The sequence below is a fragment of the Glycine max genome, chromosome 8 (genome assembly GCF_000004515.6).
Source record: "Glycine max cultivar Williams 82 chromosome 8, Glycine_max_v4.0, whole genome shotgun sequence".
Taxonomy (NCBI): domain Eukaryota; kingdom Viridiplantae; phylum Streptophyta; class Magnoliopsida; order Fabales; family Fabaceae; genus Glycine; species Glycine max.
Genome location: NC_038244.2, coordinates 3,477,636 through 3,549,085, shown reverse-complemented (window position 1 = coordinate 3,549,085; position 71,450 = coordinate 3,477,636). Strand labels below are relative to the sequence as shown.

The 71,450-nt window shown below is 32.0% G+C and overlaps 7 protein-coding genes across 13 annotated transcripts; 6 read left to right on the top strand and 1 right to left on the bottom strand.

Annotated features, from left to right (window-relative positions):
• Positions 1-458: 458 nt before the first annotated feature.
• On the bottom strand, positions 459-12,484 carry LOC100803002 (zinc finger protein BRUTUS). Of its 5 annotated transcripts, XM_014778689.3 has the most exons (15): positions 11,877-12,484; positions 10,689-10,898; positions 7,228-7,422; positions 6,370-6,725; positions 6,006-6,234; positions 4,208-4,376; positions 4,012-4,104; positions 2,872-3,906; positions 2,610-2,781; positions 2,258-2,479; positions 2,042-2,179; positions 1,569-1,803; positions 1,398-1,457; positions 889-960; positions 459-749 (listed from the first exon to the last, which is right to left on the bottom strand). In XM_014778689.3, exons 1-15 carry the CDS (start codon positions 12,156-12,158, stop codon positions 618-620), a joined length of 3,600 nt encoding a protein of 1,199 aa, XP_014634175.1. In that variant the 5' UTR covers positions 12,159-12,484; the 3' UTR covers positions 459-617. The 5 variants fall into 5 exon arrangements, with proteins under 5 accessions (XP_014634175.1, XP_003530831.1, XP_006584874.1 ...); XM_003530783.4 differs by having other exon boundaries at positions 2,872-4,104; XM_006584811.4 differs by having other exon boundaries at positions 2,872-4,104; positions 7,228-7,380.
• A 9,352-nt stretch (positions 12,485-21,836) lies between these two features.
• LOC100783052 (AP-3 complex subunit delta) lies at positions 21,837-27,372 on the top strand. Of its 3 annotated transcripts, none has more exons than XM_006584807.4 (4): positions 21,837-24,751; positions 25,542-25,588; positions 26,789-26,870; positions 26,972-27,372. In XM_006584807.4, the coding sequence occupies exon 1, from the start codon at positions 21,992-21,994 to the stop codon at positions 24,740-24,742; it is 2,751 nt and encodes a 916-aa protein (XP_006584870.1). In that variant the 5' UTR covers positions 21,837-21,991; the 3' UTR covers positions 24,743-24,751; positions 25,542-25,588; positions 26,789-26,870; positions 26,972-27,372. The 3 variants fall into 3 exon arrangements, with proteins under 3 accessions (XP_006584870.1, XP_006584871.1, XP_006584872.1); XM_006584808.4 differs by having other exon boundaries at positions 25,538-25,588; XM_006584809.4 differs by lacking the exon at positions 25,542-25,588.
• A 2,262-nt stretch (positions 27,373-29,634) lies between these two features.
• On the top strand, positions 29,635-33,881 carry LOC100782511 (glycosyltransferase BC10). The gene is made up of 2 exons (XM_003532467.5): positions 29,635-30,182; positions 33,094-33,881. The coding sequence occupies exons 1-2, from the start codon at positions 29,652-29,654 to the stop codon at positions 33,733-33,735; spliced, it is 1,173 nt and encodes a 390-aa protein (XP_003532515.1). The 5' UTR covers positions 29,635-29,651; the 3' UTR covers positions 33,736-33,881.
• Positions 33,882-35,945: 2,064 nt separating this feature from the next.
• Positions 35,946-40,120, top strand: LOC100788183 (protein SAR DEFICIENT 1). The gene is made up of 7 exons (XM_003530758.5): positions 35,946-36,198; positions 36,318-36,393; positions 36,470-37,052; positions 38,330-38,490; positions 39,022-39,216; positions 39,303-39,384; positions 39,516-40,120. Exons 1-7 carry the CDS (start codon positions 36,098-36,100, stop codon positions 39,776-39,778), a joined length of 1,461 nt encoding a protein of 486 aa, XP_003530806.1. The 5' UTR covers positions 35,946-36,097; the 3' UTR covers positions 39,779-40,120.
• A 1,321-nt stretch (positions 40,121-41,441) lies between these two features.
• Positions 41,442-44,065, top strand: LOC100781977 (LEAF RUST 10 DISEASE-RESISTANCE LOCUS RECEPTOR-LIKE PROTEIN KINASE-like 2.1). The gene is made up of 3 exons (XM_006584805.4): positions 41,442-42,243; positions 42,323-42,364; positions 42,754-44,065. Exons 1-3 carry the CDS (start codon positions 41,505-41,507, stop codon positions 43,869-43,871), a joined length of 1,899 nt encoding a protein of 632 aa, XP_006584868.1. The 5' UTR covers positions 41,442-41,504; the 3' UTR covers positions 43,872-44,065.
• A 2,941-nt stretch (positions 44,066-47,006) lies between these two features.
• LOC100781427 (LEAF RUST 10 DISEASE-RESISTANCE LOCUS RECEPTOR-LIKE PROTEIN KINASE-like 2.1) lies at positions 47,007-51,021 on the top strand. Its single transcript, XM_003532465.5, has 3 exons — positions 47,007-47,893; positions 49,421-49,456; positions 49,595-51,021. Exons 1-3 carry the CDS (start codon positions 47,080-47,082, stop codon positions 50,737-50,739), a joined length of 1,995 nt encoding a protein of 664 aa, XP_003532513.1. The 5' UTR covers positions 47,007-47,079; the 3' UTR covers positions 50,740-51,021.
• Positions 51,022-57,785: 6,764 nt separating this feature from the next.
• Positions 57,786-64,540, top strand: LOC100780166 (phosphoglucomutase, cytoplasmic). The gene is made up of 18 exons (XM_003530746.4): positions 57,786-58,091; positions 58,488-58,569; positions 58,798-58,853; positions 59,445-59,558; positions 59,738-59,800; positions 60,564-60,683; positions 60,809-60,909; positions 61,242-61,301; positions 61,402-61,501; positions 61,599-61,756; positions 61,838-61,933; positions 62,348-62,411; positions 62,505-62,586; positions 62,694-62,866; positions 62,950-63,026; positions 63,646-63,778; positions 64,044-64,160; positions 64,242-64,540. Exons 1-18 carry the CDS (start codon positions 58,011-58,013, stop codon positions 64,311-64,313), a joined length of 1,749 nt encoding a protein of 582 aa, XP_003530794.1. The 5' UTR covers positions 57,786-58,010; the 3' UTR covers positions 64,314-64,540.
• Positions 64,541-71,450: the final 6,910 nt, after the last annotated feature.

The window sequence follows — 71,450 nt, the reverse complement described above, 5'->3', positions numbered from 1 at the left end:
AGGGGGTCACATTCATCTGTAAGCGGAAGTGGATTCTTTACTAGAACTATGAATCTGGTTAGGTCACTTTTTGGGATAAAAGTTGGGGAACGTCTTCCTGGCGATTACGTGCGTACCGATAGTAAGGAAAATTGTGAGCCTTTTTTCTGGAATATGATGATGAATAATACCTTGAGACTATTTCCAAGCAAAGTAGGGATGGTAATGAGTATTTTTCTTTTCTTAATATAAACATATACTTTTCTGGGCGGGTTTGATAGGAATTGTTGGCTTTTAACCCATGATCATTTTTTGCATGCGACAGGAAAAAATCATCAACCTGGAATATAAATATGCATCTTCTAAGTGATTATTATTTTCGGAGATAAATTGCTCAGCGTGATCGCAGCGCAGTCAGTGAACTTAAATGAAGTTAACGATCAGAAGAAAGAAACGAATAGGAGCTGCAACAATATACGTTGCATTAATATAATTGCTATTAGACTGATTTGGAGCATCTGTTCAAGTATAAGACGAAACGATAAGGGGGTTCCTTCCTAGTCAAGGCAAAATTTGCATTCTTAATTTGCTATACAAGTATTTACCAACTCTGTCTACCTCCCGACAAAAGAAGCACACTAAGAGCAGCTGGAATTTGACGTCTCACATTTGATAACCCGGGTATTGTAAGAGCCACAAAATCCACATTTGTGGTACAACCAGTGGAAGCGTGAAGTGCCCTTCCGATCACAGTCATGGCAGAGTATGTCCTGCATTGCCATTACAAAACAGGCTTAACAAACATTGATCTTACAAATTCTTTGCTGGTCAACTAAAATGTCAAAATTCTCTCTTTCATAAGGAATGAAGTGAAGAGTCATGTAAGAGATCGACACAAAAAGTACTCACCTGACACCGGTCCTTGTACTCTTCAGGAAGTTCCTCAGCAGCCAATAGGGCATCAAGCATACCAAAGTAAACCTGGGTAGGTACAGAAAAAACTAAGAATAGTATGTCGGGTACCTCTTCAAGCTTTCAATTGATTTGACATGAATAATCTAATTATATCCCTCATCTTTTCAATGAATTTCTTTATCAAAGGGAATGTATTCCTTCTTACACTCTTTAGTTCAAGTTTTATTTTTTCCAAACTAAGCAATATCAAGCTTTACTTTTAACTAAATTATATGAACAAATGCAAACTGTTAACATCTTTTATTTTGCCTCAACTTCTCACTCAAGTACATGTTAGAAAGATAGTAGAGCATTATTAAACTAATGACCCTGTTTGGTTTTCCTTTGCAGATTTTTGTGCATCTATAAATATTTTGTTCTTTTTTTATGGAGAATTATAAAGGTGGAGAATAAAGTCTTAATAGATTGCAAAGTAAGGATTTAATGAAAGAAAATCATCTTACCGCCATATCTCCCAATGACTTGCTGCAGATTGGACATGTGTAGTGACTACACGTGTATGCCTAACATAATATAACAAAATATAAGATTGAATCCACAACCCTTGAGAATAGGTTACCCCTGGTTTGGGTAGGGAATTGAAACCTAAAACCTAAAATAGGTGTGAAATAGACCTGGAAGCAAGCAGAATGCATATAGTGGCCACAAGGTAGAGCTCTGACTGTGGCACTTGAAGTGAACAGGTCATCACAACAAATTGGGCAGTTCATTTCTAAACCTTTCTCCAGGCACTTATGAGATGATGATTTAATCCCCAGGCAACAATTGCACTTCATGCAATGAAAATAATCAATACCAAGCCCTTGTCCAACACGGCATAAATTGCAAAATGGGCAATGATATACATTCCTGAAAATGAATGATGCAAAGTTTGATGGAATAAAAGTAACAAGGAAAAATAAAATTAACTAAAAAGTTGAAAGACTAAATTATAATCAACTAGATATATTTCTTGCTAAAACATTCATATAGACACACTAAATTTTTTTAACTATAGATTGTTTTCAGAAGTATAAATATGTACATCTCAAGAAACAGGTAATAGCAATTTTAACACCAAAAATTTTTCTGAAGAACTAAAAGATACCTTTCATCATCAAAAAATTTGCATATATTGCAATAGTACTTTGCCATTGAAAACCCATTACATGAAGGTGTTATGCATAGGGGCCCTATTGGCTGTATATTCAGGCAGCGCATACACATCATTTCTGATGTTGCTTTTCTGCAATGATCAAGCAGATGATTAGAAGTAAATACTATTATAAAATACAAGACATAAGAAATTCCATGAGAAATTTACCTATCCATAGAGTGATCGCGGACATTGTCATGACAAAATCTGCAAGTAAATAACTTGCCACAACATGCAGCCCGAAGCTTGCAATTTCTCTTATAGTGCTCACACCCAAATACATGTTTCCCTGGGTCCCGAAATGATGGTGAGAGTCCTTCTATTTCTACACTGTTAGATGATCCTTCAGATAAAGCTTTAGGTGATTTCTGCTGGGCAGCTATCCATCGACTAGTACAAGACAAAAATAACTAATCAAGAATTGGAACTTGATGACAATAGACTAAAGTGCTATCTAACAAATATACAGCAAATTTTGTCCCTATTAAATAACACCAAAAGTATGATCACTGGAACCAACCTTGTCATTAGATTCTGCACAAGATATGCTTTTCTCCTTGGATCAAGAGTTGAGTCTCGATATACCTTGCGGATCTCTGACTCAAGTTCATTCTGATTCATCCGAAATATGTCTTTCCAACCTGGCTTGAACATCTGATCATTGTGGTCCAAGCTTTCTTGATATTCAGCACCTAGGAAAGAACAATAACACGCTATATTATTAAATATTCAATCTCACAATTTCCACAAAAGATGAAAGAAACTAAAATCTTATCACATACCTCTCTGAGAAGTGATATGATCTGATGTTTCTGTCTGTGCTGTAGACACTGGACTCTCTTTCCAGCATTCACTAAGCCATTCATTGAACATAGTGTTCTTAGTTGCCTGCTTCCATGTATCCATCATTTTGTTTTGTTCATCCTGAGTAAGTGCAGACGTTACCCATGGTAACATTGATTGGAGAACTTCAGCACCTGTTGTTCCAATTATCCGACCCACTATCTTGTCTTGTTCCTCTACAGTGAAATGTCTCCCAAACAATGGCCACAGTTCGCATTCTTCTCTGAAAAGATGCTGATCCAGGGTGACTCTTATGGATTTGCACATCCCCTGAAGCTTAGTAGCAAGTTCATTATATTTTTTGATATCATCACTATTATTAGCATCAGAGGTTCCAAAATTACTCTCAGTTAAATTGTCTGACATATGGGTCATCTGCAAGGCTTCATGAAGGACAGAAAACTCTGAAAGAACACAGGAAATATCCTCAAACAATTGTTCTTCCTGCTTATGGTCCAGCATGTACGAATGACTCACATTATGAAGTGCCTCTTTGGATTCTAAAGCTGGAAATACTATCTCATCTTCAGCATTACTATGAGCTCTATACAAACCCCACAAAAGACGAAATCTTCCATTAAATTGCCGAAGAATTGTCTCATCACCATCACTCAGCTTTCCAGATTCAACATCTAGATACTCCAAGTCTTTGCGTATAGCTTTATGGAATTTAAATATGGTATCAATTGGTCTTTGTGTAGATCCAACATTGCATGAGCTGCTCTCTGTTTCCCATATGAAAAGACTGGAATTAAGAGATGGGGCAGAAGAGCTGAAAGACAAGGACCGTAAGGACTTGGCTGTAGAAAGAGAACTCAGCCCTAAATTGTTACTACTTACTCCTAAACCTGGCACACAACAAGGCCGTGCACTACAACATTGTTTCTGAATATCTTCAGCCTCTGAAGTTTCAGGTAGATCTTCATTTTTGTGCAACTCCGATATGTTTCTCTTGACTGGTCTATTGTTCCCACCTGATTCAGCTAATACATGACTATTAGATAATGCAGATGCACAAGCACAGGATGGCCAACCAATGTTTTCTTCAATATCTGAAAGTCTTTGAGCAGGACAACAACCTGATGCACCTGAAGACAAACACAGACCTTCATTACGAGCCTTGCAAGCCCATCCACAGAAGAGTGTGACAAGAGCAGAATCTGTTGCTGGAGCTGAAGCAGATTAAGAAGTTGTCAAATGTAGATTACACACAAATAAAATTCTCGGAGATATAATTTCTTTAAGAAGGCAAGGAGGTTTGAAGAGACATAGAACCTGCCAACTGCATATTTCTCTGAAACATCTTCGCTTCATCTTGAGTTAAAGATCCTACCAACCATGGCAGGACACGCTCAATCAATTTCAGAGGCATCATGCATAAGCTTTGATACAAAAGCTCACATTGCCTTCTAAAGCTAAAGTGCTTTCTTGCAAGTGGAAGAACCTATAGATGAGAGGAATTAAGAACACTAATAGATTAAAACAGAGATTAATTGTAAATTCCTTATAAGGAATTTCCCATGTTAATGTTTCACTCCAATAAAAAATAACTAACTAAATAGATAAAACAATTATCACATTTATCAACTTCAGAATTTATGGCATTCAAATCCCAGCAATAAATTAATTACTCTTGTTGCAATTAACATTGCATTTTCATAACACTCTTATCTCACACTAGTCACTTAAAAAGATTATCACATGAGCAATGACGGCTGATAATTGTTGTGCACACTTTCATTTGAATTACAAATAACACAACAATTATCTACTTTTCCTTAATTTTTGCTTTAGTTTAACCTCAACTTAGTTAGGAAATAGAGTTTTATAGAATAAAATTTTAATCCTTTTCCTCTAGATTTTACACTTTTGTCAAGAATTTTGGAGCACCAATTGAAGCTGTCATTCATGATGTTTCACCCAGCAAACTATGCTCGCCCAGCAAGAGTATTTGTACAAACAAGGCCACGTGGCAACTCAAGAGTAAAGAAGAAAGACCAAGTCATTAGAAGAACTCGACCAGCGAGCAAAGCTCACTGAGTGAATAAATGAAATTCAGAATTGCAATTGTTGAAGAATTCGCCTAGCGAGTAGAATCACATATGAAGTGTCTTTTGGAATTTGCGAAGGACTCGCCCCGGGGCCGGGAGTAGAGCCCACTCTGAAGTGACAAGACAAAGGTGTTGGGCCCAATATAAAAGCATATTCTCTTGGGATTTAGGAGGATCACTCGAGGGCATAGCAAAAAGCACGAAAACATAGAGCTCAAGCTAGTCCTCATTGTTCTTGACCATTTCTTCTTCTACCACTTTGTATTTCCTTCTCTTGTAAGGCCTCTCATGAGAATGAGAGGCTAGTTCACTCATTGTTGGGGGTTTGGTGCACTACAAACTCTTGATGTAATTATCTCTTCTATCTATTTGATGTTCATTTTCAATGTTATTGCTTACTTTCTTTTATTATTGCCTTGTTTATGGTTTGATCACCCACATGCATGTTTTATAGAGTGAGAGTCATTGGAAAATGCTATCACCACTAAGAACCGAAAGTAGCTTCTAGTAAAACTCATGTATAGGGATAGAATGTGGTTTATTAGCCTTATTTTTAATTCTTGTTGTGATCCAAGTCATTTAACTTGCTAAGGGATTAGGAGTTAAGTGAAGTAATTTAGGCCCTTTCACTAGAGGAATCTTGATTAGGGTAACACTTGAATAAACATTGAGTAGAGAAACATCATTAATATTACATCAAGAGTGGTTTAGTAAGGCCAAACACCCAACAAATTCCATAATTCTGCATATTCTCTGTTTTCTGCACCCTAAGTGCTTGTGTTTTTGACTTAGTAGCAGGGTCCTTTTTTTTTTTTTACTTCTTTACTACTTTTATGATATTTTTACATTCTGCACTATAGTTAAAAAAAAATCAATCAAACGTTCATTTCCATTGCTTAGAATTTGGTTTGCACAAGCTACTTTTGCACAAATGAAGTCTATGTGGGCACGACACTCGGTCTTACCGTGTTTTACTATTTGTGCGATTTGATTCACTTGTCAATCGATTAATAATGGCTCACCTGAACTTCTTCATTATGGAAATGCCTCTGTATGGTTTCCATTATATGATCAGCATGTGTGCATAACTTGGAATAAAATTCAACATCTGAATTAGATGATGCTCCTTCACTTTGAATACTTTCAATCAAGTGCCGAAAGTCTTTAAATTGACTTTCTTCTTCAGCATGCTCCTGAAAGAAAGAAAATTCGCCATCTACTGCTGAAAAAATAACCTTGTCCTCAGCAATACTGCATTTATAAAAATAAATAGTTTCAGATAACAAGGCACGTCTTATGATAAATTGAGTATGGAATTGATTAATAGAAGAGAAATATGATACTTCCAATAGACAAAATATTGATCAAACTAAATTAAGGTGATACCTGTGAAATATGCAAACTTCAGCTATGAATTGAAATCTTTCGTTAAAAGCAGATAGATTAGTAAAATCTCCAGAGTGCTGTATATTTCTGGCCTCCACTGCTATCTCACTTAACTCTTTTTTTATTGCATTATGCCAGAGCAATATTTCATCTATAGGATGTGTTCCAGTGGTATCAGAAACATCTATCATAGATTCAGAATGTTTCCTTTTTCCCGTTGTTGTGGATTCACAAGCACAGTTTACTTTCTCAACCTGATGGGTTAATGACCTAGAACTACATTGAACTTGAGAATGATTTACACAAGTTTCAATTGTGTTAATGCTACTTCTTCCTTCCATCCAGGAGAAAACGACCTTCAATAAGCAAGAATACAATAAGATTAAGATATATTACAGTTATATATCAAATCAAATGAATATAAATAATAGAACAAGACCAGGATATGAGACAGATGAGTAATGTTCATTGCAAACAATCAATCTCTGCAATAGTGTCAATGTGGTACACAACAGAGATGAAGAACACGTGTATTTGTGAAATAAAGATTTGAGAGACCTGGCCTCTTCTCTCTTTCTCAAAAACAATTGACACCCCCCAATTACTCTCCCTAACTGCCTCATAACTACTCTCTGTACTGTAACCAACCAAACAGTTATTACTATAAATGACAGCTTCTTTTATTTCTATTAATAGAAGTTTAAACCTCTAATTCCCTAAACTCTCTTATTCTTCCTAATGTAGAATCTCCTTGTTGTCTGTCAGCTAACAATAAATAGCATCATCATATTCAACACATAAAAAGCATTAACAAAGAAAAGGAAACAACAATGCTCAGTTAGCATTTGAAAACCACACCTTCTGAAGGAGTTTTTCCTGTGGCACTATCTTGATTAAGCAATTTTGCATATCCTGAGATTCATCAGGTGATATAGATGTTGAAAGCCATGGTAGAAATTCGGCCATCATATTCACAGGAATACTGCAAAGAAACTGCCAAACTAAGGATGCCTGTTCCTCAAGAGAAAACTTCTCAATAAGCAGAGGAAATACCTAATATCACTCGACAAACAAAAAAGTCAGACACATCCCCAAGCAAATAAGGTTATGAAGCCATTTAAATTGGCCATGACAAAATGATACTCCAAGAATCCTCCTTTAGGACACCAGCTTATAAACAGATTATATGTTACCTATCTAGTATATCAACCCATTAATAAAAAAGCTCCTCAGTACATATGAACCACATTAATTAATAACAGGAAATTACATCATAAAAGAAAAGCTCTCATGTACATAGTAACCCATTAACCCATCAAAATAATAAACAATTTACTCCATGTCATAAATTCTACATGCAATCAGAACTATGTGACTCTTTTTTGTAATGCTTTCTTGAGTTCAATTTTAGCAGTATTTTTTATACAAAGTACTCATTTATTTACCAGGCTGAAATTTTAACAGTTAAAAAAATTATAGATAAAGTAATAAGGTAATATTCAATACCCATTAAACAATTAAGAAGTTAATAATAATAATTTTTCAAAAAAAATGCGTAATTGATTAACATGGTACTTGAAATACTCAATTTCCAAAAAAAATTCCAAAGGTGATAAGTGTAGCAATAATAATATATTTACTAATATCACATTAATGATGGTAGTGAAAATGATAAAAGAAGATTTGGATTCAGATGGTGATTGATGATTTCTATCTAGGAAACTTGCATTTGACTTTTGATGGTATTTACTTGTATGTTTTTTTAAAGACATCTACGACCTTTTATTGATAATTATGAATGTCATTAATTTTGAGTATTTTTTTTTATCATTTTTGAGAATTTATAGGTATATAGTATACATTATGTAAACTATATAAAAAAAATTCCAATCGCAGCTATCTGCTATCCCACTACAGCGTTTTTGGGGCAGGCCACTACATGCCGCAATCCAGGATTTAAAACACTGATTTGAATTGTTAATGAAAGTGGGGCAATGGCACCCTGAGCACAAAAACTGCATGCAGCTATCACTTTCATTTGGCAGGCTATTTAATAAGACAACCCCCACCTCCCAAGGCCATGTCAAAAAGCAAGGTAGGTCCAAAGATGTTATCTTGTTTGGCTGGGAACAGAAATAGTTGAATGTTTTGGATAATTTTTCATACATAAGCCATAAGAGCAGAAAAGGAGAAAATAAATCCTTACCATAAGCCATAAGTGTCCTAGAAAAGAAATGATTAAATCTCATGATAAGATATGTAAGTCAGTGTTACAGATGAGATCCAAAGGACAAGAGAAGTTAAAGTGGACAAAACCAGATCAAAGTATATAACCCAAAATTGACGTGTCAATTAAGATCATCTATTATAATCTTTTTACAAGAATCATAATTAATTCAGATATCTGGAATTCTGGATCTGACAGACAATATTTTCTACAGGGATCATAGAAGGATCTGAATACACATTGTTAAGTGGGAAGAATTAATTTTTTAGTTTTTAGTGACTTAGAGAGATGTCTTACGCTACCCCTACTTGTACTTATCTTTCTTCTTTCTAATAATATCTCAATTTCATCCCCCTCACCCCATCCTGAAAAAAAAAAGAGTAGGAGGCTTTTGGGCCAGTTGGTTTAAACTCAAAAAAAATTGATTATAGAAAAGCACTTATTTAAGAAGCAAACAGGATTTGTTTCTTAAAAAAGAAAAAAAAGGAAAAATAAGTAGTTTAGACAAACGCATCAATTGCTTATTTTAATTTTAAAAAAGTGCTTTTTTCAAAATATAAGCTTTATACAAATGGGCCCTTTTTCTTCCATATTTAGCTATCATAAAGATAAATTTCCACCAATCCACATATAAAAGAATGACTTGTCTTCTGGGCATCTTTATAAAGATCAGCTAACGATCTCGTACTCTCTTTAGAATGGCCACTATGATAATCAGGACAAATTGGAAGACTGCATTTTGATTTGTTTTTCTAGCTCAATAGGTATTTGCCAACAACCAAAAACTGGATAAGATAACTAGGTAGAATAAGACCAGTTCAGACATATTATGTGTTTGTTTGGCACTCAATTGAGTCAAAACTAGTTCAAAAGAAATCCCACTAAAACATGATTTCATAGTAATCAGTTTTTATGTAAATCAAAGCTTCGTAATTTTTTCTCCCCACCTTCCTCTCTTTTTGCTAAAACTGAAATTTATATAAAATTCACCAAGATTTACCACACATTTATATTCAATATCCACATCACTTTGTAGGAAGGGTCCAAGACACCTAACCAACGCAATTCATGGTAAGATGTGATCCAAGTTTTAACCTCCAGCACACTGCTAACTCCAGTCTTATTGAACCTGTTCACCATAACTCTACCTTACTCCAGTTCCAAAGCCTAACGATATGTAAATGAAATTCATAATTTACTCCTTCTCTCGACTCATCAACTAGGACAGTATCATCCACAAAAAGTTTGTGTGAGGCACTGGTCTTAGAATGCCATATCATTTTATATACTCTTCCATTCTTGTTGATAATAAAGTTTCTTCTTTGATAAATTAAACAAAAAGCTTCTTTTTATTAATTAGGGTTACTTGTATAATCCAATAATGTTCAACAAGGTTTTGTAACATCTAACTATCCATTCATTTAATCCTCAATAACTGATGCAATCTTATGATCCTGAACAATTTAACTGTCAAGATTCCTTCTTTGGATTTTGATGCAGGGGAGGAATGGCAAAAAGCAATGGCTTCAAAAGTTATATATAGCAAGTATTCTTCACATAGAAAGACATTAAATATCATCTTGCATGCTTCAATAATAATTTACAATTTAGATAAAACAATAATTTCTAACATATAAAACCCTAATCAACTTAATTGATCATTCCAGGACATACTACTGATTATTTCTCTAGTTGAATCACTAAACAAAGCCCAGATGGTCGCATTAAAACTACTCCAGAAGAATACTTAACCCATCAAGTGAGCAAAAGCATAAATGATAATAAGTCAATCACTATTCACCAAACATAAAAACCTAATATAATTTTAATTCTAATAGTTATACAGTTGCAACGCATAATAGCCATTTTGGCACTTCCAATAGTTAATATTGGCAATTCTTCTTAGCAATAGGGAGGATTCTTTACTCTCCAAACTCTTTGTAATTATCTTCTCTTCATCTTTATGAATTTTTGTTTAAGCAATAATAATAAGTCTATCTTGTGGAGAGAAAATACCATTACATTATATTTATCTCATTGTATGAGTCCGAGAGGAATACAAGGTAAGAGCTACTATTAAATAGACTTATACCTGCTCCTCTTCCTTTGCCATGTGTTGACTAACTGACGTCTGCAAAGCTCCTGTGCAGGATGCCAACTCTCTTGGAAAACTTTCATCATTATTGATGGAAGAATTTAAAAGCTCAAATAGATGATCAAAAAGGTTGCTTTCACCCTTGTGCTCGAGAGAATATGTCTGTGCTACATTCTTCACACGTATATCAAGAGCTGGAAAAATCACCTACATTCCAGAATATATTTCCCTCAGAATGATCAAAAATAGCAGGAGTGACAAAGCCAAATTAATAAAATAATGCTTTCGAGAAAGTATGAAAGAAGCACAGCCAAAGCAAATAGCCTTCACATTACAAAAGAAAAAGCAGTCATCAAACTAATCAAGAAACCTATAGGAAGCTCTGATAATTAAATTTTGAAACAAAGCTTTCCCATCTAAACAACTTATTATAAAAAAATGCACTGAAGGACTGACAGTTAAAGATCACTTCATATCTAGTAGGAGAAAATGAAATAACTTTATGCATCAGAAGCTGTTAGTTAACCACATTAACTTACCATTACCAGCTTATAAAAGCTCAATTTAGCAATGAATGAGCATCAGCATTTAGCATTCAATCTGGTCTTTTTCTTTTTCTGCTACATAGCATTCAATCAGTTTTATTGTGGATATTTAGTGATAATGACACAAACAAGGAGGTTTTTACCTAGTTTTTTATGCACAATACACAGTATAACCACGACATGTGCACAAACGCGTAGATTAAAAAATGAGAATAACCATAAAGATCAGAAAACGCCGCTGCAATTTAAGGAAATCATATCCACTGCTTCAATAGTACTGCCCCCAAGCAAAAGTGCCATATGATACAGTTTTCCTTTTTTCTATTTTATCATCTCTTGGCACGAACAATAACAGAAGAGTAAAGAAGATTAAGAAGCATGCATAGCCTGCAAATCAATTTATTCAGTACAAGCAAAATCTATATTCAAGCTAGTTAGCGAGTATCAAATTTTGACCTAAATTTAACAAGAGGAAATGACCGACAGAAGAAACAAGAGTGTCATATCGTTTCGTCATTAAAAATGAAACCAGCCACGAAATCTCCACTCTCTACGTCATTTCTCTCACAACGGGAAATTAGGTTGCAGAACTTAACAAGTAACAAAGTCCGAAAACGTAAAGGTGTAGGAAGATTAGCACCTCGTCTTCAGCATTGCAGTGGTGCCTGTACATGGAGCTGAGGAAATGGTAGCGCTCGGAGAGCGGCTTAATGTCGGAGCGGTTGCCGGTGGCGAATGCGATGGCCAATCGGTGCAGCGCGTCAAGCTCATTCCGAATCGCTTTGTGAAAGAACAGGAAAATCAAAATTGGCGACTCCGGTTTGGAGCACTTCAAGCCGCCAATGAGAGCCGAGGAGGAGTCAACCTTGTTGACGGAATTTGGGAGCACTGCCACTCCTCCTCCGTCCAACGGCGTCGCCATGCGCGTTTTAACTTTCTTTTTTGTTTTTTCTTTCTTTTTTATTTTCCGGGAAAATTGCGTCTAAGTCTAAGTGGTTGAGCACTTTATCATCATCTTTGCTGTGTATGTTTCTATGAAATCAGTGAGTTTTGTACGTTGTGTATCCGGTGGTGGCATGGACAGTTCCAGAGAGAGAAAGTGGTTGAACACAAGAGAGAGAGAGAGAGAGAGAGAGAGAGAGAGAGTTTCTCTCTCTACATCTTTTTGTTGTGAAGCGGAGAAGGAGGAGATTGGTTTGGTTTGGCTACTACGCCGATAAGAAAGAGAACGTACGAGCGCGATCGCGAGTGCGAGGGAGGACCAAGTTTTTATATTTAGGTTCATGCCACGTTGGATGAAGATGTCACTTCCTCATAATAAATCATCATAATAATTCCCATCTCTTTTTTGCATTTTCACTCCTCAAAATAAATGCACATATAAGAGTGGTTTTTTTTAAGAGTTTTTTTTTAATTACAAAAAAAAATGACTATAGCAGGTGTGATGTAAATTATTTTTTAGTACTTAAATATATAAAAAAAATTGACTAATTTTTTCTCTATTTAAAAAAATAGTCAATAGTATTTATTTTTATTATTCGTATTTTAAAAAATAGACTATTTTCTTAAAACTCCTTACATTGAAAATTGATATAAAAAATCAATAATTTTTAAAGTATTGAAAAATATTTTAAATTAGTTTTAAAATATTAATAAAATATATAACATATTTTAAAGGCTAAATTGATGAATATTCAATATTTTAGAGACTACTTGTATAATTTATTATTGTTTTAAAGACTATTTAAGAGGAAAGCTAATACAATATAAAAAAAGAAAGAAAAGATAATATTTAAGGGAACAAATTTATGATTTACTTTGTTGTTTTACACAACAATAGATGCATAATAGTTATGTTTTCCATTTCCATTTTTATTATAAATGTAAACTAATTAAAAAATAGATGAATTATAAATGTAAACTAATTAAAAAATAGATGAAAATGAAAAGTATAAATTGAAATGTAAAAGAAAGTATATTACACATAGGCATAGTACTTTTTATAAATACTAAAAATAAAAAAGGGGGAAGAGAAATTACTGCACAGACTAATAATTTTCATCTCCCTGTCGCTTGTCAGTACATCAAAAAATAGCCCCATACTAATAAGTTGTTAGAAACTATTTTAATTAATATATTGTAAAAATATAAAATTAAACAATTTAGTCTCTTGAGTGAGGCAAGCAAGTTTCATTAGAGCTGTATTCCCATGAATTTTGAATTATTATTGTTATTATTATTCATTTATCATAAATATTATTATTATTATCACATTTTTACAAAAGTTATATTATAAGAATCCAAAGTTAATAAATTGTAATGTAAAACTAATAGTGCAAGTAATATGTTAAAATTAAATTATAAGACTTTAGGTAAAAAATTATATTTTTTATTAAAAAATTAAATTGTAAAATTCTTCAATAAAAAATAAATTATAAAAATAAAATAAAAATTGTTCATGATATATTAAAATCTAAAATAATTAATGTATTTTTATATAAAATAATAAATATAATATTTAATTAAACTACACACTTAAAAATAATCTAATTATCTTAGTTTAAAATATTATGCATTATCTTAATTGATATAATTTATCTTGTTAGCATTGTCAACACTAAACTAACCAAAGTTAATGGTAAGAACTAAAACAAAAACACTAAAAAATGTTAGGATCTAAAAGTAACAAAGAAAATCGTAACAATTAAAATCAGCTAGTAAAACCATATGTTCACAAAGACATAAAAAATATTAAAGATTATTTTATTTTATAATTATATATATATATATATATATATATATATATATATATATATATATATATATATATAATATGCAGTTATGCATGAGATACTACTTTAAAAAAAGAATACTTTATAAAATTTCCATCTAGTTAATACAGTAATTTTTTCCGAAAGAAGTTCATACAGTAACTAAGACTTACAGTTACTTTAATGAATCTTTTAAACAATATAGTGGCACATATTCTAAAGATAATTTATTGATTACCATTTTGAACATTTTTTTATAATCCATTTTGAGCATCTTTATTAGTTAGTTTAACTAGTGGCAAATAATAAATTTTGGGATCATATAAGTTACCTGTTGGATTGTTCGTATAGTAATCTGACTTTTCACATGGGTACAAAATTAGCTTTTTATCTCCTCTCATTATTAAAGGGGCAAAAAATAAAAATAAAAAACATATAATATTCACTTTGAAAAAAAAAATATTGAGAAAAGCTGACGCTTATCAACATGAAGGCCGTATCAAACTAATATAAATTTCTTTTAATTCAATCATTCATTCACAAAAGAAAAGAAGAAAAACTAATATGTACGTGTATTGAAACATTGGAAGTAAATTGATGGTAAAACTTAAAAGGCTTGAATAATGTATATTTATTTTAAATCATCTTTCACCGTCGCTGCACTCAACAATAATGTACAGTTTTATTTTTCAAATATATTTTATACCCTGAATCCTAAACACACTCAAAATAATAAAATCTAACGCTATTACACAGATAAAATTAAGATGACTGAATAATATTTTGAGCTCAAGGAGAAAACAGTATCGAATTTTGGTATAAAAGAATGGCGAAAATAATAGTGTGGCTTAAATAAATTCACGTGTTACAATAACATCTAAATACTTTATGTATCATTTATGAAAATAAAAATTTCGCAAGGATAAAATAAATCGATCATACATTAGCAGTGGCCAATTCAATGACGAAACGTAAGCGCGCTGTTAGATAATAAAAAACAAAAACAAAATGGATGATATTTTTTTTTCACGTTATTCTGAAAGCAATCATATTCAAAATATGATCGAACATTATGAATATTTTTTTCAGCAAAAATTTTAATTTTTGTTCATCATATTATAAAAGACTAATTTATTCCATTAGATTCCATCTTTTTGATTAAATGAATGATATTTGAATATCCTACTATTTGTTTATTGTTCCTTGTTTCTCATCGTTAAAAGTGTTAGAAAGTTGGATTTTGCGGAGATGAATGATTCATGATGCGAAGATGCAAGGGACATCTCAGTCTTGGTCAAAAAACATGGGATTGAAATGAAATGCTAGAGGACAAAAATATTAAATAAAGTGGCGCTTACTAGAGCTCCAACTATGAAAAATCACTGTCAAACTATCTTTAAATTATAAATATAAATAAAAGAACAGGCAAGCTCAAACTGCTGCAAGAACTTTGATTTAATCTGTGTGTATACGTGTTATACAATTGATTTGAACACTGTCGTGGATTTGTTAATGTATACCTAGTTTTTTTGTTACATTATATTATACCTAGTTTGTTTTAGTATAAATAAATATATTAATAAATTATAACTTTGATTTTCTTAATGTACATTTAAAATGCATTATGCTAAAATATATTTTTAAAAAGTAAATAGGTGTACATCCACTTTTTTTTTTTTTTTGCTTCATAAGGTGTACATCCACTTATTTGCTTAGAAAGGATATAAATTATAATTTTTATTTTTCTTAAAATATAACCAAAGACGAAAAGTTCTGCTGTTTTTCTTCTTAATGTGTTAGATATATTAGGGCAATTTCTTAAAGCTTTTACAAAAAAAAAAAAAAAGTTGAAAGTTATCTTTAGCCATTGAAATTTAATTAAATAAAATAATTAATAGTATTTGAAATGCCATTTGTCCAATATTATATGTTCTCAATGGACTGAGTTTGATTAAACAAGCAAATATAGTCAACAGCATTCATATTCGACATGTGACATGTGTATAAGTGGCACGAAAGAATGATGAGATCCAAATACTAACATATAAATTAAGAAATGGATGAATATTCAGAACAAGAGCCAAGAGGTCACGAATATTAGTAGTAGTACATACTGTGCATCGCCAAATAGTTATAGAACTAAGAAAAATGAAAATATAATGCTGAAAAAAACTTACCATAAGCATTTAATTATGCATTGGATTTGTGTGTAGGTGATAGTCTGAATGAATTTAATTTCTCTGTTGTCTCTTTTCATGCTGTCCTATGAAAATAACATGATAACTATATTAATATTTAATTTTAAAAATCATCAAAACTCTATAATTTTAAAGGAGCAGCATAAGGATAAACGGCCCCAAATTCAAAAATAGACACAAATTTTCGTCTAAGCTTAATCCTCGCTTTGGATAACACATTCTTTGTCTAAATCTCCCAACTTTCCTTCTTTTACCCTAACTAATGTACTTCTTCCGTTGCCTTTTACTTTTATTTTTCACTTCTTAAGATCACAAAGCAATGACACAATCTTTATGTTGTAAAAGTTCAGAACGAGACAAGGGACATGCCGACATGTTCAATAATCTGGAACAAATATATAATTTTAATTCAATTTTAGTTTAAAATGTTTGCACCAATATTTTAAAAATTGCACTAGTAACTTTATTGAACGGCTAGTAATTAAATTTATATTTTTAAATATTTGAAGTAATAAAAAATTATAAAATTATAAAAAATCAAGGTATACAAAATTGTAAAATACTATAATTGAATAAATTATATATTTTACATGATAAACAATTATTAATAATTGAAAAAATAATTTATATCTATTTGTAATTTTTAAATATGTATTTTCATTTATCTTATAATATTTTAAATTATGTTGAAAATAATTTCAAAAAAACTAACTTTTTAATTTTTTTAAAGACCATTTTAAACCAATTTTTTTAGCACATTGATTTTAATCTAGTTTTACCGTTCTTTACTAGTTTTCATTGGTTATGTGAATAACCTACTTTTGGAGTTATATATTTTTTTCATTATTCTATGATTTTCACAATATTTTTTAAAAATTTCTTAATTATTATTTATAGGATATTGGTTACCAACACCCTTAAAAAAAATTATGGTCTTACAGCTGGGCCATTTATTCAACCAAGATATTAGGCCTTTCTTTGAATGAGTCACTGATTAATTTTACTCATGTAATAAATTGGTACACCAAAAATAAATATAATAAGTGAAATGTTTACCATTCAAACATGCTGGTTTGATCCAATTATAGTATCTACAAAACTTAAGAAAAATAAAGTATATTTTTTATTCTTTTAGTTTCAATAAAAATAAAAACACGATAACAAATACCATAGGTTATGTTTGACCCAATTTTTTAACTTCAAAGCTACAATTCAAAGATAAAGTTCAACATATGAGTTTTAAAACTAAAATAAATCCTGTTTAATAATTTTCATTTCTTCTATCTTTAAAGTTCTTTTATGCTTAAAGCGTTTTGGTAAAAAAAAAAATCTAATTTTATTATCATTAAACTCCATCAAATAATAGAATGATTGTAAGTCGTTGCTCAAAATAAATTTAAATTTATTAGGATGATTAAATTTGAACACTACATTTGTTAATTTAGTCATAAGGAAAAAATTTAAGTACAGTACACTATAAGTATTTTCAGCACAGTTTTTTAAGTTAAAACTAGCATTTTATCTTAGTATAATCCATATTATAGGTACTAACAAAAAAAAAAGTAATCCATACTACTGGGCTTTATTGTGAGTTATCAAGAATCAAGACGAAACCCCAATCACTAATAAAGAAATTGGCTTTAAGTTCTTAATATGAATAAATTGCGATTACATGTGATTAATATCTGTATTTTGTCAAGAGCAATTAAGTATATACGCAAAAAACTTTGATTAAATAGGTTGTTTATAGGATCAATTTGCTTAAACTTATTTGTTAAAATAAGTGTTTATTTTAATAAAATAAATAAATTTATATTTTTTAATGTGCTTGTGCTTAAAAAACAGTTTTATACTTATTTTGATAAACAAACTTTATCTTTTTCTTAAAAAAACATTTATATAAAAACACTTATTTTAAAGTTTTTTTGTTTTTAATTTAAATAAACTCACCCATAATTTTTAAACAAGTTTATCATTTAAATGATGATACATGAATGTTCTTTTAAATTTTATTAAATGTGTGTTACAAAAAAACCAACAAGCTCCTAACTATATAAAAATAGCACAGAAATGTTGTGCCTACTCTTGTTTCTGCCGTAATTAAATATTTGTTTATTTATTATCTGGAGTATTTTACTTAGAAAGAATATTAGAGATTATAAAAGACGAGTGTACCAAGACCCCCAAAAAACCAACGAATATACACAGCAAAAAAAGAAAGATGAACGTAACTGTCATCTTTATTTCCTCCTTTACATACGCATGTGCTAGACACAGCTATGGCACACATTTTGCATTAAAATACTGACCTGTCCTTATACTCAAATGGATATCCACTAAGGTTAAGTTTCTTCCTTTTAGTTTTAATCCCACTTTAGTTGGAGATTCCTTATCCATTCCTTTCAATAATCAATCCGAATCTGTGTAACTTTACCGTGATATATTTATAAAAACAATAATACATAAATTGTTCAGGTCATTTTCATTCTTAACTTCCTACCCACTAGCTATCTCAGTATCAGCACTTTTGTTAATGTGTTTGTTAATATCAATTTGCTTTAGAGTTTAGACCCACTTACGTACATTGGGAGGTTGTAAATGGTTACTCCACTGAATAACAAATATTGCATCTCATGAAATTCCTGAGGCTGCACTTGTCTCGTATATATCATGAATTCATGATTAAAAATATTCAAATTCTATGGCCTAAAAAGAAGGATCCACTGAATAAAGCAAGTGAGGAAAATGTTTATATATGTAATCAGTAAAATTCGAGTGGACAATTATGGATTAGAAGGATACGCTAATCTCAAGGGAAGCTCAATTGATGTGTTTATTTAGATAAAATATTAAAATATATGTTATTCTGGGAATATCCAAATTGGTACGTTTTATTGTTCACAAGTGGAAGGGTAATGATTATGAAGTTTCAATTCAAACTTACAATTAATAATGCCAATGAGAGGCGTGAGTTTTGTGGTTAATTATATTCATTTTGATGTCTCTGAGCTTATTTTTAATATTCTTACATCTGTTAAAGCTCACACTTCACTTTTGTTGCTCAACAAAGTTTGCTATTATTGGACAATAAAGAGGTGGTATGATACTGTTTTAGTTCTAAATGCGAGATAGTCATAAAAATATTTCGACACACAGATAAATAAATAAATAATTACAAACATTTCATGATATATGACACAAAGAATCATGAAATCTGGTGTGATTTATGCTGACGGATTTAGACTTAAAAGAGACATACTGTCCATATACAATACAACCAGGGAATAATTAAACGTATAAGCTGGTATAAATGGAATACCGCGAACACAATTTAACATGGATCGTTAGATATTTGTATACTTTATTGAACGGCCAATATTTTACCCCGCAAAAGGGCAATAACAGTTAACAGGTGGAGTTATTATTCCTGATATATATATGAGAATGGTTTGATACTTTCATTAGTAACAGGATGGAAATCGATGAAGTAGTTGAATCTGTCTGTTGTTGTCATTTTTCATATATATCTAAAAACTTGATCGAACTAATTACGCCTACAGGCTCCTCAATTTATTTTTGCTCTTGCTTATTTATAATTTTATCGAGTCATTTTAACAATGGATTGAGACATGACCTTTATAATCTAACGAATGAAAATATCTAATGTTAGCACCTTGTAATCTGAATTCTCCAAGAATCTTCTATGTAAAAAAGACAATTCAATTTTAGGTTCTGGGTTCCCAAGTATAATTATGTTAAAAATATGATTAAATATTTGCAATTTGAAAAACTAAAATTGGTGTGGTCTTGGGTGTTAGAACAAATGTAGAGACCAATTTAGCATTTCGGATTAATTATTTTCAGTCTCTATTTTTTTAAAATTCTAATTTTGATATTTGAATAAATATTTGGCTTGTCAAAGTCTTCAAACTTTTTTTTATCTTTAGATTTTGCCGTCATTTGTTTGGCAAAATGATGCTATGATAAATATTGAGACTATCACATGTTATTTTTAATTATTTAATGAGGTCTATTTCTCTAATATTTAAAATTATTTTTTAATAAATAATTTCAACTAGACCCATTATTTAAGAAACTCATGATTGTATGTTATTAAAGAACATAATAATTTGCTTTTAAAAAAAAAGAACATGATAGTAAAAGATTTTAAATATAGCTTAATGTGTATGACCCATTAAAAAATTACTTCAACAACTCAATAAATAAGCAATTCAACACACTAGATGTTTTTAGGTCGTTTTACATTAGATAACAAAATATATATTAAATTTTATTATTAACTTGTGTTAAAAATAAAAATCTCTAAACATGAATTATATCACCTAAAATCAAAATTAAATATGCAAAATCAATTCTATTTAAAATTAATTTTGTAAATACTGATCCAAATTATTATCTAAAAATTAATTATGTTGTGATAAAAATTCTGCATAAAATTGACTCAAGGATGCGTTGCATTTAATTAGAAAACTTCAAACAAAGAGCCTATTACTAGTTTTGTTTTATCCAATTAAAATACCAGGAAAGGAAAGCTAACTTTAGAGAAAGTGCTTCTTTCCTAAATTAATCGTGGCCCAAATATATGAAAAGGGTCTTTTATTTTACGAGTGTTGGATACTATAGCTATTAACTACTATGTGATTTAACCTCACTCATGGGAGCCAAAGTGAGGCCACGAACCCTTTTTATTTCACCAAAGTAAAGTAAGTCTTATCAACTTGGGTAGGATTGAAATATCCATTGGCGCTACTTGCAGACACAGATTTCCATTTATTGTGAACAAATCTTTGATTGGTGAAAAAACTAGAAAGTGAGGGGGAAAAAAAGCACTAATCTTATCATATCAGCCAACTTAATGGGGGTCGAATCATTATTTGTATAAGTTATTTCACTAATTGACTTTACATAAATAAAGGAAGAGAAAAAAGAAGAAGAAAACAACTCTGTCTTTGATGAGCTCCATAGAAAACCAGAATGGATCGACAGTCGTTTAGAAGCCCATGGATATTGTACGTTTCAAAGTTTAGTTTATAAATTTATGACGTAGGTCTCGGAATCATGGTGGTCCTCGCTGGGCCAAACATTATTATCCATTTCCTGCAACATAACCAGACTATACAGCCTGTCACGTATGATTAAGTAGATTGTTCATATGAAGGAACCTTCACTATTGAGTTTGTTAGTTTGTGTCAAATATTAATTTATCGTTGAACCTTTAAATTTCTCACGTCATTTTATATTTTTTTAGCTATTAGTTTTATTAAATATTTTTAATTTAATAAATTATTATTTTAGCTTTTAATTAATTTTTTATTTAATTTTATCCAACATAATCATAATCTAGAAAACAAAAAATCTAATTGAACATTAATAAATTAAGGGATCAAATTAGGTATTAAGTCTATATTTGTATTTTTTATCATCATGATATTATTGTGAAATATTTATGTGATGAATTCCTGCTGCAAAATATAATTGAACATCTAGAGTGGTATATTGATTGTTAACTTTTTTTTTTTTTTTGAACTATTGAAATTCCTTACCTGAGAAGAGTTGAATCTTATGAAAATAGTTTATAATCAAAATTTCCCAAGAAGCACATTTTGACATGGGCCTCTTTAACTTCTAGCTTAGGCCCAAAACAGAGCCCATTCCAAATCCTCTCCTCCACTTTCTAGTTGTAGCACAGAACAGAACTCCCATGATGCTAATCGTTGAATCGAATTGATTCGCTTCGACGCCGGCAGTTACAGTGGAATTCCCCAATGGCGGGTTCTTCGATCATGGAGAACCTCTTCCAGCGCACGCTCGAGGATCTGATCAAAGGCTTGCGCCTCCAACTCATCGGCGAATCCACCTTCATCTCCAATGCCACGGAGGAGATCCGCCGCGAGGTCAAATCCACCGACCAGCACACCAAATCCATCGCCCTCCAAAAACTCTCCTACCTCTCCGCTGTGCACGCCGTCGACATGTCGTGGGCGTGCTTCCACGTTGTGGAGGTCATGTCCTCCTCCAAGTTCGCGCACAAGAGGATCGGTTACCACGCCGCGTCGCAGTCCTTCAACGACAACACTCCGGTGCTCCTCCTCATCACCAACCAGCTCCGCAAGGACCTCTCCTCCACCAACCACTTCGAGGTAAGCCTCGCCCTCGATTTGCTCTCGCGAATCGCCACTCTCGACCTCGCTCGCGATTTGACCCCCGAGGTCTTCAAATTGCTCTCCACCGCTAGGGTTTTCATTAGGAAGAAGGCTATTGCCGTCGTTCTCAGGGTTTTCGATAAGTACCCCGACGCAGTTAGGGTTTGCTTCAAGCGTTTGGTTGAGAATCTTGAAAGTTCGGATCCTCAGGTTGTGACCGCCGTAATCGGGGTTTTCTGCGAGCTGGCTGCCAAGGATCCTGGGTCATACCTTCCATTGGCGCCCGAGTTTTATAGGATTTTGGTTGATTCGAAGAACAATTGGGTTTTGATTAAGGTGCTGAAGGTGTTTGCTAAGTTGGCTCCCTTGGAACCTAGGTTGGGGAAGAGGATTGTTGAGCCTGTCTGTGACCATATGGGGCGGTCTGGGGCCAAGTCCTTGGTGTTTGAGTGTGTTAGGACTGTGCTCACTAGCTTGAGTGATTATGAGTCTGCTGTTAAGCTCGCCGTTGAGAAGGTTAGGGAATTGTTGGTCGATCAGGATCCCAATCTTAGATATCTTGGCCTGCAGGCGCTTTCGGTTGCCACACCCGAGCACTTGTGGGCGGTGATTGAGAATAAGGAAGCGGTGGTTAAGTCGTTGAGTGATGATGATTCGAATATCAAGATCGAGTCACTGCGATTGTTGATGGCCATGGTGTCTGAGAGCCATGTGGCGGATATCTCCAGGGTGTTGCTCAATTATGCGTTGAAGTCTGACCCGGAATTTTCTAATCAGATTTTGGGTTCCATTTTGACAACGTGTTGTAGAAATGTGTATGAGATTGTTGTTGACTTTGATTGGTACGTGTCTCTTCTTGGAGAAATGGCGATGATTCCTAATTGCCAAAAGGGGGAGGAGATTGAGACTCAGCTTGTTGATATTGGTATGAGAGTTAAGGATGCTAGAATGCAGCTTGTTCGGGTTGGGCGTGATCTGTTGATTGATCCTGCATTACTGGGTAATGTGCACTTGCATAGGATATTGTGTGCTGCTGCTTGGATTGCTGGAGAGTATGTTGAGGTTGCGGCCAACCCCTTTGAACTCATGGATGCACTCCTACAACCTCGTACCAGTCTCTTGCCACCATCAATAAGAGCAGTTTATATTAATTCTGCTTTTAAAATTTTAATTTTCTGCCTGGACTGTTACATTCTGCAAAATGAAGGTTCTGCATCTTGGTATTCTGATAATTTGGCTGGGGGACAGTCAGATTTGTTAAGTGTAAAAAATGACACTGAGGCTGCTGAATTGGCAACGTGTGAAGGATCAAATGATGAACAGCATGAGGATTTTAACCCAAGGAATGCAACTGAATCTTCTGAGGATCTTTCTGTTAAAAATGACATAGATAGAGTTGCCACTCATGGTCAAGCATCTACACCTCCTACTGTCTTGGGGAAGAAGAATTCCATGCATGAATCTATTGTAAGCCTATTGAATCGAATTGAATTAATTTTTGGCCCGCTAATAGCAAACCAGGATGTTGAAGTGCTGGAGAGAGCACAAAACTTACTTTCCCTTGTTCAGTTGATTAAAGAAGAAATAATTGATAATTTAGTCCAGAGTGTGGTGGACATTGCAAACAAGAAAGTTACTCGAGTTACAGCTATTATCAATTTGTTGCGTGATGCTTTTACTACAGAACTTGGTCCGGTCTCAACAAGTGCACAGGGAAGAATTGTTGTGCCGGATGGATTAGTTCTTAAAGAAAATCTTGATGACTTACAAGCGATGTGTGGTGATATTGAACTACCTTCATCAAGTTCATTTGGCACAGGAGTCCCTCACCTTACCACTACTTCGGACACTTCTTCATCTAATCTTCTGAAAAATGAAGAGTCAGGGCCATTGAAGGAATCCACATCCTTGATTGAGCATCGTAAGCGGCATGAATTATATTATCTTCCTTCCGAGAAGAGTGAGATTGTTTCAGATGAGTATCCTCCTGCAAAAAAGGACAAAAAAAGGGCAAACCAAACAAAGCCCAGGCTTGCATTGGTGAGATTGGATGATGGAGATGTGGCACCAATTTCAGTCAAAAGACCAGAGCCAAGGGATGATTCTCTTTCTGGTGCCATAAAAGATGTTCTTCTAAGAAGCGAAACCGGACCATGTATGTCTGGAAGCAGTCGTAGCAAAAATCATGGTCATAGTCATACTAAAGAGAGAAGACACAGAGGAAAAGAAAAGATTGTTGAGGGGGAAGAGCATGATCAGAGGGAAAAGAAAAAGAGTGGCCATTGCCGTGGGAGGCGAAAAACTCATCAAAGAGCAAAGTCACCCGTGAACGTGGTTTCTCACACCCCAGTAATTCCAGATTTTCTTTTGTAGCATTAAAGGGTTGGTTTTGATTTCTCATCACCCCTTGTTATTGACTGAGACTGTTTACATGTTGTGTATGTTTACTGCTGACCCCTTATAAGAAGTAAATTTTCAAGTTGGATGTTGTTTGGCAGCCCTTTTCTAGATACATGAAGGAATTATTATTGAATCTTTTTCCATTAAATTATAGCCTTGTTTCTGGAAATTCTCATGCTAAATGTTTTTAAATTATTGAGGCTAGCATTTTGATTTGTCTGATATCCAACCAACGTATATTGTGGCACTTGGCAAAGTATTTCAAATCCTGTAAAAAATACATTTCCTTCAGAAATTCATTATTCAAACAGTCTAAATATTGTTAGATAGAAGAGGAGACCATTAGAAAGATGTAAGCATGCAAGTTTAACTTTATATGAAAAATATTACAAACATTTATATGCTGTTTGGATAAGGTATTTTAGGGGAGAAATGTAATTTTTAAGAGGATTTAAAATCCTTTCCATTAAAAGCACCATGTTTGGGTATTCTAGCAATACAACAAAAAAAACATGGAATTCTCATTAAACCCTTACTTGCATGTTTCATCTCTCCTAATTGAATTGCTTGCATCTCAATTTCTCCCATGGCTATGGTTTTCATTCTCTTCACAATCTCGTGGTTTCACAAAATTTGAGATACTCATGAAATCTGTTCTAGACTTCTAAGTTTTCAAATTCTATGATTTTGTTGGTTTGTATTATAGGAGCTCATCTTGATATTTTAGATATTTTCTGTTCTACAATTCTTTTTGTTTGATTGTCCTAGATAGAAGCTGGTTAGAGGGAAGCATCGAGTTAAGTTCTCCATTCTTTTTCGGTATGTTAGTTCTTCTGGTATTACGGTCGCCTTTGTGTAATTTTTATTATTTTATGTAGCAGTAGTCCTAAAACAATTAAGCTTGTGATTGTAGTTTGATTGTTTATCCTTCTTTTGGTTATTTATGATCAGCTAGGAACCCTACTTATGTTTTGAGTATAAAACAAGTACATAAATCTTTGGTGGAAAGTAATGTTGAGTTGAAAAGAGACAGACTAGGAGACTTGAGAAAGATAGTTGGTTTAGTTGGAAAAATTATGGATGAAAACTGTATAATGAAAACTATGTAGGAAACTATGTACTAAAAATATGGATGAAGCTATTCTTACCGTGGTTTCCTTTCATATTATGTAGCTTTCATGTAATTCTGTGTATTATACTAAGCTTGAGTTCATCGCCATTTGACAGACATGTCTGATACTCTCTTCTCGAATTGGTATTATCCAGTTTTGCTTTTATAATTTAAAGCACAATAAATGCCTTTTTTCATCTCCTGGTTAAAGACTCCAATGAGGCAATGACCCAACCTAGGAAATGTGGTCTCTTCTGTGTCAATGTTTTGAATAATAAAGCTCTTGGTATTTTGCTGAATTTTTGCAGCTCACTATACCTTCAAGAAGACTTTTGAGGCTTAGAAAACCAACACCCTAATTCTTGAACTGGAAAAATGGTGGATTAAATGACTAGAGATAAGACATTTTTAGGATAGTATTGACAAGCTGTTATGACCAGGATGTAAAATGCATCCGCCACTAACTTGACATCACTACCACAGTACCACTTTCTTCTCTCCTTATAAACAATCACAATAAAATTTTCTTTTAAAAAATTACTTGACCAATTGTTACATTTTTTTACCCAATGTTGAAGGAGTAGAGTCATAAATCATGTCTGCCCAAGATTGAATGACAATTGTGGCTGTTTGAGAGATGTCAGTCTTACCTACCCTATAGTTGCCACATATTATGAAATAGCTAAATTGTTGCTTGCTTGTGAGTTGTGATAGGTACCAGAGAAATAACTAGAAAGGAAATGAAAGTAAACTGTTGTATGTATTGCGCAAGTTTTTCTTCTTTTTCTTACGTACACCTTAGTTATTTTGGGATCCCTATCACTATCAGCTTGCAATGGGGTATTATACATTTTTTTTTAATTCATTTGTTGATTATCTTTATTAATTGAGTTTTTATTCATCATCAGGAAAATCTGAAGTTTTGGCTTTCACTCCCCCCTCGTATGTCGGGTGAATCCATGACTTGCTATTATATTATGTTCAATCCCGGTAATGTTGTATGTCTGTGATATCATTATTGATGCCACCATTGCATTAATATCACTGGCATTAGGTTTTCCCCTCACTTATAATCACTTCTGTGTCTCTAGGGATGGAGATGATTCAGATGGTCGATTGTAGATGCTTCTTTCAGGTGTCTCTCTAAAATTCAAATATTCCGGAGTCCAAAGCTGTGAGATTTGGGAGTTGCTACTGGCCCCACTCCTATTGCTATTGGTCCCTACCAAGGGCCTGACCCCTTCTTTTATTCCCAAAATGTCCTTCCCACGAAATCATGATTCCATTGTAGGTATTGCAAAGCGGAATCATGATTTGTTGTATAACATTATTCCTTCTTCCGTTAACGCAATGGAATCATGCAAAGCGGAACCATGCTTGCAGCTTCATTTTTATTGTTAAATTTGAAGTGAGAGGAATCTTGATAAAAGTTGTCACTCGTGGTCAAACATTTACACCTACTCTTTGAACAAAGAAAGAAGTATTTCATGCATGAATCTATTGTAAGCCTATTGAATCGAATTGCACTAATTTTTCGCCCGCCAATAGCAAACCTTTGATGTTGAATTCCTGGATAGAGCACGTAACATGCTTGCCCTTATTCAGTTTATTAAAGAAGAAATAATTGATAATTCAGTCCAAAATGAACGGCTAATTTTGGCCCGCTAATAGTAATTCTTGGAAGTTTTTATTACTAAATAAATTATCGACACTACGTGTAACTTAATTTATATTTATTAATATGTACTAATAATATGAAATATTAATATATCGGGATAAATAATCATTTTTATTTCTAAAAGTGTGGTGCATACAAACCCTCCCATCATTAACTTTTGTCTGCTAATGTTAGAAAACTTGCTTATGTAACATGTATGAATGAAAATATCTTAAAATTGTTGTTCACATAGATATATGAACTAAAATTATTGACAAATATATTCTTAATTTAATAATTATTGACATTTCTATCCTTTAATTATACAATTGACAAATATATTTATAAAATATATAAATTTAATTAATTGATATTAGTAACAAGATACATATATTAACAACACATTAGACTTACAAGTTTTTTATTTTATTATTGTAAATATTTATTATAATGTATTAGATGCTTTTACCCCTTAATTATAGTCAACTTTGTTCCACCTATGTATTGGTTAAAGGATAAAAAATGTGTAATAAGTTAAAGAGATATAATTTCAATTGTCCACTCTCTTCAAAAATGCTTCATATTTTCTCTTTCCACCTAAAGAAGTAATTGACACACTTTTTAACATAACTACACACTCTCAAAGTTGTGCTTCATTTTCTCCTTCTACTTAGTTTCTCTTATTTATAATATTAACTTATTATAGAGGAATGAGGAGATAAGACATGAATATGTTCTCAAATAAAAAAATTAATTTATCAAATCTTAAATGGACCATCTATAAATAGAAGAAAACAAACATGAGATGTTTATTAACCGGAACTATGATGCTTTATAGTTTTCTTGCTTAGTTAGTAACCACTTATATAATTATAATACACGTTAAAGGAAAAAAATGACACATTATACTTTTAGGTTATGCAATAACAAAATAAAAAACTTTTAACTCTAATGTGTTGTTCGTGCATGCATATTGTTACTGATGTCAAATAATTAGGTTTATATATTTTATGGATATACGTGTAAATAGGTTGTATAATTGAAGGACAAAAATATCAATAAGTTGTTAAATTTAAGGATGTATTTGTTAGTAACTTTAATACATATGTTCGTGTGAACAACAATTCTGTGACATTTTCGTCCCTACGTGTCAAGTAGGCGAGTTTTCTAATGTTAACAAATAAAAGTTAACAGTGAAATAAATTTGTCTCACTTTTTACATTTCTCGAAACTAAATTTTATTTTTTCTATCTTTCAGGCACAAATTGATCAAACACTACACACTTTCAGGGACCAAAACAATTATTTATCCTAAATAAAATTTTAAATACTAATAAATTAGGAATTCATATTTTTTAGTTAAGAAATGCAAATTTATTGAAAACTAATAAATTAATAAATATATAATGATAATTTTTAACATTAATGCATATGAATTAATAAATATAATATTTAAATTAACATTAGTTATTTAATATTAATAAATGTAGATTAATAATCAAAAGTTAATCTATATTGATACTTTAATAACTTAAACGGTTAACATTTATTGATACGTTAATTGCTTATACTTTTATTCATTTATATTTATTATTTAATATTTTAAATATTAAATTATTAGTATTATTAATATATAATTATTAATATTTAATATTTTGTTGTAGCTTAAATATACTTTCAGTCAATTAAATGTATGAGTTAAAAATAGAAGTAGTGTTTCAGTGTTTCTCTTATTTTCTGTACTTGGAAATTGCTTATAAATTTATTTGACATTTAATTTTTTCATATACAAATTAAGAAATACAGTTAATATTTTAGAATTGATGAAAATTATTACAAATTGATCCGATTCTCTCATTTATATTTCTTCTTTTTATCTGCATTTCACAATAAATGGTTAAGAATATAACAGGAAAAAAAATATTGAATGCTTAATTAGTTCATGTACTGTAAAATAAATGGAAAAACATAAAAAGTTGCGTCAAACAAAATGGGCGAGAGAGTACTGTATACGAATAGATGAATTTTGAGATCAATTTAAGTACTACAACACCACCTATTTAATTTCTGGTTGGTCATCATCCATGATCGATCCAATAGCATAGCATAGCACCATGAAGAATAATAACCACCAGCAGCAAGAACGGTCCCTCGCTGCTCAATCACAGATGTTCAGTTTCTTCTTCTCTCATGTTCTTGTATTTGCCTCAGGGTTGCTCATTGGAATCACCCTCATCACTTTCTCTTTCAAAAACTTGTCCCTCAACTTTCAATTCCACCAACTCTTCCTTCCATCACTGTCTCCTCATTCTGATCCCATTCTCATCTCTGCGTTAAATAATCAAACAAAAGTCACCATCCATTCCATCTTGAGGCCAACCAAAGCGGCTATGCATGACATGACAGAGGAAGAGTTGCTGTGGAGAGCTTCTATGGTTCCTATGATTAAGGAACTTCCTTACAATCACACCCCAAAGGTTGCATTCATGTTTTTGACAAAAGGGTCTGTCCTTTTGGCTCCACTGTGGGAGAGATTCTTCAAAGGAAATGAAGCCTTCTATTCCATCTATGTCCATTCACTTCCTTCTTTCAATGACACTGTGCCTCAAACTTCTGTGTTTCATGGCCGCAGAATACCAAGCAAGGTCAGTGTGTCTTTTTACTTCCAAATTAATCAACCATTTTGTATTTGGCTATGTTGCATTTCCTGTCTTTTTATTTCATCAAGAGAACCCAAATTCTAATTTTCCATGTGGTAATCAGCAAATCTGTACAAGTTTTTTTTTTTTTTTTTTAACAAAAAAATATACTTGACTTTTGTTTTCTGCTAACGTACTCAAAGTGCAAGAATTATAATTGACCTTGCCTCAAAACTAACAGATTTCCCCCCCTATATTTTTGGATTTAGTGCAATATTTTCCAATTACATTAACCTTCGGGGGTTTCATGGGCTTGAATGAGACAGCACAAAGAAACCAGTTTTGATTGTGATGTCAAACACGAGGAACGCCTTAATAAACGCCTTATGAAATGGTTTCCTCACCGTATTGTTTTTTACAACGGCCATTTAAGTCTTCAAGAGAAAAAAGAGAGTACAAATACTATTTGCTTTGATATTTACTGGGTTACATACTATAAGATATTTTTAACAAATTCATGATGAGGAGTTAATAAAACGTTTGTGTAGTAACTGGAATCTGTCCTACATTGAATGATCAAACGCTTATTATCTTCGCTGAACTGAAGTTCTCTTAGGAATCTAATTAGACCTATTATGAGTGTTATGTAACGTATTATACCTTATTTTAAAAGTCATTCACGGTCAACACTAGAGGAGTTCTTGCAAAAGGAGGCTTTGATGAAAGATCAACCAGCTAAGACTACAAAGGAGCATTGCCTATAATTATAAATAATGGCTTTTCAAATAATCTATTCAAGAATGTGAAAATTTATGATATTTCCAGTGCAGCAGTTATTGGTCAACTGGTCATCCATATGTTCTTAAAGTGAGATTTTCCATTTTTTATGACTATAATTTACTGCAAAATGAGGTAAAAGAAACCTGAACAACTATCTCCCCTGAATCATTGGAATGTCAAGTTTTTTCCTTGTTCTTGTTGGTTGCTTCCGAAGTTGAAATGTTAAAGTAAACCGTCAATACTTTTCTTTGATTCCACTCCTTTTGCACCTCATGGAAATTTGGGCCTCAAACTAAGCACATTATTATTAGTCTGTTGTTGGACATGACCTCACTCTCTATCCAAAGCCCAAGAAAATCACTTTCCCATTGACCCATTTACACATTTAAATCAGATGTGTTTGGATGATTATTTGTAAAATTGATTTTCAAACAAATTAATTTTGAAAGTTAGCAATAAACCTCAAATATACTTTTTTTTATCCAATGCCCAAAATCAATTTTAGTCCCACAATTAGCATAGAACTAAATATGTGAACACTAACTTAAATTACATTAATGTGATTTTGTAAAATCCAAGTTGAATCCAAACATGAGCTTAGACTTTTTTTTTTACCCAAAGTGACTTATATTTTTCATGAGGAAAAATCCACTTGGAGTAAGTCGTTAAAGTTACTCTTAATCCTCACATTCCAACTTATTTTCATCTAACGGTTCATAATAATTTACTAAACCAGGTCACGTGAGAGAGTAGGCCAAGTCTCACGTGCGTCCTCTCAAAGAGAGAGACACTGTGCGAGATGAGTATTTTGGGAGGGATTGCACGGTATGTACGTAATTAGGACCGTTAGATTTTTCAAAATTTTAATCAAAGACTGATTTTTATTTTTTTAAACTTTTCTTTCTTTCCCTCCTAATTTATCCTTCTTCCTTTGGTACTTTATCATTTTCCCTTTCTCTTTCTACGACACTAGCATCCCCGCGTGGAGGAACCACCGCACCGGCGCAACACTGTGACGACGACCCACCGCACGACATCAATGAGCCACCACATTGTGATGACAACCAGCGCACCAACGCCAAATGAGCTAACAACAGTGACACCAATGCAACCACTAATGACATTGAATGAAGACAACGACGGTCGACGAGAACATCAAAGTGCAATGATTCTACCCTTGCAGACTCAGCATACCATACTTGAATTTCTCATCTTCTTCCACAGGCACTCCTCCTTTTCACCTTTCACACATTTGAAACACGTTCATAGACAATAGTGGCAGCAAGGAATTTTTGAAACACGCTCGTTTCTCCCATGCTCCCCCTACTCCCAATAATAAGTACCCTAATTTTGTTCCTCTTTCCCTGCTGGCACACCTTTCGAGCACCCTTCTATTCCTCTATAATCACCATTGAAGGAACCAAAAACCATAGTAAAAATCCTTTTGTAAGATAATTGTTTTTATAAAAGACAAACCCTTAATTTAACTGATAAAAATCCTTTTGTAAGAGGATATTTTTTTGCTTTATGTTTGTGGAAGTTGCACTATTTTGATTCATATTTATTTTTTATCTTTATTTGTGGATTGCAGGAATATAAGTCTGCTTGATTTCATTTGTAACTGGGTGTTTGTTCCCCATTAAAAATTGAACTTTGGCCTTAGGCTTGTGCTAAATTTGGGACTTATGACGTGATTATTGAAATGAATTTCAGAGTGGTTATTGACTTCTTGTGCTGGTTGTAACCATCGGTGTTGGGTTGTTGTTAGGGACATTGAAGCTGTGTGCACATGACATAGGAACGATAAAAAAAAAAAAGTAAACGGGTGAGAGAAGATGAGGAAAGAGAAGCAGAATCATCTCACATGATAAGTTTTAGTAAATCTTTATGAACGGGTAGATGAAAATAATTTGAACGGGGTCAAGATCAAGAGTAAGTTTAAAGACTTACTCGGATCCTTCCCCATTTTCCATTCATTATAATAGAAGAAATACAAATAGGAATGAAATCAAATACAATTTAGATGTCCTAGCTAAAGAGTGAGTGACCTGATTTACTTGTCTATGAACGAAATTCACACGCGAGTTTGGATTTGAGAATTCTCTATTTGATTTCTTCTTGTAACGTGATGATGCAGGAGGTAAGATGGGGTGACTTCAACATTGTAGGGGCAGAGAGACGTCTACTAGCCAATGCACTGCTTGATTTCTCTAATCAACATTTTGTTCTTCTCTCAGAATCATGCATTCCTTTGTTCAATTTCTCAACCATCTATAACTATCTTATGAACTCAACCAAGACCTTTGTGGAAGCCTATGACATGCCAGGTGCAGTGGGGCGAGGCAGGTACAGCCCCAGAATGAGGCCACTAGTTAACCTTTCTCAATGGAAAAAGGGGTCACAATGGTTTCAAATAGACCGTGCCCTTGCCATTGACATAGTTTCTGACCAACAATACTTCCCCTTGTTCAACAAGTATTGCAAGAATAGATGTTATGGTGATGAGCACTACTTGCCAACGTTTGTTAGTATCAGGTTTTGGAAGAGGAACTCTAACAGAACATTGACATTTGTAGATTGGTCAAGGGGTGGAGCCCATCCTGCAAGGTTTATGAGACAACATGTAACTGTTGATTTTTTGAAGAGGCTAAGGCATGGCAGAACATGTCTCTACAATGGGAAGACCACCAATATTTGCCACCTGTTTGCAAGAAAATTCATGCCGCAGGCTTTAGATAGATTGCTGAGGTTTGCTCCACGAATAATGCAATTTAATTGATTTGTACGTGTTTGTTCATGTTTTTTTTTTTTTTTTTTTAAATTTAATCATTTTATACAGATCAGAGTTTAAATAGAGTACTACTAGTGAAGTATTTAATCATAAATTCATTTGTATACTATAAATTAACGGTACATTTTATAACAAGTTTTTCTTATGAAAATATTATATAGATATAATTATATAGCAAGGTTCTTATAAAAAAAATATTTAAACAGTAAAACAGATAGTGCAATTCAATTGATTTGTGTTTCTTCAATCATTTCTCCCTCATTTATACATATCAAAGTTTAAATAGAGTGATCTAGTGAAGTATTTAAGCAAAATTACCGTAAATATCTCTTATGCTCTACACAACCTTTGGCATAATCAGGTACTTGGCCTGAATACCTCTTATGTCCTATATGACCCTAGGTAGAATCAAATTAGGTACTCAGTCAGGGGAACTTGAATATCTCAAAAGTCATAAACTCGTAATTAAGGCAATAAAATGTAATTATCTTATGTAAAGTCGGTTAAAGCTATCAAGAGTATCCTTAATAGTAATTATAAGGTATTACCTAATATGATAATGATGTACAAGGGCTCATAGATCCAAAAGCCCTTTAATGTATATATAAATATAGAAATATGGAGATAAAACATTATTCATTACATTAAAATACTTATTTGTTATTCTCGGTTAGAATCTGACTTGAGTGTTGAAATACTTTTGACAAGTATTTCAAGTATATCATCCTTTCGATTGACGAACTAATAATTAGTGTTAAAATCTAATCTTAAATGTGAAAATCGGATTTGAAATTTGTTTGATAAGACTATTATTACACATATTAATCTCTCTAGGAATTGTCAAAACTAAAAAAATTAATCTCTTTAGGAACACTTTTGGCCAAACTTTGATGGATTGATATGAAGCTCAAGAAAAGTGAATACGACGTTGCCCCAGGCTGCCATGGAAATAGGAAGGAGCGGCCAAACTTCGTGTGTGCAAGTGCAACATCAAAATAAAATAATTGGACTAACGACAATGCCACTCACTTTTCGTTCTCACCTCATTTGCCGCGACACTGGCCAATTAGTAATATAATTGAATCAACTTAGGGCCTACTTCTTAACCCAGTAGGTAGATAGAAAGCATATATGATACATCACTTCTGTTGGGGTCTACTTCAACAACCGAGTAGAGTATAGACTTGTGTTGATTTTGATTATCTTATAACAAACTTTTATTATTCATTTTAAAATTATTACGAACGAATTCCATTAAATATAAGAGTAATTTTGAATGAATGGTATCTTTTACTACTCGTTCATAAATAATTTTGAGTCTAATAATTTTTTATTCCACAAACTATAGTTTCAACTCTTGATATAGTATATATAAAAACATATATTGGGAAAGATGCGAATGGCTGACAAATAAGCTAATAAAGTGTCACCTTGAATTAATAGTTCAAAGTTCAAACAATTATTCATTTGCTGCTACAAGTTATTACAAGTCAGCTTGGCCGCTATGACGAGGGCCCTCAGGACCATTTCGATCCTTCCTAGAAGCGCGTAGTTTGAGCAAACTGTTAGATGACAAAATCTAATTAACAAGAAAGCAGTATTTTACAGTAATTTTACTAGATTACAAAATGGAATAAACAATCATATAACAAATCTTTAACTTTCAAGTTTAACTCAAGTTGTTTTTCTTCCGAACTCGACGGCGCTTTGGCTCGTTAAGCTTACCACTAGTTAGTGTTGCGTTGGCGCTCATATGGGTCTTGTACTTTTGTCTTTAAATGATGTCATACGTACGTAGTTTGAGAATTTTTTTTTTTATAACTAGAAGAAAGCAAGAAAAAAAGAGAGTTTCGAATAAGATGAGAGACGTTGAGGGAATAAATAAAGAAAAAGTAAATTATAAAACTGAATAATAGAAAATGTTTATAAGAATGAGGTGTGTTTTTTTTTTTTCTTGAAGTAAAATGTTCCAAATAGTGAAAATGTTGGATATTACGAATATACGAAAAGCTTTTTTAATCATAATCCGTACAGTACTAGATGTAATTTTTTGTTGGCTTGATTTAATTGTGGGTCCAACATAGCTTTTATCACCGCGGAGTGAACGATAAAGATTTGGCGGGTTGACTTTGGATGGGTGTTGACGTCTAAGTCTTTTACATCATATATAGGATACGGCTTCTTGGTTATAACATCCTAGTTGCTTGGATATTTCCTCCGAAATTCCAAGAACCTTCTTTCATTTCTGGTATAAAATGCAAAATCACCTTCTCCTACTGATCCTCATTAAGATATCGATCGATCACCCTCTTTCATAATATTCCCAGCTGGTCCCCCAAAAATCAATCAAATGGCGGCGAAACGATTTTTTGATGATTCTGATCAAGACAACAATAATAAGCCACCAGGCGATAAACGGATGAGAACTACACCAAGACCTTCTTTTGCTTCGTATGTTCTGTTTAACCATTTCACTCAATTGCTAGCTTCATCAATTAAGTTATATATTTTCATTTCATCGTATCCTGTTATAAATTAATTAAACCAATGTTTCAATCTTCTTGACACAGGGTAATAGGAGAAGTGGTGATGGTGAAAAACTTGCAGAACCTTTTCTCAGGCTTGGAGCCCTTGCTTAGAAGAGTGGTAAGTGATGATCAAAAGTAGTAAACTTAATTAACCAAATAAACATTATTATTGATTTTTTGTGATCGATGATCAGGTGAATGAAGAGATGGAGAGAGTGATGAGGCATTTTAGTGTGCCACGTTCAATATTAAGTAGGTCCCCTTCGTTGAGGATAGAAGCAGCATCAATGGAGCAAGAATCAAAGTATGAACTGGTGTTCAGCAAGAAGCTATCGGTCCCTATATTCACGGGAAGCAGAATAGTGGACATAGATGGGAATTCCATCCACGTGATTCTGGTTGACAAAAGTGGCGGTGAAGTAGTAGCGGTTCCCACTAGTCTGGGCCACCCGATAAAGCTAGAGATAGTGGTGCTTGATGGGGATTTTCCAGCTCCCAACAACAACAAGGAAGAATATTCATGGACGAGTGAGGAGTTCAACAACCACATAGTGAAGGAGAGAACTGGGAAGAGGCCATTGCTCACTGGAGAATTGAATCTCACCATGAGAGATGGGATTGCACTAATTGAAGAGATTGAGTTCACTGATAACTCTAGTTGGATACGAAGCAGGAAGTTCAGAGTTGCAGTTAGGGTGGCTCCTGGGAGTAATCAAACTGTTCGAATTCGTGAAGGAATCACTGAGCCATTTGTTGTTAAGGATCACCGTGGTGAATGTAAGTGTTTCATTTCCTTTTATATCAATCTTCTCTTTTCATCTCTCATATATATGTTAAAAAACTTATATTACTGTCAAAATAATGATTTGAAGAAGGCTTCTCTCTTCTCTAGAAAGAAAAGTAGGTCCAGTCAACCTATTTAGTCTAATATTGTTGCGTCAGTGAATCACTGCAGAATATACACCTAACGCCTATACAATATTATCAGTTAGTGCCAATTAATGCTATTTCAATTTAATCCAAGTTGCATGCGCGCCATGTGAATCCGGGAAGAAAAAGGAGAAAATAAAATGGTTGGTGGGGGATAAATTAATATGTCCAAGTGATGAGTTACTGATTTATAAAGAGAAAATTTGAAAGAGTAATGACCAACATATTTTCACCTTAATAAAATTTTAACGCCTTTGTTTCTGGAATAATTTACTACGTAGAAATTGATTTTTATGTCTAGAAAATTTAAAGTGAAAATATACCGTGGTAAAAAAAATTTCTCGCATGTTTAAGCATCATCTTTTGGAATTTTTTTCTATAAATCGTTTATAATCTGTTTAAGATTGGAACAGTCCAAAAAAATTACATTAAAGCCTTGTTGTAAAATTAGTTACCATTTTATATTAAATTTCTTAGGAGATTGTGACTTCAAATTTATTAAGATCAATGTCTCGTACTTTACAGTAGTGGAAAAGTACATTGGCCACAACTTCTACAAGATAGGGGCATTTCATTTTCACCCTTTCCCGCAAGCAATATTGATCCCTTTTAATTAATTTGTTTGTTTTCTTTTGTTTTAGTCATTTTTTTTTATGATGTCTGGAAAGTGATTGGTGGTCAAACATACAGGTAATTGAGAGCTTTGCTTAGCACCGATAGAGGCTTAACCATGAACCGTGGTCCTTCCACCAAAGTAATATTATAATACATAGTGTGAATTTAAGAAAACCCTCATAATAAAACTTTCACCTATTGACAAAATGACGCGTACAAGGTCTTACATTTTCTTTTTCATTGCAATTTATACCAACTTCTACTCCGGTTTTGGCAATCTGCTGGTTTGGGGAGGGTCCTGGGTCAATGGTTTCAAAGACAGGGTCAAGCACGTACCTAGTGGTCCTTCATTCAAATAAAAAACAAAATATTGATGAATTTTTTAGTTTTTTTTTTTTTAATTCATGACATCTAAAATTTGGTGGATATGAAAGTTTACTATTAATGTTGTAATTTTTGTTGTTGTCCTAAATAGAATATTTATATATTTTTTGTTCATGCATTTGAAGTGTACAAGAAACATCACCCACCTATGCTCAACGACGAAGTGTGGCGCCTAGAGAAGATTGGTAAAGACGGAGCTTTCCACAAAAAATTGTCCAAAGAGGGGATAAACAGCGTTCAAGACTTCCTCAAGTTATACTTTGTTGATTTCCATAGGCTCAAAAAGGTATATATCTTTATATTTTTATTACTCAATTCTTTGTATTAAGTCACGAAAAAACAGGAAAGGTGATAGAGGACAGAAACTATATATGTTACTATACTCCTAAGAAAACACCATTAAAGATTATAAAGAAAACAATAAACAAGATAAAAGGAGAATAATATAAAATTTCATTCATTTCTCATTCACTGATTTCCTAAAAGAGGAATATATTTATATAAATTTAATTGATGTTAATCAATGGATATTATCTATTCATGTGTCCATATGTAATTATCTATGATGCAAATATCAATTCTAATCTATATAATCTTTTGGCCACTTTAATTTTAGGATATATTTCGGTATTTTAAAGCCCATTCTAACATAAGGAAAATAAAAGGATGAACTATTAAAAAAGATTCACGCCAAGTGTATACACATAATGATTATTATAAAGGAAATAAATAGGGAGAGATATAAAATAAACTTAAGATTGGTAATTATCATATGGATAAATAAGGTCTTTATTAATTTGTATGGTTTTGCAATCAGATTTTGGGCGTTGGGATGTCAGATAAAATGTGGGATGTGACAATCAAGCATGCAAAGACTTGCGAGAAGGGCAACAAATACTACGCGTACCGTGGGCATAATTTTACCGTCTTTCTGAATTCCATATGCCAGTTGGTTAGAGCTGATATCAACGGCCAAACTTTTCCTGGCAGAGAGCTAAGCAACATGACTAGGGTAACTTTATACTCAAAATTTCCTCACATTAGATTTAACTTTACTATATATGTGTAGATTTTGATCCAATAATTCATTATATGCAGAGCTATATGGAAAAATTGGTGAGAGAAGCATATGCTAGATGGAATGACTTGGAAGAAATTGATGCGGCTCTGTTAACCCAAGGTATGTTCTAGTTAATCAATGTGTAGCAAAATTATTTTACAATCACAAATCCTTTCACTTTAAAATTCACCGTGACATTAACATATTTCATTCAGTGGCAGTAATTAATTTATATGAATCAAACTCTATAGGTGAAACCTTGGAGGAATTTCCAAACAATCATCAGGCATCACTAATAGCATATGATCAGAATGACTACTTTGGTGATAAATCTGCCGAAGTTGGTAACTATGTACCAACCCATAATGCACAAATGGGATGCAGCGACTGGCAAGTGAATGGAACATTTGGCACAACATCATTCGTGAATGGCGGCATACCTTACAGCTTCTCAGATTCACAATCGGACAGTGACATAACCCCCTCAGTTGATGCTGCCGCAAGGTGGCATTAGGAAAATTATTTAGTACTTTGACTTTCAGCTGTAAATACGAATTAACAGTTGAAGAATCAAATTAGGTTCAGTGACTTAGTGTGTGAAGTCTTGTTGGCCCATTACATAAACTGTGTCCAGCCTGCCTTGGCTTATATTGGGCTTTCTTTTCTTTCTGGTTAGGCGTAGTTTATTATGAGGCCCATTTCAAGGATATGTGCAAAGATGAGGCCTGGCTCTTCTGCAAAATATGCAACCTGCCTTTGCTGGGCTAATGTTGCTATGTTTTATAATTTCAGCTATCACGAAACAGAATGATGCTTTATAAATAGTGATAAGATAAATGATGCAATCCTTTGATTATACTGTATGCATTTTTTGTTTATGATTTGATTTAAGAGTCTCATTCTGCTTTTAGCTTGCAAATGTTCATGTTCTGGGACTATCTATTCACACATCACAACAAATGAAATTGATCCAATTCCAAAGAAGTCTTTTTAAAAGTTACATTTGGTAGCTAATACTAATAGTCTCCCGCTTGAAATATTGTTACCACTCTTATTATTAGTTACACTAACTAGTTTTTGTCAAAAGAGTTAAATCAATTGGTTAAAAAATTTATTAAATAATATGTATGAATTATTGTAAACTCATGTAAGAATAAATAAATTGTCAGATTGAGACAATATTAGGTTTTTCTTTCTCTCTTTCTAGTTAGGCGTAACGAATTATGAGGCACATTTCAAGGATCTGTGCAAAGATGAGGGATGGCTCTTTATGCAAAAAACGCAACCTGCCTTTACTGTGCCAATGTTGCTACCATAATTTCAGCAATCATGAAACATTAATGATGAATGGTCCAATCCTTTGATTATACTTTTATGCATTTTTGGGTTTTGATTTGCGTCTTGTCCCTTTCTACTTTTAGCTTGCAAATGTTGTGGGAGGATTTTATTCACACATAACAACAAATGGAAATTGTCAAAGGATCATACTCATATCTCATAAGGATATTCAAATCCCACCAATGTGAAAATCTTATGGGTGAATGATCTATAAGTATGTCGAACCTTAAAACATGTTTTGATCTTCATGAGTCATTCGAATCAAACTCACCTAAACTTTTGTAAAAAAAAGTAACAAATGAAAATTGATCCAAAGAAAATTGTGGTTAATGAAAATTTTTCTCAGTGATTTTGAAGGAAAGGCAGTTGCAGAACATAAAGAAGAAATTGTTAATACAGTAACTTACAAGTGAATACGCGACATCAGCAACACATGATAACAACTTAATGTGGAAATTTGAGCAAAACTTTTACTTTTAGAAGGATACGTAGAAATGGAATGCACAAAACTAAAGTCATTGTTTGATAATTTATACGTCATTAAAGTCAGCCATATATAATTCTGTAGCAAACCATATGTAGAACAGCTGTATATACTATATCTTTAGTCAATATGAAGACATGCCATTGAATGTGAATGCGAACATTAGAACTGGAGAAATACGAAACATGACAAGGATTTCTCCTCCTTCTCCTTTACGAACATTAAAGTCATGGACCAATCTCTGCCCTGTATCGTGTCTTTCACGTAACGTGTTTAATTTCCCCTTTGGTGGCTGCGAGAAATTTCCTTCCTACCCAAAAGGTTGGAAATTCTCATAATCGTCACATATAAATTGAAACTCGCCCTTTTCTTCTTCAAAACACAGAATTGATTATATCTCCAAACTTGTTCCTGATCAATGTTCAAATTTGCATTTTTTTTTGCCTTTTTTCTTTTTTTCACTACTAATACTACCTCCGGAAGCCACAACAACACATCATCCTGTCCTACTAACAGCTGCAAAAATGGACCTAAGATCAGTTACCCATTTTGGTTTTCCCAAGGTTCCCTTCCTGATCAATATTGCGGTTACCAAGAACTTGGGCTTTTTTGTGATGACAATGGCAACGCTATTTTTTCTCCACCCCCAGGTAAATACTATTACGTAAAAGACATAGACTATGCAAACCATATACTTAAGCTCGTTGATTTTGACACTGCAAACATAACTTGTCCAAGGGCACTTCACAGCTTTCCCTTGGGCAACCTACCACTCTCTCACTCCCCTTTGAACTCAAACCTCAACTTTTACTACAACTGCACTCACTACCCTTCTTCTGGTGTGCCTCCTATCGAGTGTCTAAGTTCTGGGGCAAACCGGTCTTTTGTGTTTCTGATGGGGAACGAGACCGAAGGTTTCGACTGTCAGGAAAAAGTTGTGGTGGCAGTGTTGAAGGATCAGATCACAAGTCATGATGATGGCGGCTTGATCAACGAGTTTGCTGGGGCCATGAATGAAGGCTTCTTGCTTGATTGGCAAACAACTACGAATTGCGCCGAGTGCGAGGCTAGTAATGGAACTTGTGGTTACAGTAACACCAGGAAGGAGACGCTGTGCTTTTGCAAGGATGGCACCACAAAAAGCAATACATGTCAAGGTATATATGTTTGACAAATTACTACAAGACTATCACTGTGTTTTATTATTTGACTGATTATGTTCTGTTTTAATAACAGGGGGAGGGGGAAGCAGAACCGGTTTGTCAAGGTTAATTATAGGTATAATTTATGTCTTGAATTATATTTCTTGGTTAACGTGATTGTTAGTAGAGTTTAACGTCTATGTATGTCCATGCATGTGTAGCTTTTTCTATGCCTGGTTTTGTGCATTTGCAATATTCTAAGTTGTACTCAAAATGGAACTTGTGGTTGCAATAAAACAAAATAAAGTACCAAGACAACCTACGTTTTAAATTACTGATAAGATGACTCATCTGTAGTTACTAGTTCTGGTTTATATTGAAGAGCGAATTATTTATGTGGTTTGTTATCATTTATCTCAAGGAATCTATAAGTTAAAATAAATCATAGCATATAAACATCATCAATTTCAGAACCTTCATGTCAAGGATTACAATAGCTGAATTACCTTCTATTTTTGCTTACAGGTTTAATAATAGGTGGAGGAATTGGTGCACTGCTGATATGCATCCTAGTTTACAGTTTTAGACGAAAATTATCACCAATTGTGTCAGAAATCCGGAAGGTCAAAAAGATTCATCAAGACATTGAGGCCCTCATAAGAAGTAATGGACCTCTTCCCATAAAAAGATATTCATATTCAGAGATAAAGAAAATGACCAATTCTTTTCAATCCAAACTGGGACAAGGTGGCTATGGTCAAGTATATAAAGGAAATCTAAGCAACAACTCTCCTGTGGCAGTGAAGGTACTGAATGCTTCCAAAGGGAACGGGGAAGAATTTATGAACGAAGTTATAAGCATCAGTAGAACGTCCCATGTAAATATTGTTAATCTCCTTGGTTTTTGTCTTGAAGGCCAGAAGAAAGCACTTGTCTACGATTACATGCCCAATGGATCCCTTGAAAAGTTTATACACAACAAGAATTTGGAAACCAATCCACCTTTGAGTTGGGAAAGATTACACCACATTGCTGAAGGGATAGCTAAAGGACTGGAGTACTTGCATAGAGGGTGCAACACTCGGATATTACATTTTGACATAAAACCAAGCAACATCCTTTTGGACAAAAAGTTCTGTCCCAAAATCTCTGATTTTGGGATGGCTAAGCTCTGCTCAAATACACAAAGTATCATATCTATGTATGGTGCTAGAGGGACAGTTGGGTATATAGCTCCAGAAGTGTGGAACAGAAACTTTGGAGGGGTGTCATATAAGTCTGATGTCTATAGTTATGGAATGATGATTTTGGAAATGGTCGGAGGAAGGCAAAGTATCAGTATTGAAGCAAGTCATTCAAGTGAGACATATTTTCCTGATTGGATATACAAGCATGTTGAGTTGGGAAGCAATTTAGCATGGGATGAAGGTATGACCACAGATGAAAATGAAATTTGTAAGAAAATGATTATTGTGGGATTGTGGTGCATACAAACAATCCCATCTGACAGGCCTGCTATGAGTAAGGTGGTTGAAATGTTAGAAGGAAGCATAGATCAGTTGCAAATTCCACCAAAGCCATTCATATTTAGTCCTACCAAAACCCAAGTGGATATTTGCACCACTACTAGTAGCTCTGATTGATTCTTAATTTCTGATTACTAGAACTCCGGAGAATTTTTATATAACAATTTTCCCTTTTGAAAGGTAATTCACCAATGCCTTTTAATCATTTCAGTACATAACACGAACAGCGTAGGGAAGGGAGTATTTGGGACTTGGATTGATAATACCTATTCTTTTAGCCATACATAAAAATCTTAGTTTTTGTTAGTTCATTTAGAGGTTTAAATTTACAATTTCCTCTGCAGCTTTTTAACCAATTTTTGAGAGACCAATTTAATGACAAATTAAATCTTCGAGAGATTAAATTGGTGACAAAATCTTTTGATGACTACGAACAAAAAATCTTTGAAGAATTATTTGGGAACAATATATTTGAAGACTTATATGGTGACTCATGTAACTAACTTGTGTGTTTACTATTTTTTTCCTTCTCTTTTATTCTGCATTCTTCTAAGTGATGGCATCCTTCACTCTTTTCCATTCAGTTTTGAACATCTCCTTCACTTCTCCGTCTATTAAATGGGCAACACTTACCTAATCACTTTCAAACTCATTCCCTAATTATACCAGTCTTATCCTTCATTACGTTCCACTCTTATCTATTTTATCCTAACTAACTTTTATCCTTTAGTTATTTTCTATTTTCATCCTCTCTTTTCTATCTCTCTAATGGCCAAAGCTCTTAGTGAGGGAAAATTCTAATTTTCATTTCATTTTATTATTTACAATGTCATGCTTGAAAATTACTCACTTCCATCCTTGAAAATACAATAAAATTATAATTTTTTTTCACTCCCTCAAAAATTATTGAAAATATAATTTTTTTTTCATTGTATAACAAAATCATATTTTTATTATAAGTAAATTATACTTGCATTTCCCTTTTTTTTACATTGCACCTGACACTCTTTTTTTTTCATCCTATAAAAAAATTAATTGTTTAATTCACATTATTTCCAGATCTCTTCCCTCCTAAATATTGTTTAATAATTTAACAAAAAATAGATATATGTTAATCATATGACTTTTAATGAAAATTTATGTCTAAAATATCTTATCTTTTTTTCACACTCGCACCTCTTGTGTTTTTTCCAAATTGCACCCAACACCCCTCCTTTTTTGCATCCTACAAAACTTCCTTAATTGTTTAGTTCACATTATACCCAAACTTCATTTCTCTTAAACACCATTTAATAATTTAATAGAAAGTAGACACATGTTGATCACATGACTTTTAATGAAAACTTATGTCTAAAATACCTTCATCTTCTTCCTCTTAACTCCATAAAAGATATGACATCATTTTCAACCTGAAAATATTTTAACACTCTTTCCTCTTTTTCTTTTTTCTCTAATTGGATGTATTGTTGAATGTGAATTCACCTTCTTGGTACGTATGTGTTAACATTCTTCATTCTTCTTCTTCTTCTTCTTCTATTTTTTAGTTCAATTTTTTTGTGTGTGTTTGGTCGTTTGGTTGCTACGTTATTGTTGGACGTGTTCCCAGCAATGCCTATTGATTGAATATGGTCATTTATTTTAAATTTTAGTGTTTTGTTCCTGCATTTATGTTTTTAACTCATTTCTTTGAAATATTTATTTTTTATGGCTAGGTGTTTGATATAATGTTCTAATAAAGAGCTGTATCTTCTTCAAGTGTTGCCAACAATGAAGTAAAAGTCAAGTATTAAAAGAAAAATTGTTATTGCATTAAGAAAGGTTCATTCATAGGGTCAATTGTTAATCTGTTATTGAGTATTTAACTAGGATAATTTCGTGTGCTCACATATTTCAATTGACATTAGTTAATGACATTAAAAGAAGATGAGTAAAGGTAATGTAAAAAAGGGAGGGGTATCGGATGCAATTTGAAAAAAACATAGGAAGTGCGAGTGTAACAAAGATGTCAGAACAATTTCCTCAGCACATATTTCAATTGATATTAGTTAACGATGTTAACAAAAGAAGGATAAAAATAATGTAAAAAACGAGAAGAATATCAGATGCAATTTAAAAAAAAAAACACAAGAGGTGCGAATATAATTTACTCTTTCATTATGCATTTTTTCGAGCTGCAAATATAGTTTACTCTTTCATTATTTATTTTTTCACACCCTCTATGTGAATAACAAAAACTTGATTCCTTCATACAACTGTATAACATAATCGTGTTTTTATTATTTATTTATTTTTTACACTTCTTTGGTAAACAATAGAAACATAATTCTATTGTATAATTCTACAGTAGAATGAAGTTTCCGTCAAAAGGGATATTTTTGAAAGAAAAAAAAAATCAATCCATTGCTAGGAGCCGATAGCAATGAAAATGAGATCAATAACAAATCCTTTTTCCTAATCCGGCTATTGGGCCTAACTTTTTGGGCTTGAATGTTTATCCTTAGCCGTCGTTCCTTTTAATTTCTTGAATTAATCCTAAATGAAATGACCTTTATGAAACTTATGTTTAACCATTTATTTATTATCCAATAGTTAATCGAGGTCTACACAAGATCTAGTCCAATGGATATTAATTAATTAAATACTGGTGAAATGTAAATTCTGCCTATATCCTTTTTTCCCTCAAATAAAGTAATGAGATTATCATCAAGTGATTATTTTTTTTTCTTTTATCTCATTTCTTTCTTATTTCTTATTTTTATTATATTATTTATCATATTAATTATTTTTTCTTTTCTTTTCTATATCTCTCCTTGTTCTTTCTCTACACCAAAAAAGGACGTGTACGTTGAATATTTTCTTAACGATATTTAGAATGAAAAAGACTGAAATCTCCGTTTGGAACTCTTTAGATATTTTTCACGGTACATGACAGTGTCATTTTTCCAAGGTTGCACATATCCTGTTTTTTCTGTCCCGTGTGATGCACGGGTAAATTGCCTATGCCCCAAAAAGTTACCCACCCGTGTGCTAGAGGTTCTGCTGTGATTCTCTAATTAAGTCAAATGATCGATACTTGTGTTCTGTTTCCACTGAAATTATTTTATCCGTCCTCGTTTCAAATATTAATATATATAATACTATATATAAACGACTCATATCGCGTGGAATTTTCAAATCAACATAGAACAGTTGTTCATAGTGAATACAACCGCGTGCTTTGTTGTTTTGCCTTAATTTCCTTAAAGCAACCAAGAAAGTGAAGAAACTTGTCACTTGTCAGTTCCTACTAGTCACATATAATATATATAATTTTCAACAAAAAAACATGGCTGCAGACTTCGCCATTAAAATCCCTACAAGCTTTCCATCAACGATGAACACTCGTTCCTCCTTGTTTGCATCCATACTCACACTTGCTTTCTTCTTCTTAACAAGTTTGCCACAATCCTACTCTCAATTACAAAACCACACGTACTCTATTTGCAGCCAAATATCATTCAGTTGTGGAACTCTGAGAAACATATCCTATCCTTTCTGGGGAGGGAACCGACCTCAGTTTTGTGGCCGCAATGGGTTCAAGCTAACGTGCATGCACAATGAAAACACCTCGGTTCAAGTTGGTTCCCAAAGATTCAACGTACTAAACATTAACCAAACGGCTTCCACCTTGAGAATGGTGAGAACGGACCTTGTCTATGATCGCTGCTCTTCCAATTTCACCAACACTTCTCTGAGTGTCAGTCCCTTCACTTTTCTCCCCTCCGTTCAGAATGTCATTGTATTCTACGAATGCCCTTCTGGGATTAATTCAGTTGTGGGAAACACTTTTACGTGCCAGAATGATACTAGTAAACATGTTTTCTATGTGGTCAATGGAACTCAGCTGAACCAGTTCCCAGACCTTCACAAGTACTGTGGGGTTAGTCTTCAGGTGCAAGTTTCCCAGGGTGTTGTTTGGGAAAGTGGACTTGGGGTGCTGGAGAAAGGGTTTGATGTGCGGTACGATGCAGAGTTGAGTTCTCAGTGCACTGCATGCAGGGATTCTGGAGGAACATGTGGAACCAATGAGAATGATTCGCCTCAGTTCTCTTGTTATTGCTCCGCCGGAGCTCATGCTTCAGTCTGCTCTACTCACAAAAGTATGTTTTCTTTTCTCTCTTTCTTATTTCTGAAATTGAATATGTTTCTGTCATTATGGCCTTATGCACAAGTTATTTAACTCATTCTATATACATACTTTTGATAAAGGTTAAGATAAATAATGAAGGAGATTCTGTGTCACTTCTTCCTGCTTTCTTATCTTGTTCATTTAAGTGTGGCACGTGATGAAGAACTGAACAAGATTATATATAGGTTTGATATGACGTGTTGAATGAAATGAAGATTAATATTGAGATTTGTTGAGAGTTCGGGAAATCAGTTCAAAGGTGGTAGAAGGAGAGTCAAATCCATCATCAGCTTTTTTCATTAAAATCATCCTTCAGAAAAATCCAATTGCTCTTTTCATATAGCATTTAATACCACAAGAGACCACCGTCACTGTATGTATATAAAAGCCATCTATGAAATATGAATTCGACTTTGCACATAAAAACTGTCTCGTGTACAAAGTACAAACTCTTCTGGTTCGGACCATTGTGTTCTGTTTGTAAACTATAGTAATAATTTATTAATTTTCTCCTGTTAATGTTGACTTCTTAGTTCTTAGTGTCTAGTATAGTGAGGGAAATAAATTAATTCGACATGTGTGTCATGAGACAGAGATCGACATGATTAGAATATACGGGTTCTTCATTGCAATAATTGTTACTTAAAATGAGTAGAAATATTATGGCACACATCATCAACTTCTAGCATCATAAGTTGACCTGGATAGATCCAGCTAACCGGGAACCCCATTTCTTCCTAAAAAAGTATACTTTGTGCAGCATGTGTATGCAAGTGCAAGTATAAACATTAACAACCGTGTATAATAATAACAACAACAACTATCAAGTAGTATTTTTTATGTTTAAAGACGATTGAAAAAAACAGGTAATAAACAGAGGACATTGGCTAAAGAGCACGCATGGCATGGCATGACTAACTGACACGCAACATTTTCTGCTTGTTTTCCGCAATGGTTGACTTTTCAGTAACCATTGCCTTCCAGCGTCATGGTAGGCCACGTGTTGGTGTGGTTTAGGTAGATATCAGATAACGTTCAAGAATCAATCACGGGATTATATTTGAAAATTGTAACACTGAATTTAGCTATATTATGGATTGAACATTTTAAAACATAATAGTTATAATTGTGTTTCTTAATAATACGGTAATTTTTTTACATCATTGTTTTCAATGAAAATGTCTGTCGCCTATCCTGGTCACTCCCTTTGCTAATTTCTAGTAGTTCATTTGGACAGAATTATTCATCGTGTATGTGAATTGGTGTAGAAATCAATAAATATAATAAAACATTTAGCAAGGGTACAAACTGATAATCATCAGCTCCTGGACACTCTAAAATTAAAATATCAAATTCCACTGTTTTTCTTTTTCATGATGCCAACTTTTCAGGTATTTGTTTTCTTATGGCAATGTCATACTTGCAATTGTTCAATAGAGAATGTAAAGTTCTGAAAGCGTGCAATTTAACAGTGATGATGTATGTTTTTTCATGGCAGGTCAAAGGAAGAACAGAGTGTTGAAGCTGGTTTTAGGTACAAATTTTGTTTTTTAAAGATTGGTTATTAAATAAAACTCCCCAGGGAGTTTACAAGCGTACGTATGGTATGGATGTGCACATTAGCAAACAATTACTATAAACTTGAATGACCCCTAACTCTTCTAACTAACAGGTTTCGTTGCTACTGGATTTGCACTACCTCTAATAGCTGTCATCATATGCCGTAACAAAGCTAGGATTTGGAAATTTATGTTAATACAAGTTGGTAAGATAAAAAGGAATGATCGAGTTATAGAAGCCTTCCTTGAAAGCCAAGGTTCTATGGGTCTAAAAAGATACAGTTTCTCTGATGTCAAGAAAATGACTGACTCCTTGAAAATTAAACTTGGAGAAGGTGGTTATGGTTCTGTATACAAAGGAAAATTACTGAATGGCTGCTCAGTGGCAGTGAAGATACTGAACGAGTCAAAAGAGAATGGCGAAGAGTTTATCAATGAGGTTGCTAGCATAAGCAAAACATCCCATGTCAACATTGTCTCTCTCCTTGGATTTTGTCTAGATGGAAGCAGAAAAGCTCTCATCTATGAGTTCATGTTCAATGGTTCACTTGAAAAGTACATTCACAAGAAAGCATCAGCTGAAAGCAAAACTACTACCCCATCCTTGAGCTTGGAGAGATTGCACCAGATTGCAATAGGCATAGCTCAAGGACTTGAGTACTTGCACAAAGGATGCAACACTCGGATTCTGCATTTCGACATTAAACCACATAACATCCTTTTGGACGAAGTTTATCGCCCCAAGATATCGGATTTTGGACTTGCTAAGCTCAGCACAAGAGATGAAAGCATCATTTCAATGTCAAATGCTAGAGGGACAGTAGGGTACGTGGCTCCCGAAGTGTTCAGTAAAAGTTTTGGAGGTGTTTCACACAAGTCTGATGTTTACAGCTATGGAATGATGCTGCTAGAAATGGTTGGAGGGCAGAAGAACATGGACATTGAAGCTAGTCGTTCAAGTGAGATATATTTCCCACAATTGGTTATTTATAAGAAGCTTGAGCAGGGCAATGATTTGGGACTTGATGGTGGGATATTGTCCGGTGAGGAAAATGAGATAGCAAAGAGAATGACTATGGTGGGTTTGTGGTGCATTCAGACAATTCCTTCTCATAGACCTACCATAAGTAGAGTCATTGACATGTTGGAAGGTAGTGTGGATTCCTTGGAAATGCCACCAAAACCATTTCTGTCTTCTCCTCCAAGATCATCAACAGATTTTTCCACTGCAATATCCAAATCACTTGACGGTGTCTAATGCTGCTGCTGCTGCTGTTCTATCAAACATAGTATACCGTACAACTTTCGGTATTGGTGATCAAAGTTAGAGGTTTTATGGGTCTGTCTTTCATCATTCCATATATATTAATATGTAAGTGTCTTCTTTATTTGGAGAAGGGTGATGGGCCTCATGCATGGGATACGCAAAATAATGCAGCCATGCAATAGTTTGTACTATTCATATTCTGAGGAGAGATCTATGTTTATTAACATTAACTCATGAGTTTAATTTTACATTTTGTTTTGGGATTAGGAAAAACAAGTTAAAAGAAAGAGAGTAGATGATATCATCTACATTAGCAAAACAATACTATGTAATATCCAAATACACATTCCAAAAAATAAAAACCCGGTCCCTTTTGGCTTTTTTACCAACAAGGTATTTTTTTTCTCTCTCGGTATTTTACATGGGATCGTTTTTGAATTATTAAGTATAACTTTTTTTTACCACTTCAAAGTTGTAACTTTTTTTTATGACTTTCAAGTCGTAAAAGTTTTTTTTTCAAGTATTAGGATTTCAAAGTCGTAATACCCATTTTTTTATAATTATTACGACTTCGAAGTCGCAATTATTTTTTTCATGCAATTTATTTTTTATTTTACTTTGTTTTGTTTTCAATTTTTTTAAATTTTAAAGAAATATATTTATTTAATTATTAAATAAATAATTTTACTTTTAATTGTTATTAGTTTTATTTAATATGTTATATACTTTTTATGATTTTTTAATATGTTATATATTTTTATAATGTTTTATTATTTAAAATATATTATATTTTTTTAATATTGTTTTATTTAATATATTTTTGTATATTTAAAATTTAGATAATTTTTCAATAATTTTATGAAATTATTTTTTTAAAAATGATATATAAAAGTAACTTAATGACATTTAATATATTTTTTAGTATATTTGTTTTATTTTGAATACTTAAATTTTAAAAACTAAAATTTGAAACCGGGAAGTTTGAGGTTCAAGGAATTGTAAACATGCAACTTGGTCAACGAGCAATGACATGCACTTTTAAATTAAATGAATGGTCGTGTGATTGTGGATAATTTCAAGCACTTCAAGTTCCTTGCTGACATGCGATTGTAATGTGTGCTTTTTGTAATTTAAATTATGATGATTTTGTTGACCTTGTATACAAGTTGGAAAACATTTTCAAAGTTTATCAGCATCACTTTCATTCCCTTGGAAGCGAAAACAAATGACCTCAATATTTAGATCCACATTTTATGTCTAATCCTTTGAAACGACGACAACAGACATCGAGAAGTTCGGTCACTACTCGTACACATAATGAAATTGTGAAGAAGTGAATGACATAACCGTACTAACTATCCATACAAACAAGTAGATGATTAATGTAGTTTTTACTTTTTATGTTTCTCTTTAATTTGTATTGTTCATTAATGTATTATGTTGTTTTTAATTTAACAACTACTTTTATTACTAAATTATTACGTGTTGTTAATAGTAAATTCCTTTACACAAAATAAATAATATTATTTCATAAATTATAACTTAATATTATTAACAATTTTTTTAATATTTGGTTTCAAATTTTAGTTTTTAAAAGTTAAGTATTTAAAATAAAAACAAATATTCAAAAAAAATATCTTAAATGTCATTAAGTTACCTTTATATTTAATTTTAAAAAAATAATTGCATAACATCATTCAAAGATTATCTAAATTTTAAATATACAAAAATATATTAAATAAAATAATATCAAAAAATATAATATATTTTAAATAATAAAAAATTAAAAAATATATAACATATTAAAAAACCATAAAAAATATACAACATATTAAATAAAACTAATAGCAACTAAAATTAAAATTATTTATTTAATAATAAAATAAATATATTTTTTTTACAATTTTAAAAAAATTGAAAATAAAACAAAGTAAAATAAAAAAAATTGCGTGAAAAATAATATTTACGATTTCGAAGTCATAATCATTAAAAAAATAGGTATTACAACCTTGAAGTCATAATACTTATAAAAAAAAGGATACGACTTCGAAGTAATAAAAAAAATACATTGAAGTCATAAAATTATATACGACTTCCGTTACAAAAAAAATTAAAGTCATAACACATGTTACAACTTCTAATTCAAAAGTTATAACACCTATTACGACTTACCCCTTTTGATAAATAATTCAAAAATTACCTATCTCACATGATCCCAAGAAAAATACCCTTGGTGGTAAAAAAGCTGATGCAATCCTATCCCAAGGGCATTGGATAGAAAACTCCAAAAATATTGGGTCAGAGAGGTAAGAGAAGGCCTTAGGGTTTTTATGAGCTTTAGTATAGAGTTTGGGCCCATGGGAGCCCACTTATCTTTGTACATATTAGATTAGGGTTTCATTATTTTTAGACTTTGTATTTAGGACTCCATGGTGTAGGGAGGATACCTTAGTAATGTAGGATTTTTCAACTCTTGTATTTTAGGACACCTAAACTAGTTTTTGTATTAGAGGTAGTTTTGTAAGTTCACATGCATCAAGTACACTATTTGATGTGATGTGTGTTAGGAGAGAAATTTAATTGAATTGGGAGAAGTCCGATCCAATTAAATTTTGGACCAGCCTAAGGGGAGGTGAGTATTTGCTTGTTACACACCATTGTCACATCATATAATCAGAGTCATAGTTTGTTTGTGTATGTCCTTCATGCTTTACATGTTTCATGACATCTAAGCACACTGAGTGGCTGAAACATAGCGGAAATTCACTCATCATAATTAGTAAAATTTTGACTTCAAATTTGGCTCAACAAATTTAAATTCAAATTCAAGTGAAATTTGAATAGAAATTCAAATTTTCCTCCAATTTTGTATGACACTTAGACTATAAATAGAGACTTTCTGTGTGTATTTTTCCAACTTTGATCATTTGAGAAATTAGACTTCAAAGTTCGGACCTCATCCTTGAAGTGGCGTCTCCAATCACCTTTTCTCCATCTTTCTCCATTTCGCTGTCATTGATCTTCAAGAAACAAAACACTTCATTAATAAAGAAGATATAAGACCTATAAACTCTACATGAAGCTATATCAAAAGTTGTCCCCTTTACTCTACATCACCAGCCTAATCCTTTCATTCTATATTATCAACCTAACCCTTAAACTCTAAACCTATTTTAGAAGCTCAATTTCAAGCATTAAGAAGCCAAGGCTTTGCTAGAGAAGGTAGTTGATTTTTGCAAATTTAAGATTATCAACCTCATCGGTACTGTCGCCACTTACTCCCCCAACAGTTCCACCAACATCCGAATATTCTATGACTACCTAAAATATGGATCTTTAGTGTCCCCAAAGTCAGAAGAAAATACAAAGAGTCATCTTATGAATAAACTTAGAATCATTGTCTCTGAATTCCGAGTACTTCTTGCAGTTACAAAAAGCACATTAATTAAAGACAGCAAGAAAAATACGTTTTCTTCAATTCTCTTTTAATAAACCCTACTGAGATCTTCTTTTGCCACAAATCAGCTTATGTAACAATGTTGGTTTTCTCTTTATTCCAAACAAGTTCATCAGCTTCCTAAAATTTTGTTTCAGGGAAGTTCACTTATTCTTGATTTGAACATCATTAGAATCCAACCCAGTGATTTTCCTGAAATTTGCCATAATCCTCCTCCACCCGTTTACACTCAACGCGATTGTCGGTTATTTTTCCTAATTTTACTTGCTTCAATGCACGGTCAAGTAAAATCTTTACGGTAACATCATCCCATCTTGCCGATATTCTTTCTTTGTTCTTGGAGGAAGAATTCTTGTTTTTTCCCGGAAGATTTTTTATCTGCTCTCTTTCTACACTAAGAATGGATAAAAAAGATGCGATTGTCTCCACGTTTGTGAGATTGCACAAGATGCGAAGCTGCTTGAAGTTTGAATCCAGAGTACAAAAAGTTGGGTTACCGAAATTGGGCCAATGGCCCAACGTTCTTCAAATGAGTTTTACTTTCTGCATCTCTCTTTTTGCTTCCTGCACCGTATAGATTTAAAATATCAGCAAATTTCAAACATTTTATACCGTACAACTTTGACCAGGGGGACCATGACTTTTTGCCAAATTTCAAATTGTATGGACTATACAATATACAACACGTCTCTTGGTGTGGTGCTTTCGGGTTTTGATAGATTAGTAATGTATTAACATTATGAAACATCGATTTATGAATATTTTGTATACAAATTGATATATATATATATATTGATAGATGAATTTTATTTTTATGATTGTCTCCATCATTCGAGTCAGATTCGTTCTTGATGATAATGGGTTTCATCCATAAAATATGCAAATTAAGGCTTAAAGTTCAGATGATTTACTTTTTTTTTTTAATAATACATAGGTTAGTATAATTCAAGTGAAGCGATCACAATTATTAGTAATGAAAAAGATGAATTAATGCGTACAAAATTTGTCACCGGTGGGAAGATGTCCCATAACTGCAAGAAAATAAACCAAGCTACCATCAAAGACTACTTTCCACTATTATTCATGGATAAGATGTTAGACATGGTTAGTCAAGAGTTCTGTTATTTTTCTTGATGGCTACTTCATATACAATCTTCTTTTTTTTGGGTGCACTCCATATACAATCTGGTTACAATCAATCCAAAATAGAATTTCATCATATCAGAATATTTACAAAAGTTATTTTTATCTCTCACGTCTTTTCAGATGACAACGGATTTTTTTTTTTTTGTAAACAAAATATCATATTTTTTTAAAAAATTCAGTCGTTTGTTTCATCTGTTTACAATAATCAGAAGTTGAAAAGTATCTATAGAAGATTTTTTTTTAAAGCATCTAAAATCTGATTAAAATTATAAACTATTTTGAATAATTTCTCATGAAATTAGCTTTTCAAAAAGTGATTTTAATAATTATAAATAAACAAATTAGTTTTTTTTAAATCTTTTAAAAAAGAATCACTAAATTATTTTATATTAGAATCACTTTTTTTTAATGGATAAGAAACTGACCCAATTTCTCATTTGATGAATAATGGCACTACTATGAGAAGGATTAGGCACCCATTCGGATTCACTACATTGAGGAAAAATGACAGGTTTCCAACTATATATGGTGATTGCATAACTAATGGAAGTTCAAAAGTTGCGTGAAGGTTTAAGTCTTATTCGGAGTTGCTAGTGGATAAAAGAGCAGGGATACTCTTATGATTTAGATGAAGTTGAGTTCCAATAATAACTGCATAAATATAAGCGCAGGATCTCTGACTTGGTTCATAATATGGTACTTAAGCAATAACTTTGTTAAGTTTGTTATTAAATTTGATCAATCTACGAATTGTATTCAATTGATTATGTGCACTGTACTTGTTGAGCCTTTTGTTTCAATCTGATCAATGGGCTTGCATTATAAAAGATGGGTTATACTTTACTTTGTTGAATTTTTATTTTAAAAAAAGGTAACAAAACATTCAGCCGAATAAAACTTGTAGGAGTGTTACTTTCATTTCCTAATGTCCATTCTGGTGATTAAATTATATATGAATTATTAAATTTGATCAATTTACGAAATGTGTTCAATTGATTCTGTGACACTGTACTTGTTGAGCCTTTTGTTTCAATCTGATCAATGGGCTTGTATTATAAAAGATGGGTTATACTTTACTTTGTTGAATTTTTATTTGTAACAAAACATTCAGCTGAATAAAACTTGTACGAGTGTTACTTTCATTGCCTCCATTCTGGTGATTAAATTATATATGAATCAGCATCATAAGAGGGGGGAAAAGGGATGCTATGGGTATTACGTTTTTACGATAGTAATGTCTTTCTTTTTATTCTTTTGTCATATTTTCGGCCTAAACATAACACAAAAAAAAAAAAATGCGGGGAAAAGGGATTCGCAGTCATGACTCATGTGGTTCGGCACGTCATGATAAAATGGAATAAACCTTTTTGAGGTTGGAATATTACCAAATCAAAAAAAGGAAAAAAAAATAGGGAACGTGCAATTAAGTCCATGGTTACAATTTTTTTTTGCAAAAGCATGAAATAGAATTTCTAGGATTTAGTTATCTAAAGCGAGTGAGTCCATTTTCTTAATTTGAATTGAATTGTTTCACAGGTTAAACGTATTTTAAATCAAGGATGGATATATGCCCAGACATTTTATTTTATTTTAACATATCTTTTTTTTTATAAAAAAAAAGTTAAATTTTTATTTATTTTTGGGTACCATGTATGAACGTCAAAAAATAATAGAACGAGAGAAAAATAAACTACAGTAAATTTAAAGAAAAAAAATATTAAATGAAATAATATACATTAATAAATTTTATGTTATTTTAAATGATTGATCGCGGCCCTACTCAATTTCATTTTGCTTCATTATATCTCTCTTTATTGATCTAAATAAATAACCGCGGGAATGAATCTCAAACCAGAAATTCATAAATGATTTTAGCAAAATAAGTCATTATAATCGTAGGATAAAGTTATTTTATTACATGGGATGCTTTAATTACCTTGAACTATTATTCTCATAGTATATAACTTATAAGTATCGCATACGATGTAGTATTATTTCAATTTTGATAAAGTTTAAAAAATAAATTAAAATTATGAATGACATATAAATTATATATTATCCAATAACAAATAATCATGTATAGTAAAGGAGAATGTTTTTAAGCATTATTCCTAAATAAAAATGATTTTAGAATTTATTTTCAGTTGGTGAGACACGTCTTTTATTCTAATCTTATATGATTTACTAAATAATGTTTTAAGACATGTAAATATTTGTTGATATGAAAATAAAAAAAATAAAGAACTTATTATATAATTTTATTTTGCTGAATCTTAATAAAAAAAATATTTATTGATTGGGATTTGCGAGTGAGTCCCTAACAATATTTTCCTCACAGTTAGAATAAAAAATGTTTTTTTCTCAGAATTAATTAATGGTTAAAAAAAAATAAAAATAAAGGAAGCGGTTCGAAATAAAATTGCAAAACCAGCAAAGACACGGGCATAAAATTCCTCGTCGCACAAATGTCATCCATCCCAAAAGCATTCATCAATAAACTGCTAAGCTAACTGAACTCTCCCTCTCTCCTTCCTCGTTCCTTTCGCCTCTCACTACAAATACACATCTCATCTCATCCGTCTCTCACTTTTAATTTTTCTCTGCAATCTGAACCTTCCGGATTTCGTTTTTCTTTGTTCCGGTAGCCAGCCAGCCAGCCATGGTGCTCTTCAATGTTTCACGCGTTGAGACCACTCCCTTCGATGGACAGAAGCCTGGAACCTCTGGTCTCCGCAAGAAGGTCCTTATCTCGATTTTATCCTTTCCTCTATCAATCCATGCTTTAGTTTTTCCGCGCTCGATACATTCTTTCTTCTTTTGTTCTTCTGACGATTGTACTACTGTCTGGATCTTGCCTTCAAATTCTATCTTCTGATTCCGATCTGTTTCGATTGAGCTGCATGTGGTGTTATGTGTATGCATGCATTGTGTTTGATATGAATCGCGATTGGATCAGACCGTAGAATTCCTTTTGAGCAATTTAGGATCAACCAAATTGTTTAGTCCTTTGGAGTTGCTTTCTAGTTTAAATCAATTTTTTCTGATGCAAGATCTGTTTCACATTGGTGGTTGCTTCTTCTTCATTACCTCTACTACTAATTGTAATTGTAATAGTTCGTTCGCTGGATCTTTTCAGGTGAAAGTATTCGTGCAACCTCATTACCTCCATAACTTTGTTCAGTCAACATTCAATGCATTAACTGTGGAAAAAGTTAGAGGTACGATCCTTCAATTCTCTTACTTTGCTTCAAACTCACGGTACTCAAATATCAGTATTAGTTTTACTGCAACAGAAATGAACATGCTTCTTTCTCATAACTGAATAAATAAATAAAAGATATGGCTTCAACATGTCTTTTCAGAAACTGTTTTTCCTTCCACTTGTTTCCTTTTCATGTTTCAATTATGCTGTGGGGTACTGAGAACTGTTCCTTCCATTCTTGTAGGTGCAACGCTAGTTGTATCTGGTGATGGTCGTTATTTTTCAAAGGAAGCTATTCAGGTACTTTTTCACTGTCCACTTTTCTTGCTTTTGAATGTTGTCTTCTTGGCGTCTCAAGTATTTGGTTTATCAATTACTTTATTCATAAGTGCCGGCAAATTGGTAACATTTCTTTGGAAAACTTCTCATTTGCATAACTTAGATGCCTTACAATTCTTTTTTTGTTGTTGTTGTCATTTTGGAATTGTGCTTCTTTTCTTTGGTTTAATTTGATTTGTACTACATCTAACATAGGCAGGCATTTTGACTAATCTGACTGCACCACTTATGGCATTTTAGATATAATTTATGATTTCGGCCTTGAAATTTACTAGATCTTTTAATTAAACAAATAAAAGTATACAGGTTAAGATCTTGTAAATTATAATAACAAGGAGATGGAAACTAAAATGCCATTTTCCAACTTCAGAGTTTTGTACTCTGGAATAGAGACTTGCTTTGTTTCTTTTAACTTCATACACCATTGGTTACGCATCTCTTCACTTATGACTTTCTTATATGAGAGGATATTCATTTCATGCTACATCACATGCTTGTCTTCTAATGTCGATATCATATTTCACATCACTAATGATTTTAATGAATCTGCAGATTATAACTAAAATGTCAGCAGCAAATGGAGTAAGACGTGTTTGGATTGGTCAAAATGGATTACTTTCCACTCCTGCAGTATCTGCTGTTATACGTGAAAAACTTGGAGCTGATGTGAGTAATGTTTTCTACAGTTTGCTTCTCGTTGTTTGAACTTCTCTTTATTATGCTTAGAATGTGTTTTGTTTCCTCAAAGATGATCCATGATTTTCATAGTGGAATTGCATATGGTAACATTTTTTTCTCCTGAATTAAAGATTAATAGTGGATAAAAAATTGTATTATCTGTACAGGGATCCAGGGCAACAGGTGCATTTATACTGACAGCAAGTCACAATCCCGGTGGCCCTAATGAGGTGAGTATTGTCGTGTATTACTTTAATTATTTATGGATGAATTAAATTAGATTAATGAATATGATGATATCTGCTATAGGAATTTAATGTGTAGATCTCTCTCACATTCCATTTCTGAAATCTGAACTAAGTTGACTGACATTTAACCTTTGGCTTGGCCACTTGAATTATTTCATTTATTTGAGGTTGACCTACATTGTTTGGATCAATGTAATTTATGTGGATCACGGAGTTACAAATTACACGATAATTTTTTTGTACTCTTCATTCTTTTTCAACTTGGATGATCACATGATAAGTGATAATACCTATTTTTTCTTTTCAAAAGAGGAAAAGATATCAAGTAGGCCACAGATGATGCTGTTTATTAGGATCTGACTGGTTAGTTAAAAACCAAATAGCATGAAATAGTGGAAAAACATACAATTACACAATATTATTTTTTAAAATGATGCAGGGAAGTCTTCAATGACAAGCTTGATCTATGCAAACATTGAAATATTGTGTTTATGTGACCATGAAAATATTCCTGATTGTCCCTTCCCCAAATAAGCTTTAAGCCATGGTTAGTTACCTTTTTGCTTTAAAATTGTAGTTTCTCTCAGATATCAACAAGACATAATATTAAGTTAGTAAGGTGAATATTTCCAAAACATAAATGTAGGAGTTGATGGGTGTTCCCTTATGATATTATGCTGAGACCTTGTGGGTTGTAAGATTAACTCTGAATGATTGTTACTGTCATTTGGTTTCCTTGTTGCAGGATTTTGGGATTAAATATAATATGGAAAACGGTGGACCTGCACCAGAGGGAATTACTGACAAGATATATGAAAACACAACAACAATTAATGAGTACTTGATTGCTTCAGATCTGCCAGATGTACTACTCATGACCTGGCTTCAAATATTCTCCTTCTCTTTATTTATCCACCTTGTTTTTAATTAAGACTGTAATGTCTTTCATCAACCTAAATCTTGTTTCCCATTCTCTATTTGTCTTCCCAGGTGGATATTACCTCAACAGGTGTTACAAGCTTTACAGGCCCCGGAGGACCATTTGATGTTGAGGTTTTTGATTCAGCAAGTGATTATATAAAATTGATGAAGTAAGATTTTTTTACAACTTCATCTTACCCTCTGCATCTATGCAAAGAATTTTTATGCAAGTGGATTTATTTATGTCATGCAATTGTGCCAATTAACCTGCAAAGCTGGAGAACATTGAAGGAAGAAAATTTTTAATTTTTGTCAAGCTGTAAAAGTTTGTTTTAATAGATTTTCCTTCCTTTTCCATTTTGAGAATCCAGTTTGGTGTTTCATATGATGCCGTATTCTTACAACAAGCAATCTTGATTTTAATTAGATGATCAAATGTTCTATATTCTTATGCACTTCTACTGATTCAATCCTCTCTTACCCCATGATTGAAATTTTGCAGGTCAATTTTTGATTTTGAATCTATCAGGAAACTGCTGTCATCTCCTAAATTCACATTCTGGTATATTTTATGGATGTTCTTTTAAATTGTGATATAGAATATTCTTAGTTCGTTTCTTCATCCCAAAGCCTAATGATAAATTTCTTTGACGTTATTGAAGTTATGATGCACTACATGGGGTTGGTGGAGCATATGCAAAGAGTATTTTTGTGGATGAGCTTGGAGCACAAGAAAGCTCTTTACTGAACTGTACACCAAAGGTCTTATTCTCTTGTTGATTAATGCCAAGGATAGCTTTAAATATTCTGAATGCCAGTCGTGATTTGCCTTGATTTGTGGATGACTTGTTGGATACAGGAAGACTTCGGAGGAGGACACCCAGACCCCAATTTGACATATGCAAAAGAGTTGGTTGCTCGTATGGGATTGGGCAAATCCGAACCCCAAGAAGAGCCCCCAGAGTTTGGTGCTGCTTCTGATGGTGATGCAGATCGCAACATGGTTCTTGGTAAAAGGTAGTGTTGTCCTTAATTTGTGATGAATTTAAATATTCTCTAACTTTTTTGTGTAATATCTGTGTATCCCCTGTTTGTTAGGTTTTTTGTCACTCCTTCAGATTCCGTGGCCATTATCGCTGCAAATGCTGTTGAAGCTATACCATACTTTTCTGCTGGTTTAAAGGGTGTTGCCAGGTTTTCATCATGTTTTTAAGTTTTAAGCTTCTCTCTCTTAATTTCATCAGTAGTGTGTGTTTGAATGCAAAGAAGCACATGTGCCAATGTGCATTTGTGTGTCATGCAGTAATGCCAGGCTTATACTTGCATATGCTTGGTAATTATATTCTTGTAATTATCTAGCTAGTTGCCACAAAAGGTGTGATTAGATTTGTTTCTAGTTGGACTATGAAATAGGAAGAATTAACATTGAGTTAAATACAAAGATTTTAATATTCATAATTGTTGGTTATATATTCCCCCAATGACCAAATTGTTGATCTCTTGTTAGTTCTTGAGCTTATTTCCTAGCAACTTGATCTTTTGTGTAACTTCATTTCTCTCCACCAGTTTTACCAATATACCAATTTTAAATTATAAATATTTGTGTAGGAGCATGCCAACCTCTGCTGCCCTGGATGTTGTTGCCAAACATCTGAATTTGAAATTTTTTGAGGTATATTGCTCTTCAATGTCTTTTAAGTATGAAAATACTTGTTGATGGCTTTTAGACATGCAATTATTTTATTTAATTGTTATTCAAAACCAGGTCCCCACGGGTTGGAAGTTCTTTGGTAATTTAATGGATGCTGGATTATGTTCAGTCTGTGGTGAAGAAAGTTTTGGGACTGGTATGTGTTTGCTATTGCATTAAGAGGAGCAAAGTACAACTTTCAACTTTATTAAAACCTAGTTTTAAACTTTTTATCTTGTGATTATTCCTTGTGCTTGTGGATAGGTTCTGACCATATTCGTGAGAAAGATGGAATCTGGGCAGTTTTGGCCTGGCTATCTATACTTGCATATAAAAATAAAGATAAACTTGAAGACAAGCTTGTCACTGTTGAAGACATAGTTCGCCAGCATTGGGCTACTTATGGGCGCCATTATTATACTCGATATGACTATGAAGTATGATACAATCACATTTTCTCCTACTTTGTTATAATCTGTTTTGAGAATCAGTTAGTGACCTCAATTTTTTTTCCTTAAAGAACGTGGATGCAGGTGCAGCAAAGGAACTGATGGCATATTTGGTCAAGCTGCAGTCCTCACTTTCAGAAGTCAATCAGTAAGTTAATTTTAGTACACTAACATTATTTTAATTCTTGGTTATAAAGATATGCATCCGGTGAGAGTTGTCCTATACTAGCTAGTACCTTGGTATCTTGCAACCCATCAACAAGTGAGAGTTCTCGTATACTAGATAGTACCTGGGTATCTTGCAACCCATCAAAAAAAAAACTCGAGCAATTATCCTCCAAAGAACCAAAAACTTGCCAACATCCTGGCAGACTTCTCCAGGAGTCATTGACCTAAAGCAAAAGCATAAAATTCTTTCCATTATCCAAAGAACCAAGGTATCTAGCACCAGCTGAGTAAAATAACCTTTCTTCCCTGCTCCTCCAAATGTTTACCATGTAAGATATGCCCTAGTAATGGAAAAGTGTGCATTGACCCACTTCCCTTGTGTCACCCTCCTGCTTCAGTTCATCTCCACTGCTGATTATAGATATGTTCCTTGTTGAGAATAATTCAAAAATAAGTAGTTGATGGACTTGGAATGATGAATCTGTTACAGTTACCTAGTTAGTTCGTTGGTATTTGACCTAGGAATAAAGATTACTTGGTGAGGGTTTGAATCTGTGGCTTCATCATAAATCTAATGAATTTATTCGCTGTCTTTTTAGGATTGTTAAGGGGATAAGGTCAGATGTTTCGAATGTTGTCCACGGTGATGAATTTGAGTACAATGATCCTGTGGATGGTTCCATCTCATCACATCAGGGAATCCGATATTTGTTTGAGGATGGATCACGATTGGTGAGTTTACTGCTTGAGAAATATTGGTTACAATTAACTTAATGGAAAAAAGCTGAAATTTCGTGTGGTGGTCTTTCAGAATTGAAAATGCATCTTCTTGCATGTAATTACTAATTATTCATATTCTTCTTCCCATTGTCAGGAACTTAAAGTTAATGTTGGGTTTTGTTTCGATGGATATATTCCATTATTTTATTCAATTTCTTTTTCCTAATTTTTATGGGGTCTACTATTTTGTTTTCTTACGTTTAATATACTACTATAGATTTTCCGCCTATCTGGAACTGGATCAGAAGGTGCAACAATTCGATTATACATTGAGCAATATGAGAAGGATCCATCAAAGATTGGGAGACTTTCAAACGAAGCACTTGCTCCTCTTGTAAGATGCTTATAATATTTATTTAAATATAAAAGTTCTATCAAACTTGCAACTTGACTGACTTAAATATCTCAATTACAGGTGGAAGTTGCGTTGAAACTTTCGAAGATGGAAGAATTCACTGGTCGATCCGCTCCAACAGTCATTACATGAACACATTCAAGTGGAAGGTGGTTAGATCCTGAAGCTTCTCCCAGTCATTTCATTTCTTCTTTGTCCAGTATCTTACGGATAGCCGAACAGTAGATTTGGTTGTTTGCAGCCTTTGCTATGGGAAATTGAGTGGAATTTGAGTTTCTTTATCTAAATTTTGATATGCTGAATAATTTGCAACAGCCGAGTGCTAATTATATAGTCTTAATATAATGGTTTCTCTTGTATTGGCTTTTTATTTTTAGGTTTATAGATCTGGATACAAACATAGTGCATTTTTATAAAGTAATTGAATTATAAATAGTTTAGAACTCTTACGAATAGACAAGAAATGAATTTAAAAACTTGTTTAGATAAATGTTTCAATAGAGACTCATAAGAAAGGAAAGTAAGCTACTTCCAAAAACTAAAATCAGCTTATATATAAATTAACCAGTGTCGTGACCGGTGTCTTTCACGGATAAACAATTTTTAAATATTTTATAAAATACATTTAAAATATATATATTTTAAACTTTTCTATTAAGAATTATTTATAATTTTACTTATTTATTTTAACTATTTAGTTATTAGTTATTTTGTCTATTATTAACGGTTCATTATATACATAGCAGACTTAAAAAAAATACAATGAGAGAAATAATAATTAATGATATGTTAAGTAGGTTTATTAGGGGTGTTTATGGGTATGAGTCACTCTCAATTAACCAAAATCTATTGGAACAATTTGGATTAAGTTATTTATGTATTTGAGTTAAAATTAAATCGAACAGATTAAAATTGTTCATGTACGTGTTGGATCACAAATTCAGATTTATAAATTCGATTAAAATCGAACAAAATTTTTAAAATCATTTGGTTTTACTCTAAATATTATTAATATTGAGATTTCAAGTGTTGGGACCGCAAATGTTAGACTAATAGTGTTAGAACCTAAGATTTTTCATATTTATTTTTGTTGTCATCTTTATAATATTAATGAATCATATTTTGTATATTTGTTTAAGCAAATTTGGTTGCAAAAAATCTGGTTGAAGCGAAATTAATTTGTAGGAAATATGTGCGATTCAGACTACTATAATAAATTTCTTTGAATAATATTTTGTTTTAATTTTTATTAGTCTATTTTAAAATATTATGTTACTAGTATTAAATGAATTAATTTTACTATTTTCATACATTTGATAAAACTGTGTTAATTGCATTGGATATTTTGATGAATCATGATATAAAATAATAATTCTAAGAAAAAAAGATTAAATTTAAATGGGTAATTTGTTGACCCGAATCAAACCAAACCGTTCATGAATGAGTTAGGTTGGATTTCAATTTTTTTTTATAAAAACTGAATCAAATCAAACCGATCAAATTTGATTGATTGGATTCTGAATTTGGTCAAAATCAGCCCAAACTAGCCTCAAACACTTCTATAGGTTAGTATTTATATAATTATTCAGAAGCAATGTTACAAACAATCTAAACTTGGAGTTGCTAGCTATAATAAAAATATTTATAAAATGACATTTTTAATTATGTATTTTTAAATTAAACTTAAACTCAAGTGACACGTATCATTCATAATATATATGTTAATTTCTGAAAAATGATATAAAATATTTTAAAACTCTAACTTATAAGAATTTTTTAATTAGAAATATTTGTGTTAGATATCAATAATGTAAAAATATAATAATTTTTAAGTTATTAATTATTATTATTAAATATGAATAGTCAATTGAAGATCCAATTAATTATTATATCTTGAAAAATAAAGAAATAATAAATATAAGAATTAAATTTATGTTCACTCAATAAATTTTATATTTTATTTTAATTTAAATATGTTGTAATTTTGAATCAAATATATTAATGTTAATATTTGCTAACCTTTTTCATCTCAATGTGTATTCCTACTTCCATCACAAGAGCAAGACAAATGCAAACTCACCATCATAGAAAGGTTTGAAGAGATTCACAAATATCTAATCCCTCCCTACATTCACAACTTGTCTTTTGCTTGAAACAACCAAATGTTTTAATTTGTGAGTTAATAACGGTAAAATTTGAGTTAATTTGATAATCAATTTTCATTAAGAATGATTGTAATTTCTTTACTTTTCTGTTATTTTTAATGAAATAATAAAGAAATTAATATCTTTGCAGTTTTATATTAGTAGAAATTAAAAGAATAAAATTTCAAATGCTTTGGAAAAAAATTGATGCAAAAATGAAAAGAAAAAACCTTAAAGAAAAAATTGGAAGGATTGGACAACTCGCTTAACGCACACAATTCAGGCTTAGCGCGCACCCTCAATCCCATTGTGCCAACTCCTATAATATAACTCTTTCTTATTATCCATTTAATGCAATCTTGTTCTATTTTTATTGTTCTTTTCTGTGCTTAGTTGTTTACTATGCTCTCGTCATCCATATAGTGTTTAAGGGATAATGCATTAAAAATTTGTTATTTTCTAAAGGACGGGAAAAAGGATATAAAAATAAAATTATTACTAGAAATAGATTGATATTCGTTTAACCTATTTCATGCATATCTAATTTTAATACGATTTATTATTTTTATCTTTAGAAAAAAAAAATAGGAGAAAAAAATAGATAAATTAAACTCTTCATACGAGAAATTAAAGATAAAATGTCTTAATAGATGTGAGTGGAAACATAGATATCATTAGATAAAGAAAATCATTAACATTGCATCATAAGTAGTTTTTAACATGTTAAACTCTAACATATTTCCATTCTAAATTGAATTATCTTTTTATCTTCACCTTTATCTTTTACTTTTCTTATTTTTGAATCTTTTATCTTTTCTATCTTCTATTTTTTTTTATCTTCAAATCTCTTATCTTTTCTTTCACATCTTTATCCTATTTTCTACATTTTTTTATCTTCTATTTTAAATTTTTTATTTATTTTATGTAAATTGAGTTTGAATTAATATAAGATAAACAAAGTTTCTATAAATTTGATACTTAAATTTTTGATTACTTTACTACCTGAGATAACTTGGTAGGTCAATAAATTAACATAATACATGGTTAGCATTAGAGCGTTACAAATTTGTCAAATTGATTAAAATATGTTTAATGAACACCTATTTATATGTTATCTAACATTTAAAGAGAATAAAAAAATAATATTTATGATGTAATATAAAAAAATGATCGAAGATACTCTTTTAATTAAAATGATCGAATAAAATTGTGTTAATTGTATTGAATATTAATAAATCTTATAAAAAAATTAACAGAAAAAATAAAAAAATATTAATAGAACTTATAAAATTATAAATAATTCGTGTATCAATTAATTAAAATGATCGAAGAGGGGAAATATCTTCTGGTTTTTATCAGTATTTGAAATAAAAACGCCATAATTTTCTAAATTTGATTTAATTGAACCAGTCAAGCGAATCTTAGTTTATTGAACTTAGCGTGTGCTGCACTTTTTTTGACACGTAGATACTCTTTTTCTGTCTTTTGAAAATTTCTGCCTCGTAGAATTTCAAAAAGTGGAAGTGACAGAAGAATATAACAATTAAATAAAGGTCGTCCATGCATTATGCATTGCTCTTTCTATTTCACAACTTCACTTTTAAAGACATATATTCTATCCATAATTTTTAGCTAGTTATGGGTAGGGCAAAAATATTTTCAGAGGAAGGGATATGAAGTGAGAAATTTACTAGCAAAATTTATTCGAGTCACCCCTTCTATATTCTTCACTCTCAGCATTCCTCGCCAGCTAAGGGACAGATCCTGAGTGGTTTTAATTTGAATTAATGTTACATGAATCATTTCTGCAAGTCAATGTCTTATTATAATCTATAGCTCCAATTTCTCCTTTTTTTTAAAATAAATAAATTCGTAGCTGAAAATTTCAAATGGAAATGACCCTTTCTTAGCCAGTCGATTGGTTCCTGCAATGGGGCCAAACTTGCTTGTATTGGTTTTATACAGTGAAATTGATTGATTGTATTGGCCTAATCAATATAGGATCCATCCAGCAGATACAATCTGTTTAAACAGCTCTTTTAGTTCCCTGAGATTGCTCCTGTACAATTACTTTCGCCTTCACCCAAAAAATAAACATTAATGCAGTTTCATTGCATCGTGACTTATAATAGTAGAAAACCTATGTGAGGCTGAGACATGAGACCAATTAAGCGATTATTTCTTATAGCTATATGCTCCGAATAATCTTATATTTTCCTGTGGCTCTACTAGGATTTCAACATGAAAATCGCGTGAGAAGAAATGACTTATAACTACATTTCCTCCTTTCGGACCGTATTATAATAATTTGATGGGAAATTCAGCACACATAAGTCCTAGTATTATACAAAACACTGGTTATGTTATATCATGTGATCAGACAAGGGTCGATCCAAGATGAGAGAAACTTAAAATAATTATTTTTAAAAAAAGAATTATATATTGAACTTTTTTGTTAACTGTGATATTTTTGCTAATATATGTGACTTTTTTATTATATAAAAATTAATAATAAATATTTTTTTATAAACTTAAAGTTTAGGTTTTAATTGTTTTAATATTGGGTCGACCCTGACACAAACAACATTCATTAGCGATGCTGTTATACTTCCCAACAAGGTTTTCTTACATTAAATAAAATGTAAACAAACATATGCAATTTCTTGTCTTTATATATGCACGCATATCTTTTCACCAGCTATGATTCATGAATGATTGACCTTGGATAGGCAAACCAAGAGCTGACTCCTCACAAGTTTGATGCAAAACTATAGTGTCACAATTCCAATGTTGAACCATAACCATTTCACAAATGCTAGTTGATTATAAGTTCTGGAGTCACTAAATTACAGTGATCCATTTTACCAAAGTTCATTTTGATGGATGCAACATTTTAATTATCCTTGCATTGACTGGTTTACAACGGTTTGTTGGTTTATTCGAATAGTAAGAGTTATATGTTTAAGATACATAACCTGAGAGTGTCCCTTTTTTAAGTGTTGAATTTAATTAGACAAACGTCACAGACTCACAATAAAACGATTTTTTTTTATTAAATTAAGTGATTTTAAAAAATTATAAATCAAAATTAGATGACTTTAAAAATTATTCACTAAAAATTAGTAATTTTAACTTTTGGTATGAGTGAATTATAATCAATATAAAAAACATTACTTAACCAATATAAAAAATATTATTTTTGATATCGATTATAATTATAATCAATATAAAAGTTAAAATTACTCATAGTTTACGAAAGCACCAATAAAAAAAATCAGTAGAAAAATGTTAGAAACTTTATTGGGAATCAAAATTCATATTAGTAAAACTTAAACAAAAAAAAAAAAAACCTAAATTGCAACAAGTAAACTAGACCTGAAAACTTAACAACCACCCCCACCCCCCAACAATAACAAAGCAAGATACACATAAGTCATGAACGCAACACTAAAATTAGGACATGGGACGCACATAGGGATCTGTACCTTCTAGAAATATATATATATATATATATATATATATATATATATATATATAACTCCGTTAATTAATTTATTAAAATTAAGAAAAAATATTAATTTATTTCATAATAATAAATTTATCTAAAATTATAAAAATATTTTAATATTATCATTATCATTAATATTCTTCTATTTTCTAATTGTTTATGACTATATTTTTTTTATCTTTTTTTAATGATATATTTTTAATTTAAAAAATAATTAATAAATAAACATAATAAATTAAATCTTATAAAAAAAATAAACATCAATTCAATCTTGAATCTTATGAATAAGAACATAGAAAATATTTGTTTGCTCGAGTTAGAACATTAAGAAACTTATGTTTATCTTATTATTTAATTAATTTATTCATTATATTAAAGAAAAAAATTGTACTATTAGTTTCTTGAAAAATCTTAAATAAAAAATATTTTTGTGAGAATCAAATTATGTCCAAACATGTCCTTTATTAATATTTATATTTAATATCAACTTACAACTTTTAACAAAAAAATAGTTACACTAAATTATAATTTTAGTCTCCTTTAATTAATTTTTGATTTGTAATTTTAATTCTCCAAATTTTATTTTATTTTTACAATTTTAATGGCCGCATTTAAAAAAATTATAATTTTGATTCATTTTTCAATTTTTCATATATTTATTTATTCTATTTTGGTTTAATTAAGTCCTAAAATTAACATACTCATTTAAAGTATTATTAAAAAATAATTTAATTAATTAAAATTTAAGAAATAAATATGTGCAAAATTGAGGATTAGATTAAAGTTGTGGATTTTGTAAAATTAATATGGAGACTAAAATTGTGGAAAAAAATTAAGAAAACCAAAATTGTAAATAAAGAATTAATGAGAGATGAAAATTATAATTTAACCAAAATAGTTATAAGGTTAATAATTTAAATTATCATTTTTTCTATCCATGGAAATTGAAGAAAAATATCAAAAAATTTACAATAATTCATACAATCTATTGAAACATATATATGTATATTAGTAGTGTAAAAAAGTTATAATATTAATCAATAAAAAATTATTATAAGTATAACTTTCAAAATAATTATTATAAAATTCAACAAAATTATTCTACGTTTCAATTTCTTACTGCATGACGGTGTATAATCTAATATACATATCCTATTTTCTTTTAAGTTATTTGACGAACTTTATCAAGATATGATGTAGATACAATCCAATAATATTGATATGACCACACAATTTTGCTTATTGCTCTCTTTTAGTATTTTGGAAAATAACATTTAATATAACTCTGCCGACTACCCAAGATAAATCACAAAATATACATTTGTAAGTAAAGACCCAATATATTTATATAATGCAGAGCTTGTAAATAGCCATATCAAGCAGGCAGAAAAAACTAGGATTTAACTCCTCATTCGTACCAACAAACACCTTCGTCTTCATATATTTTGTATATATATACACATCACAATACATCTATTTGTAATAATTGTGACATGGTTCCTTTATTCCCGGTACATGTTTCGAAAATAGATATATATATATATATATATATAGTACCTTTTTTCTCCGACTCGTATTCAATATCAACATATGTTTTCATTTTACCTACCTATTTTT

Excerpts from the sequence above, each read along its gene's own strand:
- LOC100803002 (XM_003530783.4), bottom strand. The coding sequence starts at position 12,158 with ATGGCGACGCCGTTGGACGGAGGAGGAGTGGCAGTGCTCCCAAATTCC. Across the intron at positions 7,423-10,688 it reads TGGCAAAGGAAGAGGAGCAG|GTATTTCCTCTGCTTATTGA; the intron begins GTATAAGTCTAT and ends GAGTGATATTAG. Across the intron at positions 4,377-6,005 it reads TCCATAATGAAGAAGTTCAG|GTTCTTCCACTTGCAAGAAA; the intron begins GTGAGCCATTAT and ends TCTCATCTATAG.
- LOC100780166 (XM_003530746.4), top strand. The coding sequence starts at position 58,011 with ATGGTGCTCTTCAATGTTTCACGCGTTGAGACCACTCCCTTCGATGGA. Across the intron at positions 58,854-59,444 it reads TTTCAAAGGAAGCTATTCAG|ATTATAACTAAAATGTCAGC; the intron begins GTACTTTTTCAC and ends ATGAATCTGCAG. Across the intron at positions 62,867-62,949 it reads ATACTCGATATGACTATGAA|AACGTGGATGCAGGTGCAGC; the intron begins GTATGATACAAT and ends TTTTCCTTAAAG.
- LOC100783052 (XM_006584809.4), top strand. The coding sequence starts at position 21,992 with ATGGCGGGTTCTTCGATCATGGAGAACCTCTTCCAGCGCACGCTCGAG.
- LOC100788183 (XM_003530758.5), top strand. The coding sequence starts at position 36,098 with ATGGCGGCGAAACGATTTTTTGATGATTCTGATCAAGACAACAATAAT. Across the intron at positions 38,491-39,021 it reads ATTTCCATAGGCTCAAAAAG|ATTTTGGGCGTTGGGATGTC; the intron begins GTATATATCTTT and ends TTTTGCAATCAG. Across the intron at positions 39,217-39,302 it reads AGCTAAGCAACATGACTAGG|AGCTATATGGAAAAATTGGT; the intron begins GTAACTTTATAC and ends CATTATATGCAG.
- LOC100781427 (XM_003532465.5), top strand. The coding sequence starts at position 47,080 with ATGGCTGCAGACTTCGCCATTAAAATCCCTACAAGCTTTCCATCAACG. Across the intron at positions 47,894-49,420 it reads AGTCTGCTCTACTCACAAAA|GTCAAAGGAAGAACAGAGTG; the intron begins GTATGTTTTCTT and ends TTTTCATGGCAG. Across the intron at positions 49,457-49,594 it reads AGTGTTGAAGCTGGTTTTAG|GTTTCGTTGCTACTGGATTT; the intron begins GTACAAATTTTG and ends TCTAACTAACAG.
- LOC100781977 (XM_006584805.4), top strand. The coding sequence starts at position 41,505 with ATGTTCAAATTTGCATTTTTTTTTGCCTTTTTTCTTTTTTTCACTACT. Across the intron at positions 42,244-42,322 it reads AAAAAGCAATACATGTCAAG|GGGGAGGGGGAAGCAGAACC; the intron begins GTATATATGTTT and ends TTTTAATAACAG. Across the intron at positions 42,365-42,753 it reads TTTGTCAAGGTTAATTATAG|GTTTAATAATAGGTGGAGGA; the intron begins GTATAATTTATG and ends TTTTGCTTACAG.
- LOC100782511 (XM_003532467.5), top strand. The coding sequence starts at position 29,652 with ATGAAGAATAATAACCACCAGCAGCAAGAACGGTCCCTCGCTGCTCAA. Across the intron at positions 30,183-33,093 it reads GCCGCAGAATACCAAGCAAG|GAGGTAAGATGGGGTGACTT; the intron begins GTCAGTGTGTCT and ends GTGATGATGCAG.